The sequence below is a fragment of the Enhydra lutris genome, unplaced genomic scaffold (assembly GCF_002288905.1).
Source record: "Enhydra lutris kenyoni isolate GAN:26980312 unplaced genomic scaffold, ASM228890v2 scaffoldscaffold41, whole genome shotgun sequence".
Taxonomy (NCBI): Eukaryota; Metazoa; Chordata; class Mammalia; order Carnivora; family Mustelidae; genus Enhydra; species Enhydra lutris.
The window spans coordinates 5,233,998-5,297,634 of record NW_019154125.1 but is presented as its reverse complement, the minus strand read 5'-3'; the positions used below and the strand labels follow the sequence as shown (position 1 = coordinate 5,297,634).

The following is a 63,637-nucleotide window of genomic DNA, read 5'->3' as shown; positions in this document are numbered from 1 at the left end:
TTCACTTAACTCGCCTCGCGTTTCACGTATTCTCCTCTCCGGTGCGAGGGCAGGCGGGCGGGCGGGTGGGCGGGCGGGGGGAGGGGGGGGGGGGGGGGGGGGGGGGGTTATGAACAATGTGCCAGCTCTTCACGCAGATCCAATACCAGCTAGTTCCCACAGCCTCATGACGGTATTATCTTCAATTTACAAATGAGGAAAACTGGCATTTCTAAGATGCATTTCCTAGTGAAATAATCTCAGTTAATCAATCTGGAGAATTGTTACCAATGGAGAATTATTCCAGAAAAAGGAATAGTGGAGGACTGGGGAGAAAGGAACCAAAGCCAGGAGATGGAGCCTAAGTCACCAGACCCATTTCATAGAAAATGACACTACAGTTAAAACATTTAAAATTTAAAAAATCATACTTGTGTATTACTTTTATCTGTTTTTTAATGGAAATATATATAGATATATATAGAGAGGGTCCTTATCATCCAAATAATCATTACGAAAATGTCTGAAGGTACAGAGTTGTATGACTAAGCAGTTCATAACACTATAAAATATTTTCCATGATCTAAATACTTACAGACTGAATCCTCCCAGGTTTAACTCAGGCATTCATGCTGACAGATTTACGTCAATTTATCTAGCAAACTCTCCCTTATCATGAAATGTTGAGAAGACCACTTATATACAATGCAAATCACCCACAAAGTAAAACCAAAAATCTTGTTAAAAAAAAAAAAAGTAGTAATAAGATTTCTAAACGGTGATTACTAACGATGTTGGCAATAACCTTAAATACACACACAAACCCTTAACGAATGAAACAGACACTGTGCATCACAACAAATGAAGAGAAAAGGATGATATAGTTCTTCAAAAGAAGTCACCTAAATATTAAAGGATAAAAAGGATTCTTGGAAAAATTGCTAGGCTCCCAAATATTTTTATAAAACTGACCATCTTTATCTTTACAGTGACCTTGCCACTCATGTGAAACACTACCCTACAAAATTTAAGGAAACTTAGGCCAGTAATGTCATTTCTCAGAATCTGATGTATCATCTTATAATTGAAAAAAAAATTTTTGTTTGTGATATGGCAAACTTACTTTCTTAGCATTTCACTTTTTCTTTTCAGGATTTCTTCTTACTCCCAACTACTTTGTATTAGGAAATTTTTGTCCTTGTTTTTAGATGACTTTTTGCAAAAAGTAATAACCTCTCTGGTTTTAATTATCCTTAGATAACAATATGAAGCAGCAGAATATAGAAATAACTATGCTCCAAATTAAAAAGTGAGTAAAAGTCAGGATACAAGCACAGTTTTAAACCCATTAATCAGGAGCAAAGTTTCTCCCACACTCAGTTTTTAGTTGAATAGTAAGTGGCAACGCAGTTAGATGAAGTGTGACCTCAGCTTCAATAAATTCAGCCGAAGCCTTCATTTACTGAAGAAAGGGGAAAGAAAGAAAAAAGGAGGAAAGAAAATAAACCATTCCCAGTTCGTAAGAGCTCTTGAAATATATTTAAATGCTTTTAGTAGAGATGTACCAATTTAATTCTCAAGCTGATATTCAAAGGAAAACTATGACAGAAGTAAAATATTTCCAAGCGCTATAGCAAGCAATAGATAATGTGAATGTGCTACCGCTGATTAGGTTATTCTTAGATTTTTTCCCCCCTTCGTTTTCTTAAATTTAGCATTTATATACTTTATCCCACATCACTTTTATCTCTTAAAAATCAGTGTAGAAATTATTAGAATGCCCTTGGTAAATGCAAATATAATTATCAGCCCTCCTCCAAGAAAGAAAAGAAAAATCTGTAGAAAAGAATAACACTTAAAATTTGGTACATGAATTAGAAAATCAATCGATTTATCTTAGCAGCAAGATCTACCATCAGGATATGTTTTTAGGATGATGTAACTTTCATGTGTGTGGTGAGTATCTGTTTTGCTGCTTGTTCTGGTCAGTGCTCAGTTGGAGCCTCCCTCTTCTCCCCCCAGAAACCGTCTTCCCTGCAGGAAACATTTCCTACGGTTTTAGCGGGGCCCATTCCAACCCCCACCCAAAGCGTTGTGCACAGGAGACAGGCCGGGAAGACTAACCATCCCCAACTACAGGAAGGGTCACAAATGGTCACCAGGCCTACCCAGTCCTGCTGCAATTCTCTCAGAGACTTTTGGTCAGAGCCATTCCAGAAAATTGGCTCTTTGCACTAAATAGAAAGATCTGTCTGGGGCCTGTTGAGGGCCATCTTCTTCATCAAATGGTACCAACTCCAGATAGACTAAAAAGTCAAGGAAAAGCATCAGCAGAGCCAAGACTTGAGAAGTAGAAGAAACCCAGCTCTGATGACAGGTCTGGACTTGGATCTACCCACCCGAAGCCGTTGCTCCTGTATCTGCCAACCAAATAAGCCATAAAATTCCCTGTGTGGTTTCCAATGTTCTGGTAACCTATACAACAAAACCCTGACTAACTGACACACGAAACCCCAAGTGAACACGTGTTACAATTTCTTTGGGCCATAGTTTTTGAACAAGAAAATAATAGGATTGGATTAGCTAGATTGGGTATTATTCTCTAGGATTTCCCCCTTTCTGTAGAATTCTGTCAGATGGAATTTTTGTCAACTAAATGTGTAAGTGCTTGATTTTAAGCAGGAAGAGTGCCAGCCCATAAGAAAATGGCGCACAATACTTTTAGGAACATTGGCACTTAATGCTAATTCATTTCTGGTTTGAAATATCTTCAATTAGGCCAAATTGTCTGTTTTTAAGCTCTTCACAGAACAAGTTGAAGAATTATTATTTTTTAGGATTTATTTATTTGAGAGAAAGAGAGAGAGAGAGAGAGAGCGCACACACACAGTGAGGAGGGGAAGAGAGAGTGGGAGAAAGAATCCCAAGCAGACAACGCTGAGTGTGGAACTTGATGCGGGGCTCGGTCTCATGACCCTGGGATCATGACCTGAGCCGAAAACCAAGAGTTGGACACCTAACTGACCATGCCACCCTGGCGCCCCCAAAGAACTATTAAAAAATAAATAAATAAAAGCTTTGTGGCAACATTTTAGATTACAACAAATCAGGCGGCTCTTCTTCCATCCATAACTGAATCTCACCGGCAGTCACAATTAGAGATTTCAGACTTCACGCACAGAATGGCACAAACCATCTGTAGAAGTATATTCTTATTGAAATTGCATTTTATTAAATGTCTTCTGATTAAGTTCTGATCTCTAGTTAGATGTCGGATTTGAAGCTCCTTAGAAATGGTAAACCACGATACAATCAAATATGAAAAACAGATGCCACTCCCCCAAAATAACTGCAAACTGTGTGATATGAAGTGAAAGCATATCTTAATTTGAATTATTTAAAGTCTTGTTATTTCTCTTCTGAGTCTGTAAAAATATCATCAGTAAAGGTGTTCTAAAATTGTTCTTCTATATCAAACTGTTCCTTTTATTCATGACTGCATCCAGAGTTCTCAGAACAGTAGGCACTGCATGCACTGGGTGACAAAAGCAGGTGGGGAGGAGTGGCAGGAAGTAAAGCGAAGAGGGTGAGTAGCCAAGAGGCATGGAGGGATGAAGGAGGAGGTAACAGAGCCAATAAAAGATTGGGGAGGAGAGTCTCAAAAGGAGAAAAAGGGGAGGAGAAGGAAAAGGAGAATCCAGGGAAGAGCCTGAGGAAGGGGTCACCCCTGAGAGACTGGGGGGAAAGAGGCCCCCAAGGGGCTGCCATAGGAGCCTAAGGAGGGGGAGAGAGAGGATGGGGAAGAAGAGGGGAAGGGGAGAGGGGAAGGAAGAGGGGAAAGGGAAAGGGGGAAGGAGAGAGGGAGAAGGGCAGCTGAAGGGGAGAGAGAAGCAGGGAAGCGTGAAGGGAAAGGAGGGAAGAAGACAAAGGGTAAAGGGAGAAAGAAGAAAACCTCCCACCTACCTGACCATCTGTCACACCTGAAAGGCACTCCGCATATACACACTGTGGAAAATCTTAACATTCTTATTTAACTCCGATAGAAGTATTCAGTCGATTAAGAAGCTCATTACAATTCATATTATAGATATACATTTATCTGGATACATGATTAATAAATTAATAAAAACTGAAGCTATTACATCACATTTTTATTACATGGTTTTTACAAGCGTCGTCTTTGAAACTGAGAGGCATAAGACAGTGCATCTGAATTTCAAACAATTTACGTACGGAGCACCAATAGATACACCCAAGGGCTAGCTGACACATTGTCCCCAGCTGGAGCAGTACAAAATTTTTCTATGCCATTTAGCAGCAAATCACGATGAAGAACATTACCATTTCCTGCGATGACGATATTACAGCTTTCAGTTCTTCCTTTTCTGGTTATTCCCCTTGGAGGAGTGTGCATGTCTGCCAGAACTTTTCCCTTCCTTTGTGTCATCTTTATCTCTGGACGCCATTTTACTAGAAGTATCCTTTACATTTGTGGACTTTTTCCTACTTTCCTTGGCTTTAGCACTTTTGTCTAGGCCCACATTCTCCTTCTCTCTGTCCTTTTTCCCCTTAGGAGACTCTTTCCTGGATATATCTGCATCAGGAATTTTCTTATCCTTCCGGTCATCCTCCTTTTCCTTCTTCCCCTTTTTTCTCTCTTCGCTCTTACTCTCCTTCCTTGACTCAGGTTTCTCTTTTTCTTTCTTGAGCTCTTCTTTAGTGAGTTCTTTAACTTTCAGGTTTTCCAACCAAAGGAAAAAAAGTTTATTGAAAGCATCTCTTAATTCACAGGACAGTAATTTAGTGCTAAAGTATGGTCTTTATCTCTGCACACACATGAAATGGTCATTCAGAAAGTGACTTTCATCCCCTACTTTTAAATTAGCTAAAACCAGATACAAACCTCGACAAAGTGTCAGCTACCAAAGAAATGCCAGAAACTCGCCATCGTATTTTTCCAACTTGAAACAGGTTATGATTTATCTTAAAATAAGGCTAACATGCAATATTATGAAAATGAATCCATCCATAAATGTTACACAAAGTGTTAATAACTCACATTTCACAATCATAATGACATAATTAAAGGAATACTGGCAACATTAAAAAAATTTCCCCAGCTTATAAGCATCCATCCAAAGATAATTTTAAAACTTTCAGGTCTAACAAAAAATTATGTCCTTAAAATAACTTTGCTTACAAGCCTTGAAAACTAATATAATGCACAGATAAAAAGGTAAATACCATTCAATTTTCTTAGGTAAGGAAAAAAAAAACAATATCCACGGGCGTGAAATTTTAAATTCATCATCTGTAGTACTTCTAACGGACAAGTAGATATTCTTGTCTGCTTATAGCCAACATTATAAAATCAGTATTCCTTTAAGTATGTTTTCCAGTTAATTTATGTACAGCCACTCAAGCCAACATGTTGTCCATCCATGCTCATAGGCAGGGGAGTAATTAAATGGAATGTACAGCTAATTCTCAGACTCACGTGAGACCAATCCTGCTTTCAACCCGTTTTACATAAAGTTTAACAGAGCTGCTAGGAAAAGCTTTGAATTTCACCTTCTCGCTCTCTCATTAGGAAATCTAAAAGGAGCAAGGTATTTACTGCATTACATAGCATTTAAGCAGAAACAAAGAGAACAAAAGATTTCTTTAATAAAATGTGGAAGATGTTTATGCCCATCAGAATCGCTTAAAATTCACATAGCTCAAAATGTTATTCTATTCTTCCTGAAAATCTTACTAAGACCTTCTAAAAATACGGAACAGTCCTAAAGAAGCAACTGTCCGAACCCTCACCGACTTCAGTGCTGTTTGCAGAGACAGAGATCACGCGGTTGCCAGAGCGTTATGCAATGCTCTACAATCTGTTCTGCACAGCTTTTACAATACTAAATTTTTTTTTAAAGATTTTATTTATTTATTTGAGAGAGAATGAGTGAGAGAGAGCATGAGAGAGGAGAAGGTCAGAGGGAGAAGCAGACTCCCCAAGGAGCTGGGAGCCCGATGCCGGACTCGATCCTGGAAGTCCGGGATCATGACCTGAGCTGAAGGCAGTCGCTCAACCAACTGAGCCACCCAGGCGCCCTACAATACTAAATTTTTAATGTCTGATTTGCCTCTCCAGATCAAGAAGTATAAATTCTACTTAATCTTTGGGCATTTATCTCGTAATTAACGACATGAGAATAAAATGTAAAAACGGTTTCCTTCCTGGGAATTATTCAGATGGAACACCAAGTTAAAACATTAAAATCCCCTAACCTTAAGATTAAAATACAAATCACAAAGCCCTGCAAGTCACAGTCATAATGGTTTATCAAAAAACAAACTAAAAACCATATGCCAAGCACTTGAACACAAAAGAATATTACAAGTTGATAAAGAAAAACATGCACTTTTCCCATGCCCCTATCCCTAAAGGACATAAATACTGACATGTGAACAAGAAAAACCACAGGGATATAAAAAAACAATGCTGTAACAATAAGCTGTTAGCCTACATATGATGGTTGACAGGTACAGTAATTTTTAAAGAATTAAAATATCAAAACACAGCAAACTCTACACCAATGAAATGCAGTACTCCAGATTATAAATCTAAGTTTTCATTTCATTGATAACTACAAGTGCTCACACTGGCTTTTATCAGGCTCTAAGACAGAGGGTCACCAGAGCTTCTGAAGAAATGAAATCAATCAGTGAAGAATTCATCTTTTTTTCCACTAGTAATTAAAAAAATTCAAACTAAGGTTTTAGGTTAGACAGTATCAAGTTTAGATGTAAGTTTAGATATAGTATAATAGTATCATGATATCATTATATATTTCTAAAGACTGTTACAGAAGTTTTGATACCATAAAAAGGAAATTACTTAAAATTATTAGGCTTGAGGCAAGAAATTCTTTAAAGACATCTTGATGAAACTACTACAGGCCAAAGGTGCAGCCCAAATCAAAAAGCAATGTTTAGCATTAGTAGCTGCATTAACGTATCTAGAAAATATCATGCAGTTTCAAGCATTAAACTTGATCCACTCAACGCTAATTTGAAAAACAGAAAATACCTTTAGCCTTAGTTTTTCTCTTGGCTACCCCACCAGGTCCTTCTGTTGATATTTATAAGATGAAAATAGTTATAAACAGAAAATATTAAGGGAATTAAAAATGAAGTATTTTTTTAAATATAATAAATATCTATAGTTAAAATCAATGCCTCTATTAAATTAAGTTAAACTTACCATTTAAAAAGTACACTCCTTCAACACATAAATATCTATCGTTTATGTCATTTGAAACCTTACTTCCACTATAACAAAAAAATGCACTGTAATCAGCCTATGATTCAGTCAACTTCATGACTCACGGTAGACCTGAAAGAATCGTGGGCTTAGAAAAACCTAATTGCCACTGGAAATAGCATTTCCCGCTCAGCTGGGCCTGCACTGCCACTGGCCTTCTGCTTGCACAGATGATCAATTACAAGCACCACACATGAAAGGACCAGGGGACTTTACTCCCCTACTCACTTGTCACTGCCATCCAAAAAAATGATAGCATATTTTTATTTATTTATTTATTTGACAGAGACAGTGAGAGAGAGAGCGCGCGAGAGCAAACACAAGCAGGGGGAGCAGCAAAGGGAGAGGAAAAATCAGGTTCTTCACTGACCAGGGAGCCCAAAACAGGGCTCGATCCCAGGAGCCTGGGATCATGACCTGAGCTAAGGACATACACCCAACGACTGGGCCACCCATGCGCCCCAAGGATAGCATATTTTGATAGAATTTCAATCTCTACTGTTTGAAAAATCATTGCTTTTTTCCTCCACAGACTCAAACTTTCTTTATAAAAAGAAATTATACAAGCAAGTAAGAATTACACCGTCATGTAGGTATATGCTAAATTTTTTCATTCTTCATCTAAAAACGTTGCAGTAGGGGCTCCTGAGTGGCTCAGTCGGTTAAGCGTCTGCCTTCGACTCAGGTCATGATCCCAGGGTTCTGGGATAGAGCCCCACATGGGGCTCCTTGCTCGGCGGGAAGCCTGCTTCTCCTTCTGCCTCTGCTGCTCCCCCTGCTTGTGCTCTCTCTCTGTCGAATAAATAAGTAAAATCTTAAAACACACACACACACATAATAATTTATTTTAAAAAATAAAAACATTGCACTAGCTTGCTATTTCTTGTCCTGGCAAATAAGAGTTGTGATGGTGGGTTTAACCTCTAACACACGTCAATACCCTACACCTCACAGTACACTTTCATTCTAACCAGGCTGTATTCGGCATCCCAGTCAACTGATGTTCTCAGTTCTATCTCCTGATCACATAAACGCTATTTTATACTCATGTATCAGCAAACTTTCCAAGGTGGCATTCCAAGTTGCCAACCCACTTCCTAGGCTCTCAGAGTGGGAGGTGTGGTGATTACTGGTAACCTCCTGTGGGGGCAGTACCATCTGTCCCTCAGCAACAAATGGCGGCGGCGGTTGGACAAGAAAGCCCCAAAGCAGCACCCACTCTGTGTTTTACAAAACCCTAGTCACACCCCCAACTGTCATTATGAGGTGTTTTCACTCCCATTATATATTATTCAAATCATTCTCCATACCTCAAATCCTTCCTCTTTCTCTCTCCATTGCAATTTGTTTCCATCAAATGAGACAGTCCATTTGAGAATGGCAATTTATTTTGGTTGAAAATACCATTATCATCAGATGGTAGCTCTAGTTGTGAGCACAGCGTAACATGGAGAGTTATTCAAACACTGTGCTGTACATGTGAAACTAATGGGAATATTGTGTATCAACTATACTTCAATTTAAAAAAAAAGAAAAAGCATCATCATTATTGTGGAAAAAAGTATTAGTGTATGTTTTACTACTGACTCCATTTTAAAAAGAAATGTGAATTAACTATTTCATATGGCTATCTATACCTGTCCAATTACTCATATACATACAGAATAACGTGTGTGTGTGTGTGTGTGTGTGTGTGTGTGTGTGTAACAAATCATTTTTCACAAATAAAACTTGAATCTTTCCTAAGTGCTATTAAAAACAGATGCCACCTTATAATACTGACTGCCGTCTTGGACTACTCCCCACTAAATTTTATTTCAGAATAAAATACCAAACTTATTCTTGTAATACTAACTTTTAAATACATGGGCATATCCAATGTGCAAAAGAAACTAGCATAAAACATTAAAATGCTTGTTTGATGCTGTTCATGTCCCTCTCCTGACTCCTTCATGTTCTCTCAACGCATGCCCAGATTTTCCTGTTAAAAAGCAAAGTGGTAAGAATCAGACTACCTAACCACCAAACCCCACTGTCATGACAGTTGAAAGAACTATATTGATGAAATGGCTGGAGCTGGGATGCCTAGTGGCTCAGTCGGTTATGTATCTGCCTTCGGCTCAGGTCATGATCCCAGGGTCCTGGGACTGAGCCCCTCATGGTGCTCCTTGCTCAGTGGGGAGCCTGGTTCTCCCTCTTCCTGCTCTGCCTTCCGTTCCGCCTGCTTGTGCTCTCTCTTTGACAAATATATAAAATCTTTAAAAAAAAAAAAAGGCTAGAGTTAACTTTTGACATTAATAAAATATTAGGTTAGCATTAGCTAAGTGAAACAGGATAAAATAATGAGTGCTTTATTTAAAACTTTTCCAGTTTGTGTGCAATGCACTATACAAAATTCCAAAGCATCAACTTTAGTTCAAGTTGATGAACTTAAAGAATACAGTCAATAAGTTTTCAGTATTCTTGACATGATAAAGACACAGCTAATATTTAAATCACAAAGATCACATCCAGAAAGAAAGAAAGGGTACAGACAGGAGAGAAAGTACCAAGCCTAGCACCAAGAAAAAAGGAAATTAACAGAGGAGCGCCTACATAACAAGAAATGAGAGGAGAGTCAAGAAACACAGTATTCTTCAAGTCAAAAATGTAGTTTTAGGAAGGAAGTCAGGAACGAAGATTTAGGATGAAGACATGACTGAATTGTTAGTTATTAAATGTCCCATAAAGTTCTTCAGATTACAGTTTTACAAGCAGTAGAAGAAGTGGTCACATTACAATTGGACAACATTGGTGATAAAAGGGTGACCAAAAACCCAGAGTGCTAATAGGGGCCCCTGACTCTCTTCTTCTGAAGACAAAACTGATGATATGTGGAATTTCCCATGGTTCCTCGGGGGCAGAAAGGAATAAGGGTTTGCAAGATTTCACTGTGTCTGCATGTTTAGTGGCTAGAGGAAACAAAGGCATGGCCTACGGGAAACAGGAACAGAGCTAGCAAGAGAGGAGAACTTATAATGAGGCCAGAAGATGCAGGGGGAGATGCAGGTAAAGACTTAACTTGAGAAACCAGAAGACGCAACATCTGCAAAAATGATCAATGACAGGAAACAATGAAGAAAATTCTGAGAATAAAGAAATGCTGTAAAGTGTACCAAGAGGAAGACAATGGAACTGAAGCCAAAGATGACTATCTTGGTAAGCAGAGAGCAAAATATCTTTCCAGAAGAATAAAGTGACCCTGGAAGACGGAAGATCATGGGAAAGGTTTTGAACACATACTAAAAAGAATAACTCTGTCACTGCAGTGAGCCCCTTACACAGGCTCAGTTTGGGTAAATTTAGAATAGATCTTTTTCCATAAACGACGTGAAGCCCAATGGTGAAGGAGTTAGTGGTGATCCAGGATATAGAGGAAAATTTAAAAAAAAAAAAAAAAAAGTTGGGGACATTAGAGAAGAAGTGGCCCCAGAGAAAAACACAAGGCAAGTATGTAAGATTTTGCTTTTATATAATTTTATATAATCCCTAATTATAGACATAATTAAATTTGTAACTATGGTTGATGTGGACTCCCTTTACTGCCAAAAAATCAACAAGCAGGCCCTATTTTTCTCTCCCTACTACGATAGCCAATGCCCAGAGCCAAAAAAAAAAGGGGGGGATGGAATTTGTCAATCAATAAAATTCATGACAATATAATGTAACTCCTTAAAAATAGTTCCCAAATAGTATATAGAAAATTTTATTAATCAAAGCCTGAAAGGGAAACACTTTGGTATTCTGCAACTCATTGAGATGAAAGTTGTTTTTGTTGATAGAATACATTCCAACTGAAGGCAGTCATCAAAAAAGCATCAAGAAGTGGCTGCAGCCAAAGGGAATGGCAAAGAAGTAATCATCATGTTCTTTACCTCCTTTCGCCGTATGGTTACTCTGATGGTTTTTAAGGTAATCAATGTTAATAGCTCTGTTAGCTTTTTGAGAATTTTTTAACAGGAATTTAAAAAAAACAGGTCTTATGTTCTGCCCTTAAAATATGAGTTGCCTAAGAGTAATTAATGTTATTTTGGCAATGGCCTCAGAGCCACTATCCCACACACATTTTCAAGATGAAATGTTCTCAAGATGAAATTAAAATGCTGAATCATTAAGCCAATGGTTGGACCTGTGCAACGGACATAATTTTAGAGGACTGGCTCTGTTACAGAAACCCAAGTAGCTACTACAGGTTTCCCGAGAGCTGGCCATACACCTGGTTGGCTGGGTATCATCACTTAGTACTCTGGTCACTTCCATCACAACCACAGTCCCTGGTGAGACCTGTGAGTCACCCTGAGCTTCAGTTTCTCATCTTCCTCCTTCCCATACTGAACCATCACAATTTATTTCAACACTGACTACAGATAGCAAAAATAACAATTATAATAACGATAAAAAGAAAGGTCCCAAATGCCTCAGTAACAGTTCTCTGCTCTAGGCAGACTGTTGCTCTAGAATGTTTGGCTAAAAGGCATGCCAGTGCACTAATTACATCAATTTCCTTTTTATCTTTAAATAGAGGTGTAACAATATTATCACAGACATTTTTGAAAAAAGAAAGCTACAAACCTTCTAATATTCTACAATAAGTGGGGAAGGGAAGATTGGAACATAAGAGAAGGGAATGACTCCAAGTTTAGGAAGGGATGACATCCAGAGACCGGAAGTTTGCATGAAGAAGCAGACTCAAATAGGAAGATAAAAGACCCTGGAAAGCTCACCAGAAAGCTCATCAAAAGACATCAGTTAGCATAGGTCAGTTTCCCATATGAAATTCAAAATGTCATTTCTCTTGGGGAAAAAAAGGTCCAATAATTTTTTCACTTATTTAAGTTGGTTTAAAAAATAAAACCATCCATGTTTTCTTAGACAATGGGTAACTTCTGAGGTTATCACTCCTCAAGACTAATAACCCCAGCAAATATTTAATAAATATTCTATGTTGGACTCAGGTTTCAAGAGGGATTCAAATGAAGCCTAAGACTTGGTTCCTAACTTCAGGACCTCACAGTCTAGTTAATATCTACTCCCATGTATTACACTTGGTTACATAAGGATCAATAAATATCAGAAGCAGACAATTTGGCATACAATTCTGTCAATCAACTTGTGCTAACAGAGTCTGAGTCAGTGAATTTCATGAAAACTCTCCAAATAATGCATTGTAATCAAAGAAAATTCCACAGCCCAAATCACAGAAAACTACTTATTTTGTAGACCGGGATCTTATTTAGAAAAGATCATGGGGGCGCCTGGGTGGCTCAGTGGGTTAAAGCCTCTGCCTTCAGCTCAGGTCATGATCTCAGGGTCTTGGGATCGAGCCCCGCATCGGGCTCTTGTACAGCAGGGAGCCTGCTTCCCTCTCTCTCTCAGCCTGCCTCTCTGCCTACTTGTGATCTGTCTGTCAAATAAATAAATAAAATCTTTAAAAAAAAAAAGAAAAAAGAAAAGATCATGATACCAATTACCAAAAGGTGTTATCTACCAAGGAATCAATCAAATTAAGAATAGTTGCCTATGCCTACAGTTGCTTTTGAGAATTCCCCAAAGCTTTGTCAGGGTACACAGCAACGTTTTATTCAGTGTAGCTAACTGTAAATAGAAAGAAACCAGAATTCAAGCAGAAAAGTTGTCTCACATGTCCGGATACAGCTCTACGAGACAGGTAGGTAATTCCCAGAAGAATCGAGTACAAGATGAAAAGGCAGGATCACCCAGCATTCCATTATGCCCGAAGCATTGCCGTGATTCTCCCAAACAGCAAGCTGGCGGCGAGGCCTCAGGGATTCAATACGACCAGCACCCAGAAGACGGCTCTCCAACTGACTCCTACCCCACCACTCCTGTCTCGGAGAAAATCAGGCCTGAAGGAAGCTACAGTGCAGAAAAGAAATCCCCAGAGTGCCACTTTCTTGTTTTTGAGCCAAACTTCAGAGAACACAACCGGACACATGGCAATGGGTCTCAAGAAACAAGCGGGCCAGGTCTGAGGAGGCAAGATGACATCTGTATAGAGAGTTCATGCTGCCAAGTTCTGGGTGTTTTAAGTTAGAAAAGCAGAGTAAATGTGATACAACTCAAAACTCCATTCAACTACAAATCAATACTCAAATGTACAGAATTTTGCCTTTCTAATAAGCTTAAAAGGCAAAAGGCTAGGGAAATATTTATACTATGAAATGAAAATGATACAATAAATCCTTTGAAAAATTAAAAATCATAAAGATACAATAAATAAAATTTAAGCAAAGTAATTTTGATCAGCTTCAAAATACTCTACACTAGTTTTGCAAACAGCTTTATTTTTTTTCTCACAAAAATAAGTCTTTGCTACAAGTTGAAGGAAGTCACAGAAGTCAGGGGTTCACCAGCTCCCTAGGTTTTGCTTTCCTCAGAGACTTTTCAACAAGGCTGACTAGTGGGGGGTACTAGATAAAGAGAAAATTATGTCTTCATGTCCTTATTTTTCACTTACAAAAATAAAGCATAATTAATTTCTGTACATAAAACGTGCATTAGTATCATTATCATGACAAAAAAAAAAGAGCCCGATGAGAAATTAATGACTGCAAACATCTGAACGTGCAAATTTAGTTCATTACTTCTCAAACTCATCACAAATCTTCTCCAGTTAGTAGTAATGAAGCACAGAAAAACAAGACTGCTTTAAAAGATACATCTCAGACACTTGGAGCTTTCCTGATGATAACCACCTCATTCAGTGATCTCAAAAAGGCTATGTGAATTTCACTGAGTGAGGCCCAAAACTTTTTTTAAATTAAACCTAATGAAAGTTGATATTTCACAGTACTCTGGCTCAGAGTGGAAGACACAATCAATATGCACAAAGACTGCATAAACTCTGAAAAAGAACATTACTAAAATCATACTTTTGTGTTCCAGGATATTAATATTTCAAAATCTGAAGCTTTTCACTGTCAGAAACATGAACAGAATGAAACATACTCCCTGAGTAATCAGGGAAAGACAAACTAGAGTTTTACTAGCCATATAACTGTCTAATGTACAACGTGTGCAAAAGTAGCTTTAAAATAATGCTTTTTAAGATGAGCAAGTTGCAGTTTCTTCTGACACATGTAAGTGGTGAGCAAAAGGGGAAACAAGGGGGAAACGGATGTGTTTCCCCTGTTCTCATTTGATACTTTAAACTCTCTGGCTATGGCTGAGTTGCGATATATACTTACAAATAGCTGGGGGCGCCTGGTGGCTCAGTGGGTTAAGCCTCTGCCTTTGGCTCAGATCATGATTCCAGGGTCCGGGGATCGAAGCCCACATTGGGCTCTCTGCTCAGCAGGGAGCCTGCTTCCTCCTCTCTCTGCCTGCCTCTTTGCTTACTTGTGATCTCGGTCAAATAAACAGAAATAGCTGGATAGCCTAGGATCCTGATTGCCAACAGAGAAACTAAATTTGTCATGTTCCCTTCTGAAAAAAATGGGTGACTTCTCCACTTACTGAAAGCAACTTGGTTACATATTAAAACGCAAGGAATGAATATTCGAAAAGGAAAAATTACTAGAGTTAAGTACATAAAATGTTCAAAAATAGAAATATATTCAAATTTTAAGCTCAATGAGGAATCAAAGCCAAGTTAAATTTCCTAGAGGCTCAGAGATTTAAAAACACAAAACTGAACTCCCTAAAACGGTAGCAGAAACTAGAGGTCCTAATAGCTTTCAAGCGGTAAGGAAACAGATGAAATCTCATTTTATGAATGCATGTTATATAAGGTTAACATAATTCCTTTTGCTATTACTGAAGCAAACTCATTTTAAATGAACTGATTCAAAAATGTTTTTTAAGGTCTTCAAATGGCAAAAAATTTATTCTCCTGAAAAGAATTACCACTTTAGTAAATCTATAAATCTAAATACCATTGTTCTACCTAAGCCAAAGGTGACAGCCACTTAATAAGGAAATACATGGAAAAAAATGAAAAAAGACTTATTTAGGATGAATAATTTTAATATGTACAGCATTATTTAAGATACATATTCACATTTTCCCTCTTGTGTAATATGCCTGCTTAAAAAAAATACAAATTACTTTCTCTGGATGTATATTTGGAAATAAAATTAAAAATAAATTTTGCTTTCATAGACAAATATTCAGACCTACTACCATCTGAATACAGTAGTTTCACTACCCTAAGGCAAAAACATGGGGTTATTTTCAAATTATTTTAAAAGCACCATTAGTACAGAATTTTACACTGAAATTTGTATTAACCTATCTGACAAATCAGTTAACCTAAACAGATTACAATAAAAAATGTCAGCGTGTTAAAGAACCATCACTTTACACATCAGTCATCTTAAAGATCAACAGAGAATCATTTAATTTATGAATCATGCTGGAAACATTTTTATAATCAAGTCCATTATAATCATCTCAATTAATAGTGTGTTAGAAAGACAAGCATCAAGGGTTAATCACAAAACAATTTACTATGAAGTTTCTAAATTTAGTGCTGTGAATACAACATAAGTTGAAACAAAACAATACAGAAACCAATTATACCACCAAGAATATCATTCTCAATGCACTTTGCAGACTACTACAAGAATGAGGAATGCCACCTTCTTCACTAGAAGTGGGGGAGCCAAGCAAGGAACTAGCTAGGAGCTGGACTGGGGAGAAAGATCACATGGTTGCCTTATACGGTTTGATCACAGCTGCCCCACTGCTCGTGAAGCCCTGGGTGAGCAAAGGAAAGAAAGAAACAGAACACTGCTGCAGGTTTTCATAAGCCAATGACTTCAGTCCCTGAATCAAAGTTACTGGTTATGTAAATCCAAAATGACACAAGTCTTGCCCTGAACCCCTTCGTTCTGTGACGTACCATCAACACCATCTGCGGTTTCGCTTTCTTCTTCTTCTTCTTCTAGCATTTCAAAGGGAGTCATTATATCATAGAGAAATGAGAGGAAACCATAAAACCAATCTGAACTTTCCTCTGCTAAAATATTAAGGACTTCCTCAAGAGAATCAATATTTTCATTACTGCCATCTTTGGTCAGGCCTACATAAGAATAAAGGAAGAGAGAAAGAGAAAATAAGGAGAGCAGTTAGGTGGAAAAAAGAAGTTGAGGAAGAGTGATCTCAAAAAGGACGTGCATCATGGTCACAGACGTTAACAGAAAAGGTAACTTCGGAAAACAAAGAAACTGATTAAGATCCACACCTTACAATCAACTCTCAATCATGTACTGCAGGAAAGGCACTATTCAACCAGTCACTGCCACTCCTATGAGCCCCTAGCTAGGTTTGCCTTTCCCTCATTAGAGAATCTACAGCCCCAAACACAAAACTATTAGCCAAAATCAACTGATTAATTTCAATGGGAAGAATGAATAAAAGTAATATGAGGGTAAAAAGATCCTTCTGGACAGCCTCCATGTTTGCTGATTTACCAACCAGATATTATCGAGAGTTGATTATACAAGCATTTACATATATCAATAAATATTCATTGAAGAAAATAAAAAGGTTCATTTCCTCACACTTTTTCCCTTCAGATATAGAGTTTACTTAAGAAACTCTGGGACTAATATGACTAGCAAGATTATTGTTTATAGCATTCACAGATGGATATAAATTTATTCAAATTATGTCAGATAATCAAATGTTCCCACTACCAAATGTTAGCCTTCCAGTGCTCTGGCTACTTACTCATGGTCCTATAATTCTGACCAGTAAGAGTCAGCTATTAGCTACTACTCACTCTGCTAACCAATATTAAATTTGACCAAGGCTCCAGCCAGTCATCTGCAACAGGAATATTTAAAGCTCTCTTCCCATAAGCCCAAGAAATTAGCTTCGACTAAAAAGATCCATGACTCCTGTTGTTTTTTTAAATATTATTCCCAAAATGGGCCACCACGATGTAAAGAAAACAAAGTATATATTGGTTTTATCTTTTTTTTTTTCCTGTTTAGAACTGGCTTTGGGTAAGAAACATCTCTCAGCCCAGTAAATATAAAAATCTACCAATACAGCCAAGCCCTATATAACAAGACCTGTAATTCTGAAAGAGAAAAAACACAGGGTAGAAAGTTCTGCCTGTAAGAAATGTGAACATGACTTGAGAGCTTTCCTGATGATAACCACCTCATTCAGTAGGCTGGGCTTTGGCAACTCAACATTTCTCCATGTAGCATAAGAGCCAGGAATCAAGATTGGCAGGTAAGGTACAACAGTAAGACAGCTAGCATAAATATTAAAGTATACAGTGTTTTTTCCCCACTTCAGTGCACAGAAGAACTACACCATATCTTTGTTCAAGTATGGGGGTCGGGGGAGAAAACAAACTCCAGTTAGTATTTTTGGTATTTAAATTACTTGTTGACACAACTGGAATATTTTTTCACTGAATTTAACGGCTGACAAGTACTATGAACAGAGGAGATCTGGGGGCGCCTGGGTGGCTCAGTGGGTCAAAGCCTCTGCTTTCGGCTCAGGTCATGATCCCAGGGTCCTGGGATCGAGCCCTACAACGGGCTCTCTGCTCAGCAGGGAATCTGCTTCCCTTCCTCTCTCTCTGCCTGCCTCTCTGCCTACTTGTGATCTCTGTCTGTCAAATAAATAAATAAAATCTTTAAAATAAATAAATAAATAAAAATAAAAACAGAGGAGATCTGTATTCCCACTGAAATCTCTGTGGGAATAACATTCTTTCTACTTCCTGCCTTAAAACATTATATATAACTGGGGTGCCTGGGTGGCTCAGTGGGTTAAGCCTCTGCCTTCGGCTCAGGTCCTGATCCCAGGGTCCTGGGATAGAGCCCCACATCAGGCTCTCTGCTCAGCAGGGAGCCTGCTTCCCCCTCTCCCTCTGCCTGCCTCTCTGCCTACTTGTGATCTCTCTCTATCAAATAAATAAATAAAATCTTAAAAAAAAAAACCACACACACAACACTATAGCTGTATATTTATAATAAACATGCTTATTTTTTCTCTATTTTCAAATATTAGTACTTCTAAGTATCAAATATAAAACTTTACCAGCCTTCAGTATGACAAGCTGAAGGAGTCAACAAATATGCAAAAGTACCTGAACAATGCAACCTTCCTGTGGTTCTTAAGACAGAAATACTACCAAATACCAAAGAGAAAAAGGAGTTACCCTGGGTATGTAATTCCTTAGTCTCTAAGAGCAGGCCTGACCCCAAGGGCAGGGCGTGAGCATCTCTGAGTGGACAAGATCCAGTTCACTTATGCATCTGTCTGGTCTACAAATGCTTACCAAGGTTCTAGGAATTGTTGACAGGCTTCCCTTTTGTTCTCCAGCCACACCTGATATGGGGCCAGCAAGGTGCTAGTCACGGACAAAAGGACAATCATGCAATCCTTGGATGGCATTACTCGAAAAGGATGTTACTCTTAGCAACTGGTACCTGGACCATTTTCCTGTTGATTTTATTTGGGAAACAAGTTTTCAAAGAATACAATTTCCAACAATGTAGTTTTCAATAACCCAAAGTGATATCAGAGATAATTTATTCTAAATAATTTGACCACAAAAGTAGGAAGCTATGTAAACTAGGAAAGGTTTAGAATATTTTCAAAGTATATCATAAGGGCCATGGCCAGAAACAATGAAATAAAATTAATGATGGCTGTTCAGAATATCTTGATTTACTCACACATATTTCATTCTCTTGGTATTTCAAAAGAAAAGCCAAATCTTAAAATATGAAATATAAATATGAATGTGTACACTTCCTCAAATTGATAAGATTTAGATTATGCAAATTTAAGAATGAGAAGGAAATACTCATGAAAGAAATGTCGAACATAGTAAAGCTCAGCATATTTCAACTGTTACTACAAGCTCAGCTATTTCAACAGTTACTACAAGCTCTCCCCTAATCTCTAGCTTCCTACCTGAATCTGCCCTTTGGTTTCCTGGTGCCTTAATCCAAAGCCCTTACACCTCTGAGCTGCCTCTCCAATGAGAATGCACCGAGGAAGCCTGGCTTCTTTTTGGGTACACACTCACTGAATTTGCTTCCGCATAACCTCTCCCTGAACATACAGAGCCGATTAATGTCTCTGTACTCTAAGAATTTCACCAGGCTCTCTTTGCAAACTCCTGCGAGTAACAGAGGCACAACTAAGCTACAATAACCTCACAAAACTAGGCAAGACCTTTGTCATAAAATTCAATTCCAGGCAAGCTTGTATTTCATGCAGAGAACTCAATTATTACAGAAATAAGATCAGAGGACTTAAGTGAGCCTGACAGCTCACCTTTGGTTTGTTCCAGCTAACTGTGAAGCCACAAGCTAACTATGAATTAGTACCTTTATATGATAAAATATGATAAAATCATTTACTTTAGCCTTCGTGCATTTAATAGTCAAATTACCAAAATGAACTCTGAGATTCACCAAATTTGGTTCTCACTCCAAATATATAATTCTTGCAAAAGGAAAAAGTTATGATTTGCCCGTACCAAATCATGTCTACTGCAAATGGCAATGTTCGAAGTTACAATTAATTAACCTTTTAAGCAACCTTAATGGTTGCTTAAAAACCTTATAGGAAATAAACTCTTATAATCTATTAAAATATTAAAAATCAAGTTACTAATTTTTCTATAGAAAAATTAGTGGTCTATAGAAGAAATAACATTTCAATTTTTAATAGTTGATATTTCCTGACAGACCACACAGCTGATTTTAAGCCAAAAAAAAAAGAAAGAAAAGAAAAACAACAAAATATAGCAGATGAGAATATTATTTCTAAAAGTGAAGAAACATGGCCCATATGAAGTTATCTTCAAAATGAACAAGGTTCACTATTCAGAATTCATCATTGAAAGCAAAGTAGTAAGTGGAATAATAAACCACTTATAGGCAAGCAAATTAGCATCATTCTGATAGGTTAAATTCTATATATCTTACTTCTTTTTCATGTCTAGGATTATAGTCTTCTGAGGATTTACTATATCCAAAGAAAAATTTAGATATGTAATGACAAAATTACATAAAAAATTCCATTAAGATTAAGACAGGAAAAAAAAAATTTCATTGAGAGTAAGCTTCCACTGTTAAGTAGCAAACATAATTCCCACTGAGAAGTAATAAGAAAACATAAACTAAGGTCAAAATTGAGAAGCTAAATTACATTTAATCACAACTAAAACCCTTTTTTCCATATTTAAAACTTACTATTTGTAAGGAGGTTAAGATTAATCTACCAAAAATTGTTTCATTGGTTATAGATGTGATACCCTCTCATTTTTTTCATATCCATAAAATAAACACAAAATTGTGGGTCCAAGTTGAATTTCTCTGCACCATTACTCTGGTAAGCATGGTATATAGTACCATGATGTATTTGTTATTTTTCTAAATACTTTAGTATATAAGATTTTAATACATGTAACACTACTATATTAATAGTATACATGTAACATAGCATACATGTAACACTACTATACTAATACTAATACTATACTAATATACTAATATACACTTCTTTACTAATAGTAAAGAAAAGGAAGTGATGCTCTTTAACAAGCAGAAACACACATCTCACCAGGCCAGATTACATAAAGCTTGCATATTAAAATCAGCATCATCCCTTCTAGGAAGGCAGCATTTTAAAACAAATGAGGGAATATCACATGTTGATACATTACACAAAATATCTCAATGATAAAGATAGGTAATTCTGGTGGTAGAAAGAGAAGGGCTCAAGATTTCTAAAACAATGAAACCCGGCCAAAAAAACTACTGGTTCATATTTTAATGTTACCTTTAAAACATGCAGGTGACATTTTAAAATGTTGGCTACTGTGATTTTATTTCAAAATGGATTTACGTAAGCCTTTAGAAACTTATAGTTTCAAATGGAAGTGAATTACGTCAACTGATGCTAAAGAGTAGCTATAATTACCATCTTTGAAAACAGGCTAGTACATTATCTATATGTTCAGATATTAAGTTCAGAATAGGAAGTACTTTAAATCTGAACACAGATATGAAATTAGGTTATTGAATATATATGTGCAAGAGGTCTATACTTATCCATTTATTATAAAAGTATGCTGAAATATAAGTCCATGGAAAAACAATTAAGCCATTTCAGTAAGAATGAAATACAGAATTGAAGTGGGAAAACATCATCCATAAAATGTGTGTGACTAGACATACATATTATCAAGGCAAAGATACTGTTTTGTTCCAGCATTTTACCACCACTAATAAAAAAGAAAACATCTACTTGCCTAGTAAAACTTTGGCATCTTCCACATCAAAATCCCCATCACCATCAGCATCATAGACTCCTAGTTTTCCTGCAAGAGGGAGGAAAAGATGGATGGGAAGAAAAGGGAAAACAAGTTTGATAAGGTATTACCCCTTAATGCAGTCCTGACCATCAACCATAAATATTACCAATCAATGCAATTCTTTGCTCTCTGAATCCTGAAAAGCAGTGCTAAGTGAAGATCTTACCTAAAAATGATAAGAGGATTCACTGACAGATTCAGGAAACGTTCGCCTTATAATCTAAGAACTATAACTGAGATAATATCTTCCTTAAAGTTTTAATAATCCCCTGATTTAATCGTTTCAGATGAATTTTTATTATGTTACCAAAAATAGTTGAGGTAAAAATTTCCACATATATAAGAAACATTCTTGATTTCTAACAGTTACATTAAAATGTAATGCTTCTACAGTAATGAAAGTTCCTCACCACCATCAATATTCAAAATAAAAAGAACATCCACCAAGCCTCAAATAAAGACTAAATATAAACAAATAACATCAAGTATTAAAAATATGAGGGCAATTAATTTTATATTTTACAATAATAATTCATAACAGAAACATCACCAATCAACTTTAAAAAAAAAGACTTCTGGAAATATAGTTAATAAGACTGGCTTCCTGAAATGACAAAAAAAAATAATCTTAGTTATCCCACTTAAAACTTAACTAGTGGGGGGCGCCTGGGTGGCTCAGTGGGTTAAGCCGCTGCCTTCGGCTCAGGTCATGATCTCAGGGTCCTGGGATCGAGTCCCGCATCGGGTTCTCTGCTCGGCAGAGATCCTGCTTCCCTCTCTCTCTCTCCGCCTGCCTCTCCATCTACTTGTGATCTCTCTCTGTCAAATAAATAAATAAAATCTTTAAAAAATTAAAAAAAAAAAAAAAAAAAAAAAAAACTTAACTAGTGGGGCACCTGGGTGGCTCAGTCATTAAGCATCTGCCTTTGGCTCAGGTCCTGATCCCAGCGCCCTGGGATCAAGTCCCATTCTTGGCAGGAAGCCTGCTTCTCTCTCTCCCACTCCCCTGCTTGTGTTCCCTTTCTCTGTCTCTCTGTCAAATAAATAAATAAAATCTTTAAGAAATAAAAAACTTTTTAAAAAGCCTTTAAAAAAACAAAACAACAAACAAACAAAAAACCTTAACTAGCACTGGCCATCTACTACCAAGAAAAACACAGAAAGCTTAAAACAGATTACTTGAGAAGACAGTACTCCCAGAGCCTTTCCTCTTCAAGCAGAGTAAAATGTTATCTTAAGGTTTTATCATCTAGGAGCACTGCCACGTTTAGCACTCCAAACATAAGTCAAACACATTCAATTCCTTAAAAAACATTCTAAAATCAACATCATTTAGAACCAGCACTGGACAGCGGCTGTGAGGAGACATCACATACAGCAGTGTTTTTAACAGCATCCACAGATAGAGCCATTAGTACTAAAAAACCAATCTGCAGCACTGTTCCCAACTCTTTAATAAGATGTAAGTTAAAACACTGCAGGAGAGCAGGCAGAACTTGTGGAGTAGAGTGGCTATGCATAATCTTTACCCTCCCAGAGCCCTCGTTCTACTTAGGAAAACAGTTAACTAGCAAAGTAGAGGTCCGGTATAAAACACACACACATACACATTAAAAATAAAAATAAAGGGGTGCCTGGGTGGCTTAGTGGGTTAAAGCCTCCACCTTCAGCTCAGATCATGATCCCAGGGTCCTAGGATCAAGTCCCACATCAGGCTCCCTGCTGCCTGCCTCTCTGCCTACTTGTGATCTCTGTCTCTCAAATAAATAAATAAAATCTTAAAAAATAAAAAAATAAAAAATAAAAATAAAAATAATTACAATAACAATAACAGAGAGATAAGGAAGTTATCATTTCTGTGGCTAAGAAAATATAAATAAGAAGGGCTGATCAGCAAGTGGAGGCGATCTATAGCAGAGAGCTCAAGTAACATTAAAAAGATAGAAAATACCATACTTTCTGACAAACTCAAAGGGGGACATTGGTCCTATACCACCTATTTTCTCAGATGCAGGGAATAACTAAATTAGTAGAATAAGGGTGAGATTTTAGAGACCAAAACAAGTAGACTTAAAATGTATCTCTAATAGCCTACCTTGAAGTACCTCCGATAAGTTATAACGGAAGTCCTTTGCTTTGGCTGCATGCATGTAAAAACACGAAAATTGTTAACTTGCCCTTAAAAGTACAAACACTTTAAATCTCTTCATTTGTCTAATAGACGTTCCCTAGCAACACAGCACTGTGTAAGTCAACAAAAGCACAGATTTCTACTTAGAAGTTTGTCTCCGAACTAAAATTCTTCCTTTATTACTCTATCATCTATCCAGAAGCACTCCCGTTTAAGAAAAATGAAAAATTTCAACAAACGGCAGATTATCCATCAGCATGTTTTGTCTCCCCCCACCGAAAGATGGCTATAACCTAACATCTAGAGCAGAAGTGCAGGGTCTTTATGGAAGGCGGGGTGGTTTTCGATGCGACATGGTACATCTAGAGGAGCGTGCATTTTTTTTCAGTGACAGGGCCCATACTTTTCACTGGATCATTGGAGGAAGACCATATATTCACAATAGCCAAAAAGTAGAAAGAACCCAAAGGTCCACCACTGATGAATGGATAAGCAAAATGTGGTATATATCCATTCAATGGAATATTATTCAGCTGTAAAATGCAGTAAGTACTGAACCCTGAAAACAGTATGCTAAATGCAAAAAGGCAGACACAAAAGGACCCATATTGTATGATTCTATTTATAGGAAATGTCAAGAGTAAGAAAATTATAGACATAGAAAGTGTATTAGTGTCTGCCAGGAAAGGGGAAGATGGGGTGATGGAAATATTCTGAATTAGATCATGAGGAATATATTAAAAAGAATAAACTGTACATTTTCACGTATTACGAATGTTGATTTTTACGTTATGTAAATTTTATCTCAACTTTAAAAAAAGACTGTGACTTCGAAGTATGACTCCAAAAATGGTAAAGAATCATTAATGTAAAAAGTCATGAAAAACTACAGTGATTATGGGGAGAGAAAAGGAAAAATAGAAGAAAGGAAGACAACTATCAGAAAAAAACATGGCAACCTCCCCAACAGCATACAGAAAGCACCTACACACGCACGTGCGCACACACACTCACTCACACACACACACACACACACACACACTGATTCATTCCAACAAAGACAAAGGGGTGTGCTTCTAAATGCTCTCTAAGGTACGGTCTTGCAAATTGGGTCCTGACATAAGGTCAGTGGCTCATAATGTTTAAAATTCATAACATAATACAATGGAACAGAAATTATGCAGTATTGCATTTCCTAAGAGTTAAGCACTATTTGATAAAACTTTTCTTTGCGATATACATACATAAATACTCATTTTTTATTTTTACTACACATTATGTTCAAAGAAGATGAAAAGCCACTACTCCCAGGGAACCCCGGTAACATCCCCTTTTGTTCCTGCACTGTTGAGAACTGAAAGGCTACAGAACTTACCCCCAAAATAATAATAAATTTTTAAGATTACTAAAGGATGTCTTTCATGCTTACAAACTCAAATAAGAAACAATACTAAAATCCTTACCTAAAACTTCCTCATAATCAACAAGATCAAACCAGACGACAGCTACTGAAGTCCAGACGCCCAGCAATGCAATGACCATAAACCACGTGAAAAATGAACTTCCAGAAAGTCCTCCTTTCCTCCCGTTTCTGTGTCCTCCATGTTTTGTCTCTGTTTAAAAATAAAACAAACAATGTCATCATAGAAGAAGGCATTTTACTGAACACCTCTTTTTGCTGAATTATTTCTCCAGTAATTTGAAAGTACTTACAATGGTAAATCATTCCAAAAACAGCTTTCACTCAAATTCTCAAAACATGTTTCATAAAATAAAGATTTTTTCCCAAGATTTATTTATTTATTTATTTATTTGAAAGAGACAGACACACAGACAGGACACAAGCAGGGGGAAAGGCAGAGGGAGAGGGAGAAGCAGACTCCCCACTGAGCTGGGAGCCGGATGTGGGGCTGGATTCCAGGACCTGGAGATCATGATATGAGCTGAATGTGGACATCCCACCATCAGAGCCACCCAGGTGCCCCTAAAATAAAGATTTTGAAAAAGAAGCGATTCTACTTAGACTCAACACCACACATATAAAACTCTGACTCAGAAGTAATGAAAAAAAATAAATAAACCACTCATTGGCAAATGATTTTTTTTTTAAATAAAGGTTGACATAATATGTATATTATATGTAATATGTATATCTTTCTTCTAACTTCTTTACATATAACCTCCTCCAAAGTTCAGCGCATATCAACTTCATGAAGTCACAAAGAAATGTGGCCACGTCCTTTTCTCTGACCCATTTAGTTTCTGGAGAACCTTAAAAAAGCATGTTGAGGGCCACAGAAAATATCTCCCCCAAAAATGGCTCCATATTCTTAGCCAGAGAGAGAGAGAAGGAAGGAAGGAGACTATTTATAGTAAAGAGATCAGGGAAGAAGAGAAGCAAAATAGTCCGTAAGTCCTCCTCCTTTACAAGACCCACTGGGACCTAAGGAAGCAGGAAAAGGCTCATCATTCACCATCCGTCTCAATGCAGGAAACAGCTTTGTATACTGTGGTCCACTGAGTATCATTTATCACATTTGCTATTCTTCTGGAAATAGGCTTCTTACAGCCAAAAGTAAACAAAAATAATGAAAGTCAAGTGAAACTGACAGAAAACGATCCACGCCGTCCTTAAAAGAAAGGACCACTGCATCCAAATTTCTCTTGAAAGGGAACATAATGTTATTCGAAGGATATATCATATTCCCAAATGCACTTTGAGAAAAAGAAAAGTTAACAAGGAGGTGGTAGAGCAGGACACTGTCTTCTCTTTGTTGAGCACGTGCCCGCATAGTTAAAAGTGCTCCCACGTGCGTGGCGGTGCGTGACCCTCACAAGGGGCTGGTCAGTGTATCTCAAGAGTGCATTTCTGGATGTCTGTACAGAATAACTCTTTATCCAGTGCAACTGTCCCTCACACTGCAGGCCAGCTGGCCTCCCTGGCTTCCTTAGGTCTGGAAGGTAAGTAGCTCCCCGATGATGACAAACAAAAATACTCCGAAACTCATCCCAGTGTCTCCTACAAGGGTGGTGCCTAGTTCAGAACCATTGAGGGTAAGGACAAGAATCATCATCCATGTTTTATAGAAAAAAGATTACGTGGTTTACTCAAGTCCCAGGCACAAGCTGGGCAGGACTAGGAATTAACCCTGACTTTCCTGGTCCCGAGTTCCCTGACCCACGTGAGTGGGCCAAGTTACATGACTTTGAGAAAGCTCACTAGCTCTAATCCAGAACCTGCTTTCTCACCCCTAAATCCAGCTCTCATTACAGAATACTGATAGTAGTATCCAGTGGCTCAAAGCAACTATACTGCCAAATCTTCAGGAAGAAAAAATGAAATGAAATTCTTCTTATTAAAAAGATACGTAGTTTTTTAAACAAATCACTAGTTCAGCTTTTCAAAAGAGGTCATAAAAAACTAAATCAGTCTGAGAACGAGTCGATGTGTGCGTATACACACTCAAATACTACATTTACCTAGATATCTATATTTAAGTCTATAAAAATGTGACTAAGACAAATTTCATTCTTAACGAAAAAGTCAATTTCTCTTTCTAATGTTCTTTAAATATTAACAGATATCAGAAAGGGCCAGATTTATAGTCATAGGGTGAATTCACAAAAGAATACTTAACCAAATAACATATGACCATCTAATCTGTTTCTAGTAAGATCTATTATTAGCAGTCTCCTAAAAGCTGGCTACACAAAATCATAACGTTTACATTAAAAAAATTCTTACTGGGCATAGATTATAACGTCGCATATTAAATCCACTTAAAACAGGCTTCACTGTTTCAGTATCTGAACACAGCCAAGGGAGGGGGAGATTGGGTGAAAACTTTGGCAATGTCAATGGGGGAAAATAATGATTTCCAATCCTCCTATGTGTCTTGAGCATAAAAACTATAAGAACAATATAGAGCATCACTAAAATTTTAAAAAATAAAAGAAAAAAGTGGGGACAGGGCAGCACCACAGATTCACTAGCAATGTTACGGGTTTAATTTGTTAAAACGCTGACGCATAGGAGGTATTTTTCAATGCTGTATTAAAAAAAATCCTTATTTCTGGGGTGCCTGGGTGGCTCAGTCGGTTAAGCAACCAACTCCTGCTTTCGGCTCAGGTCATCATCTCAGGATCGTGAGATAGAGGCCCAGGGCAGGCTCCACACTCAGCACAGAGTCTGCTTGAAATTCTTTCCCTCTCCCCCTGCCCTCCCCACTCGTGCTTGCTCCTTGCCTCTATCAAATACATTTTAAAAAAAAAACCCTATTTTTATATAGCATATAAATATATGCATACATACCTGTTTACATAGAATACTAATTACAATAAGAAAATGCCTTCTGGAATATCTATTTACCTCCAAATATGGATTGATAATTTAAAATGAGCTTGTAATGAAATAGCTAATGAAATAATTATCTGAATTCAAAGTTCAAGTCTATCTCCATTTCTCTTTCTTAAAGCAGAAATGGAAGAGGAAAATTTCTACAATTCTCAAAAGGAAAGACTCATTTATCCAAATTAATTCAGCAAATACTCATCTAAGTTATGGACCTGCAATACCAAATACCAAAAATTTTTTTTTAAGTTACATAAATGCATGCACCACAGCAGAGACCAGGAATGGGGGGAAGGGGAGCAAAACACAGTAAAGAATATACTTTTGCCTAGAATCGACTTACATTTGTTTTAGACACGATTCTAACAACTCTGATCTAGTATACTAACATACAGCACAAAACTAAAGAATATACCTTAAAGACAACCTCACCTATAGGAGTTCAAGCAACAAAGTGCTGCTGGAAGGAAGGCCTGTGGGAGGTATGAAAACCAGCAGCAAGAGCAAAAAATTTGAAAAATTAAATGGCAGGGGGTGACTATGATTGATGCTTGTAGGCAAACCTCGAACTGTCCTTAAAATAATCTTGGGGCACCTGGGTGGCTCAGTTGTTAAGCATCTGACTTTGGCTCAGATCATGATCCTAGGGTCCTGGAATCGAGCCCCATGTCCACCTCCCTGCTCAGCAGGAAGCCTGCTTCTCCTTCTCCCACTCCCTCTGCTTGTGTTCTCTCTCCTGCTATTTCTCTCAGTCAAATAAATAAAATCTTTAAAGAAAAAAAAAGTAAAAGATAATAATCTTAAATTGCCCTTAAAGTAATCTTAAGTACAAGGGAATGATGACCTTCAGATTGAGTCGGTCATTAAAATATTATTTTAAACTGTTTAAGAATGCAAAAAAGGTATAATAAATCTTAGAAATATTTTTCATTTACAGTACTGTTTACCAAACAAATTTATCACTGTAAAAGATGAATGTCAACAAAAGGGTAAATAGCTAGAATATGAAAATATTAGCAATACTGTATCTATCCTTTCTAATGCCAAATAAATTGTCACTCTAGTATTATTAATCTTATTGCTGTTAATATTTACTAATTCCACAAAGGAACAAACAGTAAATTATAGAAAGGATTCTTTCCCAAGACATCTCTGTTAGGGGAACTTTTTATTTTGACACCAAATAATACTCCTGTGATGTGTCACTTTGTAAATATGGCATACCTAGTCCCAAGGGGCAGATTATTTCCTGTCCAATTAACTGAAAAAAGCATAATAAGATAAACATTTCAAAAGAGTTTGAAACACCCTAAGCAAACCTTAAATCCGCACTTTGTTCCAAAGGTATTCTGGAGCAATGTCTAGCAGTTAACCCTATTTCCTAAGATCAGAATAAATCTAAGAGTCTTCATTTCATTTTCTGACTCATTATTTGACCCATAGTCCTAGGGATTAGTCAAGAAGATGTTTTAAACAGGGTTAAGAATATGGCAAGAACTACATGATTCATTTTTCTCCATGTTGACCCAGCAGAAGTAATGACCTCCAAATCAGAAAACTGTTGTTACATACTACCCAACACAGAAAATTACCACAGTGAGCAATGAAATGTGTCTCTCTACAAAATGTAGGCTAGGGACAATAGGTCCTTTTATTTATTTGGTTGAGGAAAAAGAAAAGAGAAGATACAACCCAGCACCTGAATAGGAGGCAGTCACTTACTTAACTGGGTTACAAAAAACTAAATTACAAATCAACCATGTCTGAGTTCTGCTGGTAAGTTTGTATTTATACATAAACCCCACACTTTTAAAATTTTAACAAAAAAAAAAGCACAAAAACTGTCAAGCAACTCATCAAACTGATTATTTTTTTCATGTTCAAAATGTCAGCATTTGGGAGTCAAGAACTGTTAACAGTACGTACCGCCTATCTTACCTCACTCACTACACAGATTATATAATCCTCAGAAAAGGGGAGAAATGTCTTATAAAAGAACTCAAGATACATACCTCAAATTCTTCATCATGGCGACATGAGGTACTTTATCAGAATAGTCAAGTGACCCATTCTAACCATTTACTCACACCGATGTTCAGAGTAGGAATACTCATATTCTCTATACTAATAATAGACTCCTTCCACTGGCCACTTAGGCAGCTGAGAGTTGGAAGCTGTCTGAATAACGTCTTTTTTTTTCCTTAAATAAAATTTCAACATAATGAGCAAGATGGGAAGGCTATAGAAACCTGGGGTCTTGAGATGGTGTTTTGCTTGTGAACATATACGCCACAGCAGAACTATGGTAGTTTTTAACCAACCTAGTAGGGTTATCTAATGTGACAAATAAAAACAGAAATAAAAAGCCCAAAACAAATTGAAAAACAAAGCAAAACCATAATGAGCTAATGTAGCTTACTTTCAATTAAGTGGAAAGAGATTCTCACCCTACAAAGTAAGGGAAAAAAAACAAAAAAACAAAAATGTAAATTCGAAACATTGTTAAAGAACATTTGTAGTTAATAATCCCATTTTAAAAACAAAAACAAAATAAAATTCTATTGTCTTTACTTCCCATATAACGCCCCCTTCCAAAAATTTGGTCAGTTTCCACATATGGTAAAGTCTGAGTCAAGCTTTCCTTAAACCAATTAAATGTGCTTGCTAATATAGGCTGAGACTCACACAGGCCTTAAATTTCCTATAATCTGAGATCTGAATACACACCATTCTTTAAGTTCACTGTAATTATAAAACCAGGGAAGGCCATTCATACATTTTTCTGAAGTTTGTAAACTGCGGTCTCTGATAGTACAATATACGAATAGATATTTTAAGACACCAAAACATATTCAGATTAAAGACAGATTACTCCATGAAAAATTTAGCTACCATAAGAAGTTGATGTCTCCAGTAGTTTAAAATAGAAAATGCAGAAGATGTGGTCGAAGCACTTAGCCAAAAATATTTTTAAGAGTGCGCAACTGAAAATAAAGCTAAAATTTGCCAGCTAGATCCTAAACCAGTTTTAACCCAAACAATAAAAATGCAGCTTTACCTTCAGCCATTTTGCTTGCTTTAATCCATGAATAATACAGATGGAAGACAAAAACCAGAGCGCTATCAGCAGGCTGAACACCCTTCCCTACTAGAGCTTGAGCCTGGCCAACTGCTCCACAGGCAAGGCCTCTAGAACTGAAATTGGACCTGACTGCAAACTCTGCTCACCAGTTATTTTTAGAGGCCTCTTTCTCATGGCCAAATACTGCTAATCACTCAGGCTGAAATGCTGCTAACAATGCAATAGCCTTTCTCTCCCACTTATGGGATTCCTCTTGGTTGGTCCTGTCTTCCAACTCCCAAACCCTCAAAAAAAAAAAAAAAAAAAAAAAAGCATTTTGGAGAAAAGGAAATGGAACAAATTGTGCTGCCAGTTTTGTTTTCTTGGGATCGGTCTTCAATGGTTTCAGCCCAACGACCAAATCATTCAAAACTGAAACAAGTCTTGCTGTAACATGTGGCTCCATGCCCAGGACCAGCTTGATCTAGCCCTTCAGAACCTAATCAAATGCTTACATGAAAAAGACCATGACTTAGTTTGTGTGAGTGAAACAGAACACTAAATAGTAATAAATTAATTAATGCTTTTAGAATTCTGATATGCAGACATTACCATCCCAAGTCTAATTCCTCCATATTTAAAAAAAAAAAAAAAAGAAATTTCACTAGAGAAGGAGGGAGAGGGAACTGAGAATGAAAGCATGCAGGGAGGGAAGGGAGGAGAGGAAAGGGAGGCTGGGAGAGCAAGAGGGGACAGGGAAAGAAGAAATCCTTTAGCATGACGGCAGTGATCTAGGAAACAGGACCTCAAGAGAAGGTATTGGAAAGAGAGTGTGCAACTACATTCTGATTTTTTCCACTTCTCTCCACTCCCAACTCCAAATCATCCCTTCTGTGAAATAAAACCAGCCCAATGCTACCACCATTTATCCACTGATTTAAGATTAGCAGTTCACAGAATTCATCAGAGCTCTGATTAGTGTATATAATTAATTCAGCACAAATAGTATCCAGAGCAAGGCAGCAGGCTTCCAAAATTATTTATTATGAGTGTTTAATATTTTCGGTCAAATTGAATGCTTCACCTGCAAATTAAACATTTAAATGGTCTGAAGAGGAGTCAGCAACATATGGTCCCAATATTTGACTAGAAACAGAGCAAACAAGGCATCAGGGCCAACTAAACAAAACTGACAAGTGTCTTGGGTGTCCTCTGACCAAGAGCCATTTCCAGTTTCCCTTTCCTTTCCTCAAAGACCTGTCCTGCTGAAGTTAGGGCTTGCTAAAACTTACATGATAGTGACTCACTTGTTGACAGGGATTTAAGATGACTGCCATCATGCAAAATTTAGTATTTTTGGAGGCTTTCCTTTGTTTTATTGTTTTCAGAGAGAGGGTGAGTGACAAGAGACCTGTCCCGGGGCCACAAGAAACCAAGCCCCTATACTCACACAGGGGAGGGGCATAGCCTGTTTCAGACTTAAGGAACCCGATTCGATTCCTGGCTTCTTCACTAACTTCGATTTGGGGAAGACATTAAATTTGGGGGCCTCAACTTCCTTGTCTTTAAAATGTGTCCTGGCATAAATCAGGCATGCGAAATCAATGTTTGTTGAACTCATCCAGGCAACGCATGACCAATGAACCAATCATTGGTTCGAACCAATGGTGCGAACCAAACAGGACGCACACACAAGCCTCCATGACTGCCCAAGCTGCTGGGGTTCCTTCCCTCCCATCCTTCCCTCCTTTGGCCAGTGCCAAGCCAGCTGCATCCCAATTACAGGTCTGTGGCCAACGTTGAACTGAGACAGGAGTCACACCTACTAAATCCGCATATACACCTCATCCCTGAAGCCTTTTAACACAGCTCCAGTGATACCCCCTCGACAAATCACACACATTTACACAACCTTCTCCTTCACATTTTACAAGTTTTGCAGTTTTTTCATAAAATGTTTTCCCTCCTTAGTGTCACAATAATGGCATACCTGTGTATTCTAGATAGCGTGATTAGGATAAATCTGAAATAACATTCAATCAATCACATTCCTTGAAGAAAAAGAAATTTTGAATTGTAACTACCACTTACAAGAATAACAACTTATTGGGGTGCCTGGGTGGCTCAGTGGGTTAAAGCCTCTGCCTTCGGCTCAGGTCATGATCCCAGGGTCCCAGGATCGAGCCCGTATCGGGCTCTCTGCTCAGTGGGGAGCCTGCTTCCTCCTCTCTCTCTCTCTGCCTGCCTGACTACTTGTGATCTCTCTCTCTGTCAAATAAATAAATAAAATCTAAAGAATAACAACTTATTTTTATGACAGGAAATGTTTATGAAAAGTTTAAAAATAAATACATGTGCATACAGTGAATCGTGTGTTTCAAACCCTAGCAATGACAAAGTTATAAATGAACCAGTTCTTGTAATCACTGCTGGGGCTAATAGCAAGTTCGTAGGTCCAGGCAAAGACCAAACATCTAGCATGTGCTCTGAAACTATTATTATCAGCCTGATGCCACTGGAGGCCAGAAAAGCCAAGTCTCATGTCCACTAAGTCCAATCTCTATCTGCTTCCAAAACATACTAGGGGAAACTCATCAGACAGCTCACGGGTCACACTGACTACTTCCCTCCCCGCACCCAAGCAAGCTATCACTGGCACCAATGGTTCTCACCAGCACACTGGAGTCACCTGGAGGGCTTGTCACAACACAGAGTGTGGGCCCACCCCCAGAGCTTCTGAGTCAGTAGGGCCTGAGAATGTGCATATCTAACAGGTTCCCAGCCAGGTGATCGGGTGCAACCCTAATTCTCAAGGTCTGGAAGAGGAGGAAAAGAGTTCTTGCTTTTACCAATTTCTAGACCATCACTTCCTTACCACCTGAAAAAGAAAACAACAACAAAACCCTGCTCGTCTGTGGCCCATGCCATCCAACTCTACTACCCTCCCCCTCCCTTGTCACAGTCATGGACAACCTCCAGTGCCCTTGCCCCTCACTGCCGTCTTCACCTCCATAATCCATACAACACCACATGACGTCAGTATCTATCTGTGTGGCAAATATGACATGTTCTCTTTCGTTCCTTCATCTCCAGTGATCCTGTTCGCCTCCATCCTCTACCCACCATTCATTCTTATATCCCTACTGTGGATCTTCTTATAAACCCACCTTAATTCACCTTCCTAATCATATCTTCATCCTTGGTGAAATATCTCTAGCTTTCCTGGTACAATCATCCTCATAGATCCTGCAACCCGGCTAAGAAAGCTCTGTTTGCATGACCCCATCATGAAAACTGCAGGATACTGTAAGATACCAAAAATATATTTCTTAAATACACATACACACACATACCCCCTTCATGTATGTATAGTCTCCAAAGCAAATGTGAGCAACTTTTACCACTTGAAACCTGATATTAAATAGCCAGTATTACAGACATAACAAAAGGCAACTCAGCAGACAGTGAGTAAAAATCTCCTTAAACACAGTGCCCCCCCTCAGTGCTGGAAGATTTAGGTTGTGCCAAATGTGTGATACATAGGATAAAAACACCCATCCGGATCATAACCCTCCCACTTGTCCAGCTGGTTTACTCAACAGCTTCTTCTTGGATCCTGTAGTTTTCTTGTTTCTGCCTTCTTCTGAACCTCTCCTTGCCTCCTGCCTTTACATCTTTCCATATCCATCTTAAGAGTCCACAGTTCATCAGTGAAATCACTCCCTGACTCGCTAAACCCCTTGTCCCTCTATCCCTTCAGGGCACGCATCTGCCATATCTCCCTGGATGAACTCCATTATTCTCCCTCCCTATGACTAGAAGGGCAGCGAGGCGCACACCCAAGGAATTTCCACAGACACAGTGGAGCCAACCCCAATCAGCTGTCAGGGCTGTGTGTCAATCCTGCCCAGGCTCTAGAACACTCACTCTCCTGCTCTCCACGAGGGCTATCTCCAACATCTCAGCCCCTAGTCTATTTTCTCATACTCAGAAAATGCCAGCGCCTCTTACATCACAGAGAACAGAAGCCTCAGCAGGAAACTCTCCACCGCACTGCCAACCATCTCTAACCTCCATTCACCACCTCTATTCTCTGCTTTCCTCCCAAGCCCTTGGCTCCCTCACTCTGCTCATCTTTTCACTCTCTTGTACCCGCAGCCACTCAAGCCCAGAGCCTGCCCCTGCTCTCTCTCCTCCCCGTCACAGAGGACATTCTCAACAGAGCTGTTACTTCCCTGCTTTCACTGTCTGGTGGCCCATGATCCGAACTAGCTTCTGCACAGTACAGTTGCTCTGACGTCATGCCTATGACTTCCAGGTCACCGAACCCCATGGAACGTTCTCAGTTCTCATCTTACTTGCCCTCTCAGAAGACTTCTCCCTCCTTAAACATTCTCCTTCCTTGACTTTCATTGCTTCAGAATCATCTGGTATATCTTCTACCTTTCTGGCCTAATTCTCAATGTCCTTTGCTAGTTCAGTATCCTCTAGTTGACTTTTCAATGCAGAAATTCTGTATGCCTTGGTCCTATGCCATCTCCTTAGCTGACTTTGAGCCACCCTCCATATGGCTTAAATTCTCTCCTCAAAGGAGAATATCTGCCCACTCAATATCCCATCTGAATACTTAACAGAAACCCCAAACTCTGCATATACACAACTGAACCCACGATCTTTCCCCTCTCCTTTCTAGCTGTCCAGATCTCAGAAGCACTTCCATCAAACCAGCTGCTTAAACCAAAAACCTGGGATTCATCCCTGACTTCATTCTCTTCCTCTTTTCCCAAACACCCAACTATGAGTCTGACGCACAGACACTGACACAAATGGGTTACAACTATGCCAGAGTACAAATTCCCCTCAGCCCCTGGGTCATCCTTGTCTATTTACCACAGTATGATACTTTTTAAAAAACCATCTATACGTGCCATGACATAAAAAATGGGAAACTGTGTCTCAAATCACCCATCTTTCTGCCTCTCTACTGAGGTTGCCTAAATTCTCACTACCATCATCTCCTAGGCTACCGCAATACTTTAACATACCTTTATTGTTCCATTCAGCAGCCACAATACTTTTTCTTTTTTTAAGGATGTATTTATTAATTTGAGAGAGACAGAGAGCGCGCATGTGAGTATGCACAGGGTGGGGGTGCAGAGGGACAGAGAGAATCTCAACCAGACTGCCCTCTGAGCACGGAGTCTGACACAGATCTCCATCCCACGAGCCTGAGATCATGACCTGAGCTGAAATCAAGAGTCGGATGCTTAACCAACTGAGCCACCCAGGCACGCCCACGATATTTTTCTTTTCCAATCCAATTATATCATTACCCTCTAAAAACCCCTGAATGGCTTCACACTATTCTCGGGATAAAATAAAAACTTTTGATGTGGTCTACAAGCCCACAGCCTTGAATAGGCCCCAGCCTACCACTCTGGCTTTCATTTTGTGTCATTTCCTGTAGCTGTGTAAGTTCCAGATACAAAAACCAAAAACAAACAAAAAAAAACTCACCCCACTCTGGTCCTGTCACAGGGTCTCTGCATAGGCTATGCTCTCTTCCTGAACATCAACACTGGTGGACCACCATATATTTTTCCCCAGCCTAACTACCTCCTGCTTGTTCTGCTTAAATCCCGCCTCTTCAAGGAAGCCTTCCCAAAATACTGTGACAGCATTTTCTTTTTCTGTTGTTTCTCTCTTTTATTATTATTATTTTTTCATTATGATAAGTATATTCTTTAATCCCCATTTCCTATTTCCCCCATCCCTCACCCACCTCTCCTCTGGCAACTATCAGTTTATTCTCTATAATTAAGAGTGTTTCTTGGTTTGCCACTCTCTCTTTTCCTTGGCTCGTTTGTTTTGTTTCTTAAATTCCACATATGAGTGAAATCACATGGTATTTGTCTTTCTCTGACTGGCTTATTTCACTTAGCATTATACCCTTTAGCTCTATCCATGTTATTGCAAATGGCAAGATTTCATTTTCTGTTATGGCTAGATAATATTCCATTATATACATATACCACATCTTCTTTATCCATTCATCTATCATTGGACACTTGGGCTGCTTCCATAGTTTGGCTATGCTAAATCATGCTGCAATAAGCATTGGGGTACATATATCCGTCTGAATTAGTACTTTGAGAGTAAATATCTAGTAATGTGATTACTGGATCATAGGGTAATTCTATTTTTAATTTTTTGAGAAACCTCCATACTATCTTCCAGAGTGGCTGCAGCAGTTTGCATTCCCACACAGTGCAAGAGGGTTCCTTTTTCTCCACATCCTCACCACCATTTGTTGCTTGTTGTGTTTTTGATTTTAGGCATTCTCACAGGTGTGAGGTGAGATCTCACTGTAGTTTTGATTTGCAGTTCCCTGATGATGAGTCATGTTGACCATCTTTTCATGTGTCTGTTGGCCATTTGTACGTCTTCTCCGGAGAAGTGTCTGTTCAGGTGTTCTGCCCACTTTTTATTAATTGGAATATTTGTTTTTTGGGTGTTGAGTGGAATCAATTCTTTATAGATCTTGGATACTTACCCTTTATCGGCTATGTCACTGGCAAATACCTTCCCCCATTCACAGACTGCCTTTCCATTCTTTTGATTGTTTCATTGTGCAGCAACTTTTTCTTTTGATGTAGTCTTAAAGTTTATTTTTACTTTTATTTCTCTTTCCTCAGGAGACATATCTAGAAAAATGTTGCTATGGCCAAAATCAGAGAAATTACTGCCTGTTCTCTCTCCAAGGATTTTCATGGTTTCAGGTCTCACATTCAGGTCAGGTCCTTAATCCATTTTGAGTTTATTCTTGTGTATGGTGAAAGAAAGTGGTCCAGTTTCCCCAACACCATTTGTTGAAGAGAATACCCTTTTCCTATTGTATATTGATTCCTGTGAGAACACTTTCTAATACGCTCTCATGGTAGTATGTACTTCTTCCTAAAGTTACTTCATTGGTATTTAGTTCTTAAATCTCTTTCTTCCTCCAGAATGCAAGTTTCATAAAGCCAAGGATCTGCCTTGTTGATTACTGTACATTTGCCTTATACCTTGTAAGAACTCCATAAACATTTGTTAAATGCATAAACTCCTTCTCAAATTCTTGATTATTATATGAGTAATCAAACCTCTTTCTGCTAACATGAGAAATAAGGGTGCAAAGTTTAGTCCAACAAATGCCACGTCACTTCAATTTTCCTCCATCTCCATGAGTTATGTTAAAATTAACTCACAATAGGAAAAGACTTACAAATAGTTAAGAGAAATATTAAAAAAGAAGCTCAGTGTTCACCAAACACTGGTCATGAACTCAAACTGGTCTGTGAGCAAGTTTTCATTGCTTTGTGTCAGAAAAATTCCTCACTGATCCATCTTCAGTGACTGTCACCTATGTTGACATAAGAAGGCCCAAGTTGGAAGGACACCGCAGCCCCATGCACCTGGCCCCACGGTCCGATGCCTCACACTGCTCTCCTGACTAACCCCATACAGAAAAGACATGAGTGACTAAGAGAGTGACAAGGGGTATTACAATTTAGTAAAACAAAACTGAGAAAGTCATTTACATTTTCACCAGTATAAAGGAAACTGAAATATTAGCCGCACCTATCTATAACAGCCTCCCTTTATTTTTTGGAACATTTACTACTCTTTGGAACCCCAGGTTGAGGAACCACTGTTCCAGGTACACCTGTGTTTGTGTTCTGGATTCAGTTGTTCTCTTCAGCAGTGATGAACACAGGTCCATCAACCACCTTATGGATCTGTGATTTACCAAAGATCCATTAGTGAAATGCTAAAATCATGATATAAATGGTAGTGAACTCCAAAAACTCATTCCTCCCACCACGTCCAACAGGTTAGTGCTTTCCACTTAATTAGTTCTCCCTACGGAGGACTCGAGAAAGAGAAAACACTTGAGGGAAAAAGCACTCCTTGGCTAATCAGTCATCTGTATGTGGGTAAGAGTTATTAGTGGTGGTCAGTTACTATGAAGTTCAAAATCAGACAGTCTGCTGCTGAACTGGAAGTAGCAGAAGGTATAAAGAAAACTGAGTTGAGGTGAGTTCACTACCTCAGAAACTCTGAGGTAGTGAAAAGTTGTTCAAGCAAACAAACAAAAAGTTCTTTTTCCAAAACTAAAAAGAGTAACATGAAAAAAAAGCCTAGGCCCACTCATTTAACTCCAGTAGTGAGGCAATGAGACCAGGTCACAAAGCCAACAGGTATGACCACAACTGATTTGCAGCTGTGTCCCCAAAGGCTTTTTGACCTTAAACACTTTAGAAAGCAAAAGATCCAAAGGTGTCCTTCCTCACCAGTTTCCACTTCTAGGACAAAAGAATTCAACATTTATGATAAAGTGTCCTATAGATGCAAATGGGAAGAAAGGGAAGGGGTATATGAAAGCCCTAGCACAAAATACAGTAGATTCATGTGTAAACTGCAAAACATACAGATTTTAGAGTCAAATTATTAGAAAATTATAGGCCAAAAAACTAGAAGAGGCAAGGAGGGCACTGCCCCAAAGCAGACCACATAAAGAGAGGCCCTCTTGCCTTACTGCTAATAAATAGACAAGAAACTCCGCTTTGGAAGTGAGATCTGATATAAACCAAACAGACTAGAACGGGCAGAGTTGACTGGCATATTAAGGAATCGGCCCCAAAGACAGTTAAGAGCCTCTGCCACCCACAGACTAATCTAGCCCAGCTAAGCACAAGGACTGGAAGAAAATGACACTGTCTATCATCACCCTGTCAGAAAAAGACTGCTAAATGAAACAGCTACAAAACGTGGATGCACGTATTAGGGCAGCCCACGAACACCTGCTACTATTTGACCATTCTGCGCCCCCCAAATGGCTATTTTATATGCTTCAAAAAAAAAAAAAACAAAAAACATATGAGTCATTTCCCAATGTTCTATTATGGAAATTTTCAAGCACACAAGAAAGCTGAGAGAATTTTACCAAGCATACCCATATACTGTGACTTGGCTTCTACCACGAACATTTTGTTACAACGCTTACGGCGTGTCCATTCATCCCCCCACACCCATCAACTAGCCTACGTTATCTGTATAATAAAGCTCAAAATGAACTGCAGACATTGGCTCACTTCCCCTAAGTGCTTCAGCTTCTATATCATAAACTGCAGTTTAATATTTCTTTATCGTTTTTAATGTGCAATTTACATGAAACGAAATGCTCTAATTTAAGTGTACATTCCGAGTTTTCACAAAAATACACAGTGTACCCCAAATCCCTGTCAAAACACAGAACATTAACACCACCCCTAAGTTCTCTCATAGCCCTTTCCAGTCACCTTCCCCCCCAACCCCAACCCCAGAGGCAGCCTCTTTGTTTTCCTTTCTTTTTTTTCACTGTAGGTGAAAAAATTCTTGAAATTTCTTAAAATGGCATGGCACCATATGTCCCTGTTTGTGTAAGGCTTCCCTCCCTTCACTTTATATTCCTGAGAGCCAAGTACGTTCTGTGTAGTAGCAGTTTATTCTCTTCTGTGGCTGGGTAGCATTCCTTTGTGTATCAGGCTGTTCTGCTACTGGCAGAAATCTGGACGGTTCCCCATTTTGGACTATTACAAACAAAGCTGTTAGGAATATTCCTATACAAGACCATTGGCTGCACATTAGAAATACACGCCTGCATTTCTCTTGGGTTAAATTACTAGAAATTGCGGGATCACAGCCCGCGTGTACATTCAGCATTATGCCAGATCTTTCCCCAAAGTGGTTCTACCATTTTATATATGTACCGAGAAGATATGAGAGTTCTTTTGTTCTAGGATTTTGCCAAAACACTCGGTGTTGTCAGTCTTCTTAATATTGGCCATTCTGGTGAGTATGTAGTTGTATCTTGCTGTGGTTTAATTGGCATTCTCCTAAGGACCAACGTTTGAGCATTTTCTTGATGTACTTATTGGCCATTTATCCTCTCTTGGGAACTGTCTGTTCAAATCTTTTGCCTATTTTTTTATTGCCTTTTCAAATTGAATTGTAGGAGTTCCTTGTATTTCCTAGATACCTTCCCTTTAATAGATCTATGTGTTACAAAATTTTCTGCCAGGCTATGACTTTCCTATTCATTTTCTTAAAGCATCATTTGATGGGTTAAAGTTTTTAATTTTGATGATATCAAAATTTTATTTTTACTTACAACCAAACTAGAAAATCTAACTTAACTTTAACAGGGCTCCATGCTTCATATTCTGAAATGGGACATCTATTCCAGCTTGTGGACCTGTGACAATCACTGACAGAAGCCCTGTCACTAGCTCAAACACTGTGCCAGCGAGAAGGAAGGTCACAGAGTCAAAGACCAGGTCAAAGACATGATGTCAACTAAATGTCGCTTAAGGGTAGGTATCACAGCAAGTAAAAGCAAGAGAGATTTTGATAATTTTAAGGAATGTCTCCATTAGCTATGATGAGTCACAAAAAAATTCTAAGCTAGTTCTTCTCCCCTCAAATTCAACTGGATGGGATCAATCTAATTCCTCTGCTACCTGACAGCCCTGCCAACTCTTGAACCCCTTAACTTTTTCAAAAACTAGTTTACTAGTGTATTTGTTTGTTTCCCCCAACTTTTCATGACCCACAAATTTAAATTACCAGACCACTGAAGAAATCGAAAAATTTCTCTTTAATCTTCACATTGAATACATGGTAAAATCTTTAGAAAATCACAAAAGGCAACACGTTTTACAGAGAAGGCATATAGTTTACCTCTGAGCCTTGCGGGGGCGGAATATAATTTAATGGAACAAATCTTCACATAAAATAGACATCAAGAATTCAAAGGTAGGCTGGAGGGTCAGTTTAAAGTCATTATTGGAATAAATTAGGAAAATTTGAATATGGACTTTAGGTTAGGTAACAGTACTAAAGCGGTGTTAAATTTCTCAAGTGTGATAATTTCATTGTGATTATGTTGGAGCATATCCTCATCCTTAGGAAAAAAGTTGAAGGATGTTAGTACAACTTAAAGTATTATGGGGTAAAGTATTATGATTTAACTTTCAAATGTTCAGCAGCAAAATGAATAAAATGATGTGTTTTTCTAGAGGGACAAATAGAGAACACAAAGGCATCCAAATATTAACAACTGATGAATCTAAATGAGCTTTTCTTCTAACTGTCTTGAAGGTTTGAATATTTTCATATTAAAAAATTAGGAAAAGACAGATTTCCAGGCCCAATATAGTCCTAAAGAACCATATGCTCCTGGGGCGCCTGGGTGGCTCAGTGGGTTAAAGCCTCTGCCTTTGGCTCAGGTCATGATCCCAGGGTCCTGGGATCAAGCCCCGCATCAGGCTCTCTGCTCAGTGGGCAATCTGCTTCCCCCTCTCTCTCTATCTGCCTCTCTGCCTACTTGTGATCTCTGCCTGTCAAATAAATAAATAAAATCTTAAAAAAAAAAAGAATCAAATGCTCCAGAGGGTTAGGGCTAGGAATCCGAAATGTCAAGAGCTCCAAGGTTAAGTCATGACTAGATTCTGGGTAAGTAAATAAAAGCAAGTAAACAAACAAAGGCTTCAAGTTTTAAAGGTGCTTCTGGAGACAACTAGAAAAATCTGAATATGGAATGTATTTACATAATTTCTTGTGTTGGAGAACTCTATTGTGGTTCTGTAGGACAATGTCCTTGTACTTAGGAGATAGATGAGGAAGTAGTTAAGTGAGTTAAATTGCTCTGATGATCATAGCTTACTTTCGAAGATGCCCAAAAAACGAGAGAGAAAAAGATAAATGGATAAATACACACCTGCACAGCAAATATGGCAAAGTGCTAACAGCTGGTAAATCCAACGAAACAGTATACAAGTCTTTCAATGTACGAAGCTTTTTGCTGTTATATAGGTTTAAAAGTTTCAAAACAGAAAGAAAAATATAAAAATAAAAACAAAAATAAACTGATTTTATAAAAGAAGATACAAGGAGCTAAGGGTCAAGTCCTAAATGAAGTGGTAATGAAAAGGACATGAATCCGGTCACTGGTCTCAAACTTAACAGAAACCCAAGAGAAAGCTGCTGCTACTCAATGTCTCCCACATGCAAGTTCTGCTCACAGACCTCCATCCACTTGCAGGCCAGTTTCCACCAGTTTCTGCCTCATATGCACCCAGGAAAGTAAACCTAACTCCTCTACCACCCAGAAGCTGCTCAAAGCCAGGGAGATGGAGATGTCCCCAAGGGGGACCCCACAGTCCAGACTAGTCAGCCCCAGAGTTTTCACCCCTTCCTCCTCCAAGGGCCTCACAGAAAGCTCTTCCTCCTCTGAGCAGTCTGCCATCCGGGCTCCCTAACAGCAGCCTCCTTCCCCCCCGCATCTGAAGCCACCATTCCAGACTCAGCCCACTCAACACAATAGGATTTTCACCTCCCTCAGTCTGGTCACTGAGAACACAAATACTGAAGGGGATTCTTGTTTGTCAGGCACATCATACAGGCCAACTCCCTCTGAGACTAAAAGCAATTAAAACAACCAAAACACAAACAAAATACTAGGCCTCAAAAACACACAAACAAACAAACAAACAAACAAAATAAAACACAAAAACAAACCAAGATACTGTACCTACTACTTCAAGTCTCTCCCAGCTTGTCCTCAAAGGTGAGTTCACTTGCAAAAGCGAGCTGTTAAAGTCTACCTTCTGAGCCAGGCCATTCTTCTGCAGTGTGTCTTCCCTCCTTCCCGCATTCCCGTCCCCTGAGAGCTCAGTGCCACCCATGAATTTACTCTGCATTAAGTGGGCAGGGCTCCCTTCGAGTTGACACCAGCCCATTAAAATCAGCGCTCTGTGGGAACTGTTCCACAGTCCGGCTGTGATTCAGACCATATAATATGACCCATGTTTTGCCATCTTAGGCACAGGGAGATTTTCAGAGATGGTGTAAAATACCTTGATGAAGTCAGGAAAAATATCAACATTGCGTCCTGACCACTTAGTCTAGAAACCTTATTAAATGTACAATTAATTTTTGTTTTCCTTTTTAAACAAGTTGCACTTAGTAAACCTATAGTGTCTCCTTAGTCTTCATTGCTTTCTTTCCTATGCACTTAAAAACAATCTTTAGGGCCCTGGGTGGCTCAGTTGGTTTAAGTGTTTGCCTTCAGCTCGAGTCATGATCCCAGGGTCCCGGGATCGAGTCCCACATCCGGCTCGCTGCGCTGGGAGTCTGCTTCTCCCTCTCACTTTCCCTCTGTACTCTCAAATAAATAAGTAAAATCTTAAAGTATAATAATAATTTTTAATATGAGAATTTGCTAGGGTTGTCATGAGACATCAGTTTAAGTGGCCTTGAATCTACCTTTCTTTAATGGAATGGGCCATTTATCTTTCAGGTATCTTTGCCATTTCTTCCAATTTTCATGATTCCCCAAAATGTGACTACCCAGAAAACTTCAGCCGGAGTTGTAGATTTGAGTCTTAAAAGCCTCAGATCATTCTCATTTTAGTCTTCCTTTTCCCTCCTCCTTGATCATGCATAGCTTGTTCTTTCAACAAATACTTACTGCTCTGCAGCCCAAAGGACAGCGACACTCCCAGTGGCTTGGTGCTGGACTGTTCTGCTCTATTCTCTCCCCACTGAGTGTGGGGCCTGGAATGCAGGAAGCCCTTGTTAACTTCACTGGACAATTTACAAGGGATTCCCACTAAAATCTAAAAATATAAATTACTCTTTGTCCCATCTAAATGGTAAAACAAATGTAACATACATGAGCATTTTAAAAAAACCAAACCAAACCACACAGTGGTGGTGGACAGGCTGGTTCTAGGTGAGGGACAGAAACGTCCAGGGCACGTACAGCTGGAACCCCATCAGCTTCACCATTTGACTGCCCTGCCCCACACTTCAAGGCTGTCCATGCTGTCCTGATCCTGCCCCAGTTCAAAACCAAAGTGATGGTCAATGTCATCTCATCACATGTTCAGAGATGTCCTGTAACTCTCCTCTTGCTGACCCATTTTGCTCTAAACTCCCTCCACAATCACTTCCGCAGCTCCAGCTTCAACAAATGCACCCCCTTCCCATGACTGAGGTCACCCAGAAAAAAAGTCACCAACCACCTCACTGTCCTGAGCTCAGGTGGCACTGCAGCGAACACTTTTCAAATACTGGTCTTTCGGAGATATTCCAGAAAAACCCAGTCTGTTGCTGACAGCCCACAAGAATAGAACCCAAGAAGATCAGACTAGCTAAGAGGCTAAAGTCTCAACGCGCTCTGCAAAGTATAGAGAAACTGATGTTCGGGCAGAAAGCACAGGTATGCCTGACAGGTGCTGTCCTTCTGATTAGGTCGCGTATCTCCTGGAGCAGTGGGTAAATATTTTTATTACCGTCTTGGATAAAAGTATTACCCTTAAACAGAACATTTCTGGTCAACATAATTCAGATCCGCAAAACAAAGCATTTTTAACTCTATAAGCCAATACCAATTTTAAGGCACAAAGTAATAAAAATCACAGGATGGTAAATTTTAAAAGGCTTCCACAATTTTCTACATGCATCTGAACATGTATTCATTCAACAAATACTCTTGCAGTCCCTACCCTATGCTGCAGCAATGAACCAGAGAGGCCACTTAGCTCACAGCCCCAGTGGAGGAGAAAATCAAATGAAAATAAAATAAAAATTCACTTTGTTAAGTACTATATTAGGGTATGCATTCCATATAGGTAAAAATAATCACTTGGGAAAAATCATAATCTTGAATTTTAAAGATACAACATTGTAAGGTACAATCTGTTCTGAAATCATCTTTATAAATGCTAGCACTGTTCACCTCATTGATTTTTATTTTTTAATTGAAACTGCAAAACCTCAGGGGCACCTCCATGGCTCAGTTGGACATCAACCTTCAGCTCAGGTTGTGATTCTGGGGTCCTAGAGTCAGGCAGTATGTTAGGATCCCTGCTCAGTGGGGACTCTGCTTCTCCCTCTGCCCCTCCCCCTACTTTTGCAAGCTCTCCCTAATAAATAAAATCTTTAAAAAAAAAAAAAACTGGCAAAACATTATCTTTTTTTTAAAGATTCTATTTATTTGCGAGAGAAAGAGAAAGCACAGCAGAAGGTGCAGAGGGAGAGGGAGAGAATCTAAAGCAGTCTCCATGCTGAGTGGGGAGCCCTACATGAGGCTTGATCCTAGGACCCTGAGACCACTACCTGAACTGAAACCCGAGAGTTGGATGCTTAACCGATTGAGCCACCCAGGCACCTCAAAACTGACAAAACCTTATCTTAAGTTATGGAGGAAATATTCATATTTCTTCCAAAGAAATTTTAAAAGCCAGTATCAAAAAGAAAAAGGAAAAGGGAACAAAAATTCAGTAGAATTTCATTGTTCACATAAATCATTGTGGCCTATCCTTCAGTCATATCTAAAAATCAAAGTAATGGGAAAATCAGTGTCTTACAAAGTAGAGAGAAATTTTCCAATTTCACAAAATACAGAACAAACAAAACGGCTGCTTCTGCCAAACCTTCTTCCGCATCAGAATGCACTAACGGCCAAGAAGAACCCCGAGGGATGAGAGGAGCTTCCATGGACAGAGTTACTACCATGTAGAAAATATGAGCATGGTGCCTCCATGGGACCTATTAAAGGACCTGACCTATGTCAGTAATTCTCCATGTCAACAAAGTATGCACTTCCTAATGATTCTGCTGTTTGTTTCTTCAGCGCCAACACTTAACAATGTCAATAAGAATTTTTTTTTATCTACTTTCTTACCCAAAACATCAACCTGGGTGGGGGAAAAAAAATCCACCCATGTAATGCATAATATGTGAGCACTCGTTACATTCAAGGCAGTGTAGAATACACAAAAACACCGCCTCTAGCCTCAGTGCCCTTTTGATCTACCGGAAGGAAGGAAGACTTTTACCTGTGTTTGTTCATTCCGATATTTACTGAGTACCTACCATGTCCTGACAATCACTTAAGCACTAGAGGTAAAAACAAAACAAAACATGGTGCTTGCCTATACAAACATTGAAAGTAACTCTCTCAACCCTAGCACTTACTCTAGATCAGGGAGAGCAAATTACAGTCTATCTCCCACTTCTGCATGGACCATGAGCTTATGAACATTTAGAGAAGAGAAGATCAAGTGAAGAGAAATCAAAGACAGAAACTTACTAACAGGAGAAAATGGACTGAGACTCAAATGTCCACATCCACAAATAAAGCATTACTGGACGCTGGTTGTGTCCATCTGCTTCCACGGCCATCTGAGGCTGCTCCATGCTATGGCAGCAGAACTGAGAAGCTCCAAGGGGGTGTGTCTGAGGGGCAATGCCGAGCCCAGTTCTAAACGATCATGGTCATCTCCCCACCGCCAGTGGCGGATGAGATGTGCAGGCCTATGCCAGCTGAAACCAATAAGCAGCATGGACTCTTACTCTGAGCAAATGAGAAAAAGAAGGCTCTTTTCTTCCACAGGACATGAACAAGGAAGCCTGCATTCCCAGTGGCCTCTGGCTACCATCCTGGCTATAGGTCCAGGAGAGGAACCAGCCTCAAGGTGACATGGACACTGAGAACGAGAGCAGAGAAGCAGAAAGAACACGAGTTCCTGAAGACATTTCTAGCCACTGGTCATATCACGTCTGGAATCAACGTATCACATCTTTTTAAATGAAAAAAAGTCCTAATTGTTTATGGAAGTCTGAGTCTGGTGTCTGTTCCTAACAAAGATGCTACCCTTACTATCAAGCAAGAATGGAAGACCACCGATCATTACAGTCCAAGATGAAATGTCTGTTTTGTTCACAGGAATATCACCATCACCATACTTAATAAACGTATTAATGAAGTGCTTACTATGTGACACTTTGTAACAATCTTTGTAACTATGCTGCAAGTACAGTCATCCATATTTTAAAGATGGAGAAAAGTTAAAGATCCTAAGAGAGGTTTGATGCCTTTATTGAAGTGGCAGAGCCAGCACTCGGGTCCAGTCCAGTCTGATATTTTGTTGTCCGATACCTGATACATTTTCATTTGCTGAAGGAACTAATAAGTGAATAAAGATGCTAAAATAGTGATATGCGGGGAATGCTACGGAACCTCGTGCTTGGGGGCATGGGGGTTACAAAGCCCAGAGTATGAGAAGACACCGAAGAGAGAACAGGAAGGACTAATGAAGGAGCTAAATGGTGAAGGATACTTAGGAGTCAGGCAGGAAAAGGCAAAGCAAGGAGCTGTCCTAGAAGAAACATCATGTGTACAGTCAGAGGCCACAAAGAGTGACTGAATATGGCTTAATCAGTATAAACAGAGAGAGGGAGGCAGAAAATGGCTGGAGAGGGTAAGAGAGGCAAGATCATGAAGTGTCCCTAGATCATGCTACAGAACTCCACAGTATCTTGAGTCCTGAGGAACCACTCAAGGTTTTCAAATAAAGAAGGGGCATGACCTCATCTCCACTTTATAAAGGTGGCTATGACAGAGAGATGAAACAGGGCCAGTTAGGAGTAACCTAAGCAACAACGAAAGAATCTAAAATGTTCAACTGAAGGAGCTCTAGAGTCAAGGGTTGGGATCCCAACTGCAGTTCCCACTGCTACTAGCTCCATGATCTTTGATAAATTAAGCTAAGCTTCCATTTCTTCACCCACAAAAAGAGGAGGTCAAGAATAACTATGAGAATTAAACGTTGAGCTAAAGAAACAATGTCTGACATATAGTGAGCACTTGCTAAGTGGCAACTAGGTTTGTCCTCTACCATTATGGTTACCAGTTAAGTTGATAGCTCAGGAGGAATACCAAGCATTGGAAGCCATCAACAGACAGTAGTTACAGCTATGCAGAGTGTGTAGCATGGGATGAGAACAGGGCCCAGCAAAGAATTCTGGGGAAGACCGTCCTCTTCCGGGAGCAAAGAAAAGGAACAAGAGCCCAGCAGATCTAGGGCTAATGTAGTCTATGTTGACTCTGACCAGAAAGACTTGGAGGGAAGGAGAGAAGAAGAGGAGCCCATATTACTCATTTGTGATATTTGGCTGGGTAGAGGAGGCAGGGTAGAAGGAGGTTTTGGGTTTTGTTTTTCATTAAATGAGAGAAACTAAAGAAAGGGGAACAGGCTATGGAAAGGGATAGAGAACAGGAGTTTTCAGGGGTGGGAAGTGATTGCTCAGGTCTGTGAGAACATGGTACACACCAGTGAGGGCTCCCTTGGGCGGCCCATGGCTCCTGCCCCAGCCTTTGCTTTTCTCTTAGGTTGGTAGGGCCCAGAGGTCCGTAACAGCTGCGACTGCCAAGGTTTTACATTCTTTCTATCTGTGGTACTGGCTCCTCTCCACTCACGGTCCACCCTACTGGGCCTCCTCCTCAGTCTAAAGAAAGAAAAGGGGCTGTACTGAACTACACATTGAAGATATATTTTATGAGCTCAGTTCTTATTTTCTCTCATATGCCAATTAGAGCAATATCTTGTCAAGATTTTCAACTGTACTGGCTTTTGCAGCCATCCTAGGCCCCAGACCCCAGTCTCCCCACTCAGGGCAGGGTGGGGAGAGAACAAAAAAATCAGCCTCATGTCAGTTGGTTCCCAATGTCATGAACTTCAGAGATCAAACCCCAAACCCCACACATGATGCATGAGATGAGAGACGTTTTTTAAATTTTATTTATTTTTTAAGATTTTATTTATTTATTTGACAGAGAAAGACACAGAAAGAGAGGGAACACAAGCAGGGGAAGTGGAAAAGGAAGCAGCAGACCTCCCGCTGAACTGGGAGCCCAATGCGGGGCTCGATCCTAGGATCCTGGGAACATGGCCTGAGCCAAAGAGAGACACTTAAACGACTGAGCCAGTCAGGTGCGCCAAGACTTTTTTTTTTTTTTTAAAGATTGATTGATTGATTGATTGATTGATTTAGATTGGTGCAGGGGCGGGGGGAGCAAGAGGGGAGGGAGGGGAAGAAGGAGAGGGAAAGAGAATCCTCAAGAAAACATCCCACTGAGGGCAGAGCCCAACTTGGGGCTCAACCCCAGGACCCTAGATCAGGACCTGAGCCAAAATCAAGAGTTGGCTGCTTAACTGACTGAGTCACCCAGGTGCCCTGAGATGTGAAACTCTTGAAGGATGTCCCTGATTTCTCCAAACAATGGGAGGAAGTCATCTGTCAAAACGCAATGGGAAGAAGTAAGGCATTGAGCTCAAGGAGTTGAAGATTTAAATAGCTAGTACTGAAAACACAGGGAAACATCAACTAAGAACACACAGAGGACAGCAAGACTTTGTTGCAGGGCCAACCGAGGAGGAAGATCTCAAATACAAGTAATTTCTTCCAAATCAGTACTTACCTGAGCTACTGAACAGTTCTTTATCTTACCCAATCTTAATCAACCTTACTCTACCCTGATTCAGTCATCTTAAATGTCTCAGTGATCACAAGAGGTTGTGAAAAGTAGCTAGGGACTTATTGGCACAAATACTATACCACTTCTAAAAGAAGAAAAGAATACAAGTTGCTTTATGAGCTTTGCACCTTCACATATATGAATTTCACCTTAAAGATGTCCTACCTTTGTAATTTAACAGATCAAAATGGAAATGGAAACACAGGGAACATCAATGTTTGGCACATAAATCTATTAATACCTTCATAGGAGACACAGAGCCATTCAGGAACTGTTCTCTCAGATCTACGTCAGGTACCCTAGACTTCCAAGTACATTTACTGGTTACAACTAAAGAGATTGAGCCATTAAAACCCATCAAATAATCAAATAAACCTGAAAGTTCCAAAAAACAAGCATTATGACTCATGAAGAGAGTCAGTTCAGTTTTGAACAAAGTAATGTATCCAGTGCTAGTCCTTACCATTTAAGCAGGAAAATGGACACCATACCAAGCCAACGTAACCACATCACCAGGACCAAATGGTTTACCTTCTCACAGGTATTAGACTATCCAGCCTATTTTTTAAAGACTTTTCACTTTAATAAACTCAGAAAAAAATCTGTCTAAAAATAACTAGAATTTTTTTAAGTTTTTTTTTTTTTTTTTTTTTTTTGAGAGAGAACAAAAATGAGTGGGGTGAGAGGGAAGGGGCAGAGGGAGAGGGAGAAGTAGACTCTCCGCTGAGCAGGGAGCCTAATGTGGGACTCCATCCCAGGACCCTAAGGTCATGACCTGAGCCAAAGGTATATGCTTAACTGCCTGAGGCACCCAGGTGCCCCCAAATAACCAGAATTTAAAGATATTTAAAATTTAGGGGATTCTGGGTGGCTCGGTTGGTTAAAGGTCTGACTCTTGACTTTTGCTCAGGTCATGAACTCAGGGTCGTGAGATGGAGCCCTGTGTTGGGCTCCAGGCTAGGCATGGAGGCAATTTGAAACTTTCTCCCTCCCTCTGCATCATACTACCACTTGCTTGCATGCGCTCTCTCTCTCTCTCTCCCTCTCAAAAATAAATAAATAAATAAATAAATAAATAATAAACCCCAAAACTTCTAAAAGAAAGTATAACAGGATAGCTTTGTAACTTGAAAATAGGGGGAAAAAAGAAAATAGGCAGTTTCTTAGACAAGATAAAGAGAGCAAAAACCATTAAAAATGAAGTAAACATCAACATAAAAATATTTGCTCTTCAAAAGATACTATTAAGAAAAAAGTAAGCTATAGACTGGAAGAAATTATTTGCAATACATATATCTATCTGAAAAGAACGTCTATCTGGGATATTTTAAAGTTACAACTCAATAACAAAAAGACCAAAAAAAAAAAAAAAGACAATAAAAAATAGGTAAAAGGGTAAACAGAAACTTTGCAAAAGAAGATAATATATATGACCAATAAGCAGAAGAAAAACTACGTGACATCACTAGTCATCAGGGAAATGTAATTTTAAACCACAATGAGAAGCCACTAACACCCACCAGAATGGCTAAAATTAAGAAGACTGACAACACTAAATGTTGGTACAGATGTAGAACAACTATATTCCTACACGCTGTTGGTGGGAGCGTAATATATATTGTACAACCACTCTGGAAAATAATTTGGCAGTTCTTGCATAAAACTAAACAAATACCTACCTTATAACCCAGTAATTCCTCTCCTAGGTATTTACTCAGAGAAATGAAGACATACATCCTCTTAAAAAAAAAAAAAAAAAAAGAAATCCCCAATATTACAATATTCATAGAATGTTCTTTGTAATAGGCCCAAATTAGAAATAGCCCAAGTGTCCATCAGTAAAAGACCAGAGAAACATTGTACTCTGGTCACACAATGGACCACTTGGCAACAAACACAACAAGATACTCATACACGCAACATGGATGGACCTCAAAAATCTGCTGACTCAAAGAAGATGTAAACAAAGTTCCAAAACAGACAATACCAATCTACAGTGAAAAAATTTAGTACAATGGCTGCCTCTGATGGCAGAGGTGGTGGCAAGGAGGGGATTGGAGTTTTCTGAGGTGATAGACATATTCTCTATCTTACCAGGTTGTTTGGGTTACACAGATGTACACATTTATAAAGACTGAGAATAATACACTAAGATTTGTGCAATTCACTGTATGCAAATATTACCTCAGGGGGTTAAAAAAAAAAACAAAACCCAGAAACAAATGTTGAGCTCTAGTTAACATCAGACATCAGTAAATGTTTAGGAGTGAGGTATACTGATATTTACAACTTACTTGGAAACCCATAAAGAACAAATTAACAGATTGATATGATACGAAGCAAATATATTAAATGTTAACCACTACAAAATCTCAGTGGTACGGTCATTATACAATTCTTTTAACTCAGGTGCACATTCTAAATTTTTCATAATAAAATACTTGTTTAAAAATGTAAATACAAAAAAAATGTAAATACATTAATTACCCAGGCTAAACGTAATAAAAGATCTATGTAACTTCTGGATGAAATTACAAAAATTAATGATAAGACTTAAATAAATAGGAAATTATACTATGTTCACATATAGGAAGACCTGGTTTTATAGATGTCTATTTGTCCCAAATCATGCTATAAATTCAATACAACTCCAGTCAATATCCTGTAACAGTTCTCATGAAACTTACTTGATAAGCTTATGCTAAATGGTACAGTCATGCACAAGGAAAGGTCCGAAAACATCAAGGACAATGATAACAAGACAAGGCAGAGGATTTGCCTAACCAAATATGCTGTGAGTGATTCCTACACGCTTGGAATAAAACAGAGCCACACAAGAGTTATACATAATACATGATACACGCAGATTAGCGTGTAAAGACACTTCAACTGATGGTACAAGAAATTATCATCATCCGTTTTTTAAAAATATTGAATTAGATCTCTACCTCACAATATATACAATAAAATCTACACTTGGTACTTTAGAGATCTACATTGAGAAAACAAAATTTAAGATATTTTAGAAGAAATAAGATAATGTTTTACGACCACAATATATACAATAAAATGTACACCTGGTAGTTTAGAGATCTACATGTGAGAAGACAAAATTTAAGATATTTTAGAAGAAATAAGAGAATGTTTTATGATCTCTGTTTTGGAAAGGATGTCTTAAAGCACAAAGGTACAAACCATAAAGTAAAAATTATAATATGAATATGCTAAAATCTTAAAATTCTCCACTAAATATACTATAGGAAATGACAAGGAAAATAATCAGATTGGGAGAAGCCCCTCACCCTACAAATAATCCAAAGGTTCAGAATATAGAACAGAAATTCTACAAATCAAAACGAAAAACACGTAACAAACCAAACCACCACCACCACACCCCCAAAAAAAGACACGCTCAATGAACAGGCAACTCACAGAAAAGGAAACACAAATAGCTATTCTCGGGAGTAATCTCACTGCTGATCAAGCCAATGCAAGTTGAAACCACAAGATAACAACATCACACCCACTAAACTTGTGGATATTAAACCTCACCAAGTGCTAGTAATGCGGTGGCAGCAAAAAGGAGCTGTAGGCTGGGTGATCGGAAGCATAAACCTACTACAACAACACAGACAGCAGGAGCGCGTGAAGTTGAAGAAATGCTTTCTTATGACCACCAATTCCAAGCCAGAAAAGCCCTTCGGAACGTACACAAGGGCATGGGCACCCACAAGATTGCTCAGAGCAGCAATGTCTGCAGAAAGAAAACTCAACAAGCCAAGTGGTATACAGAGATACACTTCCTAAGCACTTTTATCTAAACGGCCTTTGACAATAGTTACGTTTACACAAATCACCCCTAGTTATACAACCTGCAACGTGACATTATGTAATAGACATCACTTGGGTGTCAATACATTATACATTATAAGGAAGTGCAGGATAATAATTATCACAAATCGTGTAAGAGTGGCTGAGAAGGGATAATGCAGGAGAGGAGAAACCAAGAATTTGGCAACATTTTATTTCTTCACCTGGACAGTGGCTAGGTCTTAAATGTGCAACATTTCAAAGAGACAAAGTTTTAAAGAACAGTACATAGCAATCTATGGTTGTAGAAGTTAGAGAGATGGCTCACTGACAAAAAAGCATGAATTAATCTCTAAAACTCAGAAAGGGACAGCCGTTCAAACGAACTTGATTCAAAGAACGGAAAAGTGAAGTTAAACGCTAGACAGACAGTCTTTCGGCACACATTTTTATTTTCACATAAGAAAAAAAAAAGTAACTGCTCCTAAGTAAAATTTACATGTAAACATTAAGACCAAAAGGGCTTCCCAGTGTATCTTTTCAGGAACTGGGAAATTTAAAACGGTGAAAAATGGGGAGGAGGGGAGGGAACTGTGTATGTTAGTGATATGATAAATAAGAAACAGAAGTTAGACACAGAGTATAACGTCAAAACAGCGCTGACTCTACACCCTACCAATTAGGGAACCATATTATTTTATCAAACAATATTTTTTCACTTTAAAATGAAGACTGAGGCTTGCTGGCTTCCATACAGAATGAGTCACTGGGTTAAATGGGCAGGCACATATGTGGGAGAGAAGTAATGGCATTTCTCCAAGCCCTGCAAGAGTGCCTTTCACTCTGCTCTAACTGGACAGCCGCCACCGGCCCGGCCCGGTCTGATTCACTAGCCCTACCCGCTCTAGAGCACAGAGAGCATCTACAGTGGATGATGAGAGTTACACTGTGGCCAGAATGACGAGACAAGCCACCTGGATCGCACAAGGGGCTGAAGAACAGTCCAAAACCTTCAAAAGTCCTTGTATGACTATTTGTTTTTAAACAATGTATTCGTGAAGTAAGTTCAGATTTTCCTTTGAGTCTAGAAATTTTTTTTTTTAAAGATTTTTATTTATTTATTTGACAGAGAGAGATCACAAGTAGACGGAGAGGCAGGCAGAGAGAGAGAGAGGGAAGCAGGCTCCCTGCGGAGCAGAGAGCCCGACGCGGGACTCGATCCCCGGACCCTGAGACCATGACCTGAGCCGAAGGCAGCGGCTTAACCCACGGAGCCACCCAGGTGCCCCTTTCCTTTGAGTCTAATAGGTTATCTACAGCAAATTTGTCCTCAAGGGTCATCAGTGGGATCAGAACTGAACTGCATTCAGAGATTTGCCATTAAAAGATAACCACCTCAGCCAAAGGTAAGACACTTCCCTGAAAACAAGTATCAAATGCAGGCCAAATGCCTTAAGCTCTCCCATTCCAGAAGAATAAAATTTTTTAAAAATAAATAATGAACGACAAGAAAATACTACCCTGGCTCCCCACACCAGCAGAAGAAAGAGAAAAAGTTAAAGCATGGGACTCCGGAATATACCTCTACAGCTGGCATACAGAAAAGAAAGAAACAAACATCTAGTCTTCTAGCAGAAATCGCCAGAACTGTAGAACGGAACCAGACATGCACCTCCACCCAGACAGACTTACACCTACGCCTGCAGAGCTGAGTGGATCCTGGAGCAGCAGACCTGAGACATCTGAGCCAACCTCAGCACCTCCACATCCCCCGACAGGCAGCTGACACTTTCCCCAGAGACTGGTTAAATTGTAGATGGGTTCTACGTACCTTCCAGTTTTACTAAGGGGAAGTTAATTTAAATTTTTTTTTTTTTTTTTTGCAGGGACACTTGGGTGGCTCAGTCGGTTAAGCATCTGCCTTGGCTCAGGTCATGATCCCAGGCCGGGGTCCTGGAATCAAGCCCTGCATTGGGCTTCCTGTTCAGCTAGGTGCCTGCTTCTCACTCTCCCTCTGCCTGCCACTCCCCCTGCTTGTGCTATCCCCACAACACCATGTCAAATAAATAAACAAAATCTTGAAAAAAAAAATGTTTTTGTATCTTGGTACAGAATGAAGTTGGAACTACTTAGGAGATAAAAAGTATCCAAGACACAAACAAAGTTATCTATTTTCATATTAAAAACAGCACCAAAAGACTAAAATGTATCTTAGTTCTAGTAAAATAAAACAACATAATAGACCTACAAATGGTGTACCTTGGCCTTCAGAGGTGGACAGAAATGCATCACGTGGTCCTCCAGGCCATAGTAGAAACACTACTGCTGGGACAACCATTTCACTTGTAACACATAGGCTAACAGAATGTAACAAAATGATTTGTTTTTCAACCATAAAAAAATGTCAGGCATGCAATGACCTGCTTAGCTCTGCACCCTTATGTCCTCCACAAAGTTTTGTACTCACCCTTGCCAATAGAAAAACTTTAATGAAGGTATCTGAGGTCAAAACAAAGGCATAGAAAATTGGTTTGAGGGCTATAACAACCATGAAATGAGAGAAGACTTCTTCCAAGATCAGGGTAAGAGATTTGGAGAGACTAACTACACGGTCTCTAAATGGACATGAATCCAGGTCAACAGATTCCCAAAGTACATTCCTTTTTGGGTGGTGGGGTTATTCTACTGGGATTGGAGGGCTCGGGGGTTAAATTTCTGTACCGACTAAAAATAAGGTAGATAGTCCACAAGAGCCTTTATCCAAGTTACTTTGCTGCTAATTAGCTGAAAAGGAAAATTTTTCCTTTTCTAGTAATCTCTCTACCATATGTGATTTTAAAGAAGACTAAAATACAGACCTTTCCTTTTACCTCCTACAGGTTAATATGTTTGGTCTTTTTAAAATGTGTTCAAGAGTTCCCTCAGAACATTTTTTAGTACTTGGTTTCAAATCATCCTGGCCAGGCTGGGCAAAACGCTGTTCAAAGGAACACAAAACAGCACACTGTTCTTGGAGCTTTCATCCTATCTCTTCGTCCTAGAATGACTAATGGAGGATAAACCAACTGGCCCTACCTGACAGCCTATCGATAAAGAAAGGGAATTTCACCAAGGCCTCTTCATTCAAGGGAGCCAGAATGCAATCTGCAGTGTGTTGTGTCTGTTCGTTACTAAGCAGTCCAAGCAATACTGAAAGTAGAAAGAAAGAAAACACAAATTTCTAAATGATTAGTATCCATCAGATGAATCTGTGAATGCAGAAGTTTTGCAGATACTATATGAATGTGTTAATTCTAGGGGCACCTGGGTGGCTCAGTGGGTTGGGTGTCTGCCTTCAGCTCAGGTCATGATGGGAGGGAGGTGGGGGCTGGGATCCCATTGGCACCAGGATCCTTGCTCCGCAGGGAGCCTGCTTCTTCCTCTCCCTCTGCCATCCTCCCCACCCCCCACCATTTATGCTCTCTAGATCTTTCAAATAAATAAATAAATAAAACATTTAAAAAAAAATGAATGCATTTAATTCTAAACAAGATGAGCTAAATAGGGGTACCTGGGTGGCTCAGTGGGTTAAGCCTCTGCCTTCAGCTCAGGTCATGATCTCAGGGCCCTGGGATCAAGCCCCACATCTGACTCTGCTCAGCAGGGAGCCTGCTTTCCCACCCCCTCAGCCTACCTCTCTGCCTAGTTGTGATCTCTCTCGCTCTATCAAATAAATAAATAATCTTAAAAAAAAAGATAAGCTAAATAAATAAGGCTGCTAGGGACAAAATCTTACTACTAAATTTAAAAATCTGCTGTTAAAGACCTTGAAAGCAATACCTATGAGTTTTTAAGCAGTTGTCCATCGATAGTTCTGGGTATGTACAGAACTGATTAAATAAAAAAAACTAAGTGGTATTACATAACCGAAACTTTAACTGAAAAAGGATAAAGTATTCTACAGTGACACCTACTGGTGAAGTGTAACATAGTAGCCTGACACTATTAGACAAACCACTATTGGACAAACAGATGTTTACATCTCTGTAACATGTTAGAAAGCTACAGGAAAAGATTTAATGATAGTCAAAAGGGAAAAGCTAAACAAAAACATTACACATACCAGAGTCTATGAACTGCAAAGTAAGCCCAACAGGTCACCATGATTCTTCCCAACCAAAAATTTTCCAATCAATAAATGTGAACTAAGTTACCCCTGGCCCCAACTGGCCATGCAAGTGAAATTTTCATACGCAAGTTAAAGGCAAGATGTCCAATTTACTCATGTTTCTTTTATATTTTAAAGAGTAAAACTGAAGAGGTAAAACTGAGTTCTGTATGAAACTAGATATTTTATTGGTTTTCAGTTTAAGTTGAAGACTTAAATGAAAGGTAGGCACTTGCTTTAAAATATCCATTATATAAATTCCCTAAATTCTAAACATCACTTTTCAACAAAATGATCACCAAGATAAAGAGAAAGCCAAATAATCACTTTCTCCCTAAAATGAATGTTTCAAAGGACTGAGTCCTTCTCCCCCATGCTTTTATACAAAAATTTAACAAATAATATTTCATATGACTGATGTCGTCATCAACTTCAGACTTTCAATGCAACACATCTCGAAAAACTTCCTATTTAGGCCCGTGCATTTCTTCTCAGACTAAGATTTTCAAAAGTACTATTTCAAACCTAATTTTAGTCAAATTTAACTGGATATGAAAAAAAGCATACTTTTTTATTAAGCAACTTGGTGTGGTATGCCACAGACCTAACCAAAAAGGAAGAGATCATCTACAGAGGGAAAGGGATAATCTACTTCAAATCTAAAATTCCCATAAAATCTTACAAATTAGAGGACCTCAAATTCAAGTATGATGGTATCATGAATGAGTGACAGAAAACTTGAGTTCTAGTCTTGGATCGTCCATTAACTAGTTGGATTTCAAAGACCCACCCAACCTTCAATGAACTACACGAATTTTCTGGGCATTAATTCCCTCATCCGTAAAATTAGAAGAGGGAACTAGATGGGCCTTAGGGTAATGCCACTACTAAAATTTCTTCAGCTTCTGTGATTTCCCAGCAGATGAGAATGGTTTGGGAATCAATGTCTCTACCTCAAAGACTCAAGAAACACAGCAACAAAAAGGAAGTCGGCTTTATCTTCCAGGTATAACCTGCTATATAAGCAAACAAGACAAACAGAATTACACTTTCAAACTGTTTAAGACTCAAAGAATCGCTGTTTCCACCTCCAGTGCCTTCTACCTGGCACACAATCAGAACTCACTACTACAAAAAATGGCTGTGGAAAAAGACTACTCATTACGTAACATGCAAGACTCCAATACCAACTCTTTCAGTGTTTTGTGTTCCGTTTTTGTTATGTTTTGTTTTGGTAATACAGTTACTTTTCTCTTTTACATACCATGTCTTTTCGTGACAATTGTGCAATCAATGTGAACAATGCGTAAAAGGCCACAGATCCTCAAATATGGACAGGAGTGGCAGCTCAAAAGTATCTAAATAGGCAAGTCAAAATACATTAATTTAGGTCGTAACATTTCCTATATTTATTACCTGCCTATTAAAACTGGTTCAGTGATTGAAGAACCAGTGGTGGTGAGAACACAATATATATCCCCCCCCAACTCCCCCAACCTGCCGCACTAATTCAAACCCAGTAATAGTCCTTAATACAATGACTTCCCCAGGCGCAATCAGGCCTCTTCTACCCACGAGTACAAAGAGTAAAATGGAACAAAGATGTGCCTCCCTTATAAACAGCTACAGAAAAACTTCTGACAGCAGTTAACATGAACAAAACAACAGTATTGTTCATCAGCTTTCCTGGCTTGCTGGTGAGGATCTTCCCATTTAGAAATTTTTAAAAGGGTAGCCAAAGCTGCCGGAGACAATTCACCTACTCTTCTGCCTCTTTAAGCAACTGACTGGAATTTAGGGACAAGTGACAAAGGAACACAAACTTTTACTTATGTCACTTAACCAACTGAGCCACCCAGGAGCCCCTTAACTTTTACTTATGTCAAAGATGAATTAATATGCTGTCTTTTAACTTCGAATTGTGTGTATCTTTTTTCATTTACGATATAAATATTAGCTCTTAGAATGTTAATTTGTGCAATGAGTTTAATTACACTACGTTCACCATTTAAATGTATTCATTCACTCATTAATCAAATATTTATTGAGCACCTATTAAGTCCAGGACTATTCTAGGAGTTGGCAATAGGAATGAACAAGGAGAGGGTGTAAAACAAGAAGGCAATACACAAGAAAATAAGATACTTTGACATGATGATAAGTGCTTATTAAAAAAAACAGTTATATGAAGTATGACTGTAGTTACCTAATTTATTTGTTTTATATATAAAATGATTACTTGTAGACCTCGGGAAACAGAAAGTCTCTATCATTTCAAAATGATCATCTCAAAAAGGAAAAACTGCAGCTCACATTCACACACACGTGTACTGCAGTTACAATATCCTAAATGAGTCCAAGGAAGTATAAAAGAAATAGAACCGCTGAAATATGAGATGAAACAGATTTAAAACATCTGCACTGTTCTCTTTGCTGGGTAAAGCACATGGAAGAAAAAGGTTAATAGCCAACGTGTTTTTTGTTTTGTTTTGTTTTTTTAAAGAGAAGACTGAAAAAATCGAGAGGTTCACCCAGTATTCTATGATATTCCATGATACTTTCAAGGCAACAACAACAACGCATGTTAAGAAAGCTACCTAGGAGCAAAAGTATTTAAAATTATTTCCAAAAACATTCAAATCACTCCCGCCCCCCCCACAAACACACCCGACACACACACACAATCACACACACACACACACACACAGAATATTACCCTGGTTGGGCAGGAACTTATTTTCTCCGACTTTGGCTCATTTCCAAACTCCCCAAAACATGCACCGCAAAGGTAAACTGGTTCCCTTACTCCCTCCCATCTTTGGATCCACGCACAGCCAAGAAAAGGTAGATCAGTAACCTCCCTTCTGGCTGCGCCATGCAGGTGAGGGATCAGCCGGGAAGGGGCTCCCCGGCGCGACCAACCCCAGGCCACGGACCCAGCTCCGCCCGGCCCCTCGGTCCTCCCGCCTGGCCCACTGCGCGCGGCCTCCGCCCCGCGCCAAAAGGAGGAGCGACGCGGAGGATGAAGGAGATGCACGGCGGGATCCGAGGAGACTGAACTGCAAAGCCAGCCGCCCGGGCCGGTCCCGGACCCCGGCCCCGCACTCCCGCCTCCGCACGCCTCTGACCTCTCCGGGCCCCGGGGCTGCTGCTGCCGCCGCTGGTGCCCGCGCCCGGGCTGCCGCTGCCGGAGCCGCTGCCAGAGCCGCTGCTGCTGCTGCTGCTGCTGCTGCTGCTGTTGCCGCCGCCGCCCTTGGCGTTCTTGCGAGGGGCCATTGCGCGCACTACCAGAACCGGCGAGGGGTGGTGGGGTTCCTCAGTGAGCCGTGACACCGGAGGCGCAAGGGCCGCTGACGGCGGCGAGCGCTGCGGCGGGTGCGGGCCGCTGCTCCTGCAGCAGCGCCTGTGTCTCGGCACCGCCCGCCGCGCCTCCGAGGACTTTCGCCCGCGTGCCGGCTGCGCGCGCCCAACACTCGCGTGCGCTGAACCTGTGACTCCCTCCCCTGGCGAGAGCGCGCGGCTCGCCCACCCCCCTCGGCCACGCCCCTTCCCGCCCGAGCCCCGCCTCCTCCCACCCCCGCGGAAGGCTGAATGACGGAGACTAGAGCCAATCACAACGGCTCCTGTGAAGGGACGGAACCCTGCTGTGCGTCCCCACCCCCTGAAGACTTGGGGCTGTTCTGGGCGCGTCGTAGCCGCCTGTGAGCGCGAGCCGCCTTCGACTTTCCAGTCTGTCTCGGTCCTTTGGAACGTGGCAAACGTGGAAGCCAGGAGGGCTCTCGCGAGCGTTGGCGGACCCGGTACAATCTGGATGGATGGGGCGGGGCGCGGGGGCGGGGACGACGGACACATGTGCAGCGTTCGCACCGAGCGCGGCCCCTTGGCCTTTCTCTGAGAGTTTTGTTCATATTCCACCTCACTGTACACATAGGCTCCAAGGAATGCAGTCCCGCTTCTTGCGAAAGAGCTGTGTTTCTCGTCTGTATGAACATTAAGGCATTTCTGAAATGGTGATATTAGGAGCAGTTCAAGGCTTAAGCCATATGTAATTGATCAGTTGGGTTTTAAAGCAGGACTTCATTTCCTTTGTGTCATCAATATTTTCAGAGAATCTTAGTTAACAGGCACGAGTGTAAATGTAAAGCAAAGAGTTCATTTTCTTGCCCTGGATGGCATCCTCTATCTGAAATCTCCGTCTGCCGGGCTAACGGCTACAGGCATCTTTCTTTGTTGTCCCCAACCGTGGGTCCCCTCCTGTGCAGTCGCAGAGGGACTGGGCCTGAGCCATCTGATGGCCACACGTGGTCTTAAAAATATCTGGGCCCATGGATGATCAGACAGGAACTTGCGGTCAGGGACGTCACCATCATCTTTGTGTCGCCCATTGCCAGCCCAAGTCCTGGTGCGTAATAGTTAAGCAAGAAACGTTTGGTGATTTGATACCTTTCTGGCAACTTCTTAAAACCTTCCCCCAGTTTTTGACCGTGTTTTGGAGACCCTACCTCTGGAAGTGTCTCAAGAGGGCTCCAACCCAGAGAAAGCTTTACGGTGTGGCATCCGGTTTCCTTCCTCTTCTCCAACCCCACTACCCCCTATTGGCAGGTGTCGGGGCCCACCTGACTCTTCCGCTTTGAATGGCTGGGTGCTGCTTGGGCACTGACTAGTGATACAGAGAGGCCCATAGAGAGCATGTTGCATAGAGGAAAGAAGTCCTCTCTCCTTTTTGTGAGATGTCAGATAGTTGTCAAGATATAACAGGGGGAGGGGAGCTCACAGTTTTTACTGAAGCGGCTTTGTTCTTTATCTTATCGCATCTCTTTCTGCCTCTACACATCCTTTCTCCCATCCAGGCCACCTTACATTATTTAAATGGGGAGGCAGAGAGCTGGGCCAAGAGTCAAATCTAAGTGAGAGTACCCGGTATATAATAATAATGAGAGCTGAAGTAAGAAAAACAATGCTCTAGATATTTGAACTCTTAAATTCTCACAAAGCCCTGTGTTTGTGTCCATTTTTTAGGGGTGCGGTCACTGAGGCCCAGAGAGGTTAAACAAAGTCATTGAAGTCATAGATGTAGTA

The 63,637-nt window shown here is 39.5% G+C and overlaps 1 protein-coding gene across 2 annotated transcripts; it reads right to left on the bottom strand.

Moving 5' to 3' along the window:
- Nucleotides 1-3,941: 3,941 nt before the first annotated feature.
- Nucleotides 3,942-61,979, bottom strand: LOC111155376 (aspartyl/asparaginyl beta-hydroxylase-like). Of its 2 annotated transcripts, none has more exons than XM_022515525.1 (5): nucleotides 31,191-31,200; nucleotides 25,245-25,394; nucleotides 21,588-21,656; nucleotides 7,058-7,099; nucleotides 3,942-4,711 (listed from the first exon to the last, which is right to left on the bottom strand). In XM_022515525.1, the coding sequence occupies exons 1-5, from the start codon at nucleotides 31,198-31,200 to the stop codon at nucleotides 4,350-4,352; spliced, it is 633 nt and encodes a 210-aa protein (XP_022371233.1). In that variant the 3' UTR covers nucleotides 3,942-4,349. The 2 variants fall into 2 exon arrangements, with proteins under 2 accessions (XP_022371233.1, XP_022371232.1); XM_022515524.1 differs by lacking the exons at nucleotides 3,942-4,711; nucleotides 7,058-7,099; nucleotides 31,191-31,200 and adding exons at nucleotides 15,331-16,373; nucleotides 23,746-23,790; nucleotides 61,687-61,979.
- Nucleotides 61,980-63,637: the final 1,658 nt, after the last annotated feature.

Excerpts from the sequence above, each read along its gene's own strand:
- LOC111155376 (XM_022515524.1), bottom strand. The coding sequence starts at position 61,834 with ATGGCCCCTCGCAAGAACGCCAAGGGCGGCGGCGGCAACAGCAGCAGC. Across the intron at positions 25,395-61,686 it reads CAGCCCCGGGGCCCGGAGAG|AGACAAAACATGGAGGACAC; the intron begins GTCAGAGGCGTG and ends ATTTTTAAACAG. Across the intron at positions 16,374-21,587 it reads AGATGCCAAAGTTTTACTAG|GCCTGACCAAAGATGGCAGT; the intron begins GCAAGTAGATGT and ends ATTCTTATGTAG.